Source organism: Achroia grisella, unplaced genomic scaffold (genome assembly GCF_030625045.1).
Source record: "Achroia grisella isolate CSIRO2021 unplaced genomic scaffold, CSIRO_AGI_Agris_v1 utg729, whole genome shotgun sequence".
NCBI lineage: Eukaryota > Metazoa > Arthropoda > Insecta > Lepidoptera > Pyralidae > Achroia > Achroia grisella.
The window spans coordinates 72,355-144,443 of NW_026713004.1; the positions used below are offsets into that span (position 1 = coordinate 72,355).

The 72,089-nt window shown below is 32.3% G+C and overlaps 1 protein-coding gene across 1 annotated transcript; it reads left to right on the forward strand.

The window, feature by feature from the left end:
* The first annotated feature begins 15,386 nt into the window (after window positions 1–15,386).
* LOC131850312 (U-scoloptoxin(01)-Cw1a-like) lies at window positions 15,387–39,287 on the forward strand. Its single transcript, XM_059200511.1, has 4 exons — window positions 15,387–15,473; window positions 24,931–25,137; window positions 38,277–38,419; window positions 39,194–39,287. Exons 1-4 carry the CDS (start codon window positions 15,387–15,389, stop codon window positions 39,285–39,287), a joined length of 531 nt encoding a protein of 176 aa, XP_059056494.1.
* The last annotated feature ends 32,802 nt before the right edge of the window (window positions 39,288–72,089 follow it).

Here is a 72,089-nt window from a genome sequence, read left to right on the forward strand (position 1 = left end):
ATCAACAAAAAACTACCTATACGGCACGTCTGAGCCACAAAGTGCCCAAGGGGATATTTATATATATATATATATATATATATATATATATATATTGTTTCTCAGTAAACAAAAAAATGTTTTATTTAATTTACTCTCTCTAATACTAGCTGTGCCCGCGGATTCGCTCGCATTAAATTTCAATAAGAAATATAGCCTATATGTTATTTTAATACATAAGCTATATTACTGTAAAGTTTCATCAAAATCCGTTGCGTAGTTTTTGCGTAAAAGAGCAACAAACATCCATACTCACAGACTTTCGGGTTTATAATATTATAAAGATTTTGTCTTATCGTTGTGTTGAGAAGAACTAGTAAGGAATTGGTGATATGTATGGTATGTTCTCGAAAAAATTAAATCAATATTTATTTGATTACACTAATAATGAGTGCGTAGCGATTTCTATGTTGATTATCGCATGCCTCTTATTTGTTATACTGTAATCATTTATATAAAAACCATCTATTAAAAAGAGCAACACACAAGTTTCTTGCTTATTCTTCTTGTGATGAATCTGCATTCCGAATAAGCGGTAGAATTAAAAAACTTGATTATTCAAAAGTGCTTATATTATGTTTATTTGAATAAAGATTATTTCTATTTCTATTTCTCAGAGTTTCTCCATTCTTCCTCGTTACGCTATGATAGTGTAATACAATCGCAGGGAGAGCGTGACGAACGTGTAAACTGTACTTATTCATTACGTATTCCCCTATGTAAACACGGCTTGTTCAATATTAGCCCCAAAACATATGGCTTTGTGTAAGACGTGTTTTATTAAAACGGTTCTCGGTCGTTCGGTGCGTATGTGTTGGAACTTGGAAGTTCGGGACCAATATAATGTACTGGAATTATTAATACACATGAAAATAATTTACGGTTTCGATCCACAGAAGGTTTAGTTTTATTGACGATTAGCTGTACACGCGACTTCGCTTCTTAACTTTATTTTTCTAAAATAAAAGTAGCCTAACTTACTCCTTATTACATCAGCTATCTGTCAAAAAAAGCAGTCCAGCCATTTCTAAGTTACTCCTTATATGTAATAAGGCGTAACAGCTACCTGTCAAAAAAAGTTCCGTCAAAAGCGGTCCAGCCATTTCAGATATTAGCCGAAACAAACAGACAGGCAGACAAAAATTGTGATAAATGTTATTTTGGTATAGCCCGAAGAATTGCGACTTTGAAGTGGCAATGGGCAGGGCACATAGCTCGTAGGACAGATGGCCGTTGGGGCAGTAAAGTCCTCGAGTGGCGACCACGGACTGGAAGACGCAGCGTGGGAAGGCCTCCAGCAAGGTGGACCGACGATCTGGTCAAGATCGCTGGAAGGCATTGGATGCGAGCAGCGCAGGACCGATCGTCGTGGAGATCTTTGGGGAGGCCTATGTCCAGCAGTGGACGTCTTCCGGGCTGCGATGATGATGATGATTTATATTCGTAAGCTTGTAGTAAAATATATAAATATTTAAATATTACAAACAGACGCTCCAATTTTATTTATGTGTATAGATGTTTGTTATAGAGTAAACTCTAAATATTACAGCGTGGGCACAACCAATTTGTATGGTAAAGTTTTCGCTATTCCATACATGACAAAGACTGAGACGCCAGATATTGCTGTCCTATTCTATCGCATACTTACTGTACCGATAGATGCACTGTCAATAAATAAATAGTATGTTTTATGAAATCGTCTGCATAGTTTATTGCTCCCCTCCGATCGATCCCCCGTCCAATTCAAACGGGGATCGAAATTACGACGGCCTGAGCCAAGATCGAACTCCTAGTGGTGCCCTCAGACTAAAGTCGTATCCGTCAGGCAGGAATTGGCCTTCAGCCGCTCCATAAGTCCTTCCGCGGGTTTGGAGTGCCATCTGCACTCGCCCCATAACATCCGGTGAAGCTGTAAAGGCCAGCTGCGGACAACAGCATTAGAGTAGTCCGCAAAAAAAAAAAGGTTACATTATTATACAAAAAGTATATGTAATTGTTTCTAATCAAGGGTACTCTACATCCCTCATACAAAGTACTAATCTATAAGTATATTATAATTGTAACCGATCATTGACAACACTCTATGGTTCAATAGGCGATACGTATAAGCTACGGTAACCATTTACCATCAGATGGGCCGTATGATTGATTATCATCATCGCAGTATGAAAAAAATGTACATATATGAAATTAAACATTTTCTAGAATTTTAATAATATATAAGAATAACCCTGGATAATTAACACAGCGACATCTAATGCCACAGTAAGCAAAGCTATGGGTACTAGGTAACCGGTATAAATACATACATTTTTTTTGTAAATACATATGTATCTACATAGAAAACATCTATACCGATACAAACAATCATACTCATGAATAATCATAATCATACAAATGTTTGTGCTGTGCGAGGAATCGAACCCGCGACAATCGGGAGCAACCGGTGTGCAAAACCGCTAGACCACCGAGGTTAAATTAACGGGTAAAGAGGCAACACCGTGATTCCTCACATCATAGTATCGCAACATCCGCTAGTTACCCAATAACTAACATATCTATGAGCAACATTGTCATTCTAGTTGCGTAAAAAAATATTGTATCAAAACGCTTCTCTAATGACGAACTAACGAGGAAGTCGACTTACGGATTGATAAACAAAACGAAAGTAAATCATAACGTGTACACAGTACGAATACTAATATTGTACAGTACTGTATGTTAATGCATTGTTCGTGTTGTAGTAATAAGAAAAAAAGACTTGGTAAAACTATGTAATATTATGTTATCTGTGGTAAAACGGAGAAAATATATTAATAATAGAGAACTGACAATTAGGAACAGGAAGAATGAATTGAAGTATCAAAAAAGAATCTAAAAAGGAACTATAAATTTCAAAATACAAATTTAGATATAAAAACACATTTCTTATTAGCCAGTTACAATAGTTCGATTGATTGGGAATCACTAAATGAGGTGCATTATTGCGTGTGAAGGGTAATTACGTAGATACTACGAATACCACATACTGTATATTACCATAATTATCTAACATAGTATTTCCTCTTTATCACATTAGATATTAGGTTGATTTTTGAATGCATTTATTTAGTATTTAGTAATAATTACAATGATTAACGATTTAAATCCGTTTATGTATAGTTAGTAACATATAATATAATAATCTCAAGACAATTCACACAGCGCCATCTAGACCCAAGTTAAGCTAGCTAAAGCTTGGGTTATGGGTACTAGATAACTGATACATATACATAGTTTTTTTTATGTAAATACATACATATTATACATAGATATACAAACAATCATGCTCATGAATACAAATGTTTGTGCCGCGCGAGGAATCGAACCCGGGACCATCGGTCGTAAAGCGGTGTGCTAGACCACCGAGGTCGTCAAATCATAATAATAGTAAATAGTTTTGTAATTAAAAATATTGATAAGAATAAGGCAGTAACTTTAGTATTAGACGTAAATATTAATGAAACTCAGAAAGACTATTTTATTACGGCCCCTTACAAATGCGATCTTATCTCTAAAAAGAGATTTCTTCCAGCAAACCTAGAAAATGTTATAGGATAATTTGGTCATTAGATCAGACATACACGTGTACGAGAAAAGAAAAAAAAGGATACCAGCTGACCAGTGCAACTTCGCCTGCATTACACTTCAATGACATTTATCATTATATTTCACCCAATTTCCTATGAAACAGATCTTTCTAGATAATTTCACAGCAAGTTTATCAATGTATAGAATTTTGTTGTAATATTTAGTTGTATTGTACGAAGGATTCAGTTATCATGCCACAATCAACTTAGTTACCGACATCCAAACAAAGGGAACTGGACCGAAGGTACGGAACTCATTTAGCTACATCCTGCTGTTGGCGGAGCCCGGTTTCTCGGATATAGTTAGCAACTATTAAACTGGCGGATTGGCCTTCCACTAACTTCGTCTGCGCCGTTTTGCTTTCAAGATATCGTTCGTTACAAATGCGAATTCTGATTGCACGTGTATGTATATATATATAGTTGATATGTATTACAGGTTATACCTACAAATATCAATTTTCACAGCAGTTGATAACAGTATTTTTTTTGCATTGTGTTATCCAAAAACACTACATGTACATATTATTTGTTTTGCCATATAATTTAAAATCTCAATAAAAAATAGGGTTTGGTGATAGAAGGGTGAAAATTTAGTGTTGTATGTATATTTCAATGCCACATTATAACGAATTAAAAAAAAATGACCATAAAATAAAAATAAATGTTATGTTAGAAAATCCTTATTACTTAGGGGTATGAAAAATATATAATATCCTATTCTCAGAATGAGTGCTGAAATGAGGAGGCATACTACAACCAACATAGAAACAGTGGTGGTTTATTTGGAAATTTATTAGAATAAAGATTAATTCTATTTCTTCATGACGGCCCCAATGGTCTAGCGGATTAGCATGGCGCTTTGCTGCACCCGCTTGCGCTAACGGTTTACGCTGGCGGGGCACCAGTAGAGGATGATAAGAGGTCAGGTCAGTTAGCCTATCGTGACAAATTCACAAAGAATTTATCACAATGATTTCCAGGGGGAACCGCGTGGAGGTCAACCTGAAATGCTAGCAATATGATTATCAGTCCACATTACTAACAATTCCCTTTCCCCACTGTACATATATATTATGTATTTACGAAAAAAAATGAATTTAACTATTTACACCAGTTGTCCTGTACCCATAAAAGAAGCTTTGGTTAGCTTGGGGCTACATGACGTTGTGTTAATTGTCCTGAGATATTATTATTCTATTTCTATTTATAATGATTTATTTCGTCCTAGAGTGGCGACCGCGGACTGAATAACGCAACGTGGGAAGGCCTCTGGTAAGGTGGACGGACGAGACTGTCTAGTGAAGATCGCTAGAAGGCGTTGGATGCGAGCAGCGCAGGACCGATTGTCGTGGAGATCTTTGGGGGGGGCCTTTATTCAGAAGTGGACGTCTTCCCGGCTGAAATGACGATGATGATTTCGTCATTGCATATACAATGTATCAATTAACTAAAACCAAGTGTAAATGACTATTTACAACGTAGATAGGCGAGCTGTTAACCCATCATTGTCTCGCTGACCACGCAAGACATTTACATAAACATTATTGCTTCTACTAACACATTTCACATACTATCGTCTCAGTTTAGTAGTTACAGTAGGATCGTTATCCGCTCTATGGGTTTATATAGCGAATACGTTTGAGTTCCTAGTGACGCTTAAGTTCCTAAAGGCTTTAGGTTAACTGGAAGAAATTTCTCTATAGGATAAGTCTTCTTACTATGTGTGTCACTGCATCTGTTAATTAGTTATAAACATAATTATTTATATGTTCGTAAAAGTTAATTAAAAAAAATACCTGATAGATTAAAATTTTCTTTCATCCATAGACAGCTCCTGCATTTGAGTGTAATATAGGCATTCAACGTCGCGAAATTCAGTTAGTATCCAAACATATTATATAACAAAGTTTTTCCAAGTCTGACTGTATGTTTATGATAATCTCAAAAACTACTTCACGGATTTTCATGAGGTTAACATCCATTAACAGAGTGATTTCCGAGGAAGGTTTATTGCAAATAGCAAGTTCATCTGCATCAGACTTACATGATATTTATCATTATATTTTAACCAATTTACATAATATCTTTTAAAATTATAGTCTATGTGTTATTCAGATGTATAAGCTATATTAATGTATAGTTTCATTAAAATCCGTTCAGTAGTTTTTGCGTGAAAGAGTAACAAACATCCATACTTACTAACTTTCGCATTTATAATACTAGTAAGATAAGAATGATAAAATTATTTCGGGTTAGATATATAATTCTTTAAGGTTTTGTTGATTGAAATATATATAATAAATAATCTCAGGATAATTCACACAGCGCCATCTAGACTCAAATTAAGCTACCTAAAGCTTGTGTTATGGGTACTAGACAACTGATACAAATACATAGATATGTTTTTTTTCGTAAATACATATATATTATACATAGAAAACCCGTACTACATTGGGGCTGGTCGTTAGTGAAATATAATAATTAAATAAAACAAAACAGTTAATTATTTAAAATAATAATTGCATGTTATCAGACACAAGATTGCATACAGCCTCAATTAGAGTATGCAATGTTTGTGTCACTGTGCCCCCAAAATTACTACTACGCAATGCTCAGTACATTCTAGAGCAAAACTAATAGTTATTATTCAGTAAGTGTAGCGTATTAATGTTCATTAATCACTTGCTCAACTTGGTATAAGAGAATTAAGCGGATCTCGGTTTTTTTAATGAAAACTACACAAACTGATGGATGTTTTAAGATTTCGTGTGTGTTTCTGTGATATTGGCAATCATTGATCTTCAATTAATGATCAATGAACCGATTATGAAGCGTTATTTTTTATTTGAAAGCTGTGGTTATGGAAATGGTTCTTAACTATGCAGTTTTTATTCTCATTACTATTTTTTACTCGTTTTAAAGGTAATAACTTTTATACATTTTTTTTGTAAATACATATATTCTATACACATAGAAATAATTTGCAAAGAATACGCGCTGAGATTCTTGTCAATTCTTCTTGAAGGCACTCCAAACTGATGGTAGATTTGACATATCTGAAAGATCTGTAATAGACCTATATGAGTAAAAATATTTTGTATTTGAAAACATTAAATTTCAATAGAAAATACCCAACATCAACACACTCTTGAATACAAACATTAGTAGCGAGGTATCGAATTGAACCCGCGACCACCGGATGTAAAGTAGTGTGACAAACCTCTAGACCACCGTTTTTAACGTAAATTCCGCCTCAAGATACAGCAAAATTATATAATATGATAAAAAATACGTTTCAAATAGCTAAAATTAAGATTGAGTAAAGGTTATATACTGTTTTAAACTTGACGCGGTCATTATTTATACGTTTAATTAGTAAAAATCACGGGATCTTACCCGTGATCAGTTTACCCGTGATAATAATGGTTGAAACACTACCGAAATATCGGGAACTCAGCAAATAAATATAAAACGTGGTAAGATCCCGTGATTTTTACTAATTATATGAGTAAAGGTTATTTTTAATTTATTTATAATATGTAGTGTGTAGCTGATTATTTTGCCTTGAAGTGTACGAAGAAACAAGTCTGCACAAGGTTTGCTGTTTAGTGTCGCAATAACCTGTTGGTCTACATCTAGGGTCTTTGACATGTCACCTTTCCTAATCTGTGACATTTAATATGACACATTTATTTTCCCTTCTCTGTCTAACTTTGGAGATTGGTATAACTGCGTCTTGTTTTCTCACTTTTGAAGTATTTTGTAGATGATTTCATTATGTTATATGTATTTAATAACGGTTTTGACGCCTTACTTCCGATAGTCTCGGGTTCGATTCTGCGCACGGCAAACATTTGCATTCATGAGTATTAATTTTTCTATGGGTCGGAGTACTTTCTAAGTAATATACTTACATGTATATATTTTTGTAAAAACTGTCGGTCCCTTCTGGAGACCATCGTGGTTAATTCCTAGTGAATTCCCCATGATGTCCTGAAAGACCTGACTGAAGTCAGCTATATCATAACAATTAAATTTAAAAAATATAAATATTTTTATAACAATGTCAAATGAGAGCCGTACATAAATTTATGTTCTTAGTAATCAAGAATAGTAGTAACTGTAGTATTAATTTTGTACTAGATGGCGTTGTATGGTTATTTATTTATTACTTAATTGCAGTCCAAAACTAACTCTATCGATAACATCTGTGAGTTCAAAATAGATTTTATCCGACGTCATTGGGTTAAAGTGACCCAAACTTCTCTAATCTGACTGGTAAGTGGTAAAATCTCACTTACAAGGCAATCCAGTGGTATGTTTATGCGAAATTGGTGTTACGAAATAGACCCTTTTGAATTGCATCGGTACCGATCTGTGCCTTTCAAATAGATTAGATTGTGTATTACAGCGGCGTCAGATAGAGGTCCAAATATTTGGAGACTCTACAACAAACATTTGTACAAATATTGGTGCACACAAATAATTCCTAAAAAGACATAAACAACTGTTAAACAAGGTTTTATTTGTTTCTTATTTAACATACTATACAGTACATGTCGATCCTGACGATACCATTTATCTTTACTTCAAATTTTATTCTAATTCGTTCATCCGTTTTGTAAAAGTCTATCTGTGTACCACACAGATAGACTTTTACATTATAAAAATCTCAGGACAATTCACACAGCGCCATCTAGACCCAAGTTAAGCTAGCTAAAGCTTGTGTTATGGGTTCTAGATAACTGATACAAATACATAGATATTTTTTTTGTAAATAAATACATATTATACATAGAAAACATCCAGACCGATACAAACAATCATAGTCATGAATACAAATGTTTGTGCCGTGCGAGGAATCGAACCCGCGACCATCGGTAGTAAAGCGGTGTGCTAGACCGCTAGACCACCGAGGTCGTCAAAACCATTATTAGTATGGATTTATTCATGATGATATATTAATTAAAATTATCAATTTATCACGATTGATGAAATAATTGCCCCCGTCAATGTTATAATTTTTAACGGAAACGTGTGAAAATTTCCATATTCCATTTCCATTGTATACATATATGTATATGTCTTCTTAGTTTTTTTTCTTATCAATCGTAAATCATAATAATTAATTAATAAAGATCCTAATAATGGATGTATATTATTTTGTTTAATTCCTCTACAACTAGCATGTGAAACCACAAATATTCAGCGCGCAAACTTAAATATAGTTACTTCTCTAATGATGATCAAATTCTGCCCTTATTGAGTATACATCAATATTGCGTGCATCTCCTATTTTCTCTCTCTACATAAATACTCTATGACAATAGTTATTTTTAAACTTTCATATTTTATATACCCAGTGTAGGACACGAATAATTTTATGGCAAATAAAGGAACCTTTCTCGACGTTTTGACTAGGTTTAGGTTACACTGGCCGTGGTCATGAGCTGACTGGAGTAACAGTGATGTCACTGTAGATAGTTGACAGCAGTTTTTTCATCTACCTGTTACCTATATCATCTATACCATCATCTGCTTCATCCTTATCCCATTTATTTGTGGTAGGCGTAATATGTTTTTCATTTCCATTCATCCCTGTTCGCAGTCATCTCGTTATTTACACCCTTTCTTATCATCTGCTTCTTCTTCATCTTTCATCCATCCTCTTTTTCGGCCTTCCTCTGCCATTATAACCATCTACATTCATATGTAAAACCTATCACCTATCTACATTGACATAAAATTATTCGTGTTCAGCCGGTTAATAATATAAATAATGAACTCTCTGACAACACGTTGTCTATAAGAGATTGCTAATACCGATTACTGCCTTTTTATTGTACTGTACTTATTGTTGTTTATATATTTAGTTATATTGAGTTATCATTATTTTATTATATATGCTATTGATATATTATAGACGATCTCGGTGGTTTAGCGGTCAAGCACACCGCTTTACGACCGATGGTCGCGGGTTCGATTCCTCGCACGGCACAAACATTTGTATTCATGAGTGTGATTGTTTGTATAGATCTGGGTGTTTTCTATGTATAAAATGTATGTATTTACAAAAAAAAAATCTATGTATATGTATCACTTATCTAGTACCCATAACACAAGCTTTAGCTAGCTTAACTTGGGTGTAGATGACACTGTATGAATTGTCCTGAGATTATTATTATTATTATTATATGCTATTCTACTTAATTTTGTGATATGTTTGTACATAATTACATAAGTTGTAAAATTCATAATTCTGTATAATAGAACGTTACCTTGAACTTGAATAGTAAAAGTGAAAGAAAATTGAACAATGCACGTCACTGAGCGTGAAATCGAAAGTGCATGCAATTTTAATTACTTGCAATTGCACAATAAAGATAAATATTACATAAACTGCACTAATGGAGAAATCGCTTTGTGCAAATTAGTTGACGACGGACTTTGAGTTGCCTCTGTCTCAATATAAATTATTATAATAAAGATATAACCCGTAAGAATGAAGATCATATCTTAAGGAAGATGTTACATATGAATGTGGATGGTTATAAGGGCAGAGGAAGACCGAAAAAGAGATGAACTGTGTGAAAGATGATATGGTAAGAAAGGGAATAAATAACGAGATGACTGTGAACAGGGAGGAATGGAAGAAAAAAACATTTTATGCCGACCCCAACTATATGGGATAAGGAAGAAGCAGATGATGAATGACCCAGGAAAACTCACACAGCGCCTTCTAGTACCAAGCTAAGCAAAACTTGTATTATAGGTTAGTACCTATAATACAAGTTTTGCTTAGCTTGGTACTAGATTGTCTAGTGACAAATGATCCAATTTAAACGGAGATAGAAATTACGACGGCTTCTGAAGCTGAGGTTCGATCCCTAGCGATGCGTGCTCTCAGACTAAAGTTGTATCCGTCAGGCAGGAGTTGGCTTAGTCGCTTCATATGTCCTTTCGCGGGATTGAAGTGCCATCTGAACACACATTTTATCTTTCGGTGAAGCTGTAAAGGCCAGCTGCGGTCAACAGCATTATAGTAGTTAAAAAAATGATCTTTTCATTAATATATACATAATGTACATATAATACACCCAGATCAATACAAACAATCATACTAAATACAAATTGTTTGTATCGTGCGAGGAATCGAACCCGCGACCATTAGAATTAAAGCGACGTGTTAAACCGCTAGACTGTGGCGGTATATAATCTAAGGACTAATAATCTTTTATATTATAGTAGGTATTTATAAGCTTATTGTCCTGATGTTTTTACACGTTAATTTCCATTTCAAAATATTATTATTTAGTTGTAAGATTAAAGAAGACAGCATTTTTATTTTCTATCATTGTAATTATGTTATTTTACAGGATCTACGCTATCACAAACACAAAATAATCACAGTCAATTATGATGATTGTGCGGATGTAATTTTATTTATTAACTGTTACTCATATAACTTGAGTAGTTAATACTAGTATATCCGTAGTTTTAGAGGAAGAAATAAAATTATGTTGATTTGTGAAATACATAAATTGGAATTCTAGAATTATCTTATATATAAATTTCTCGTGTAACAATGTTAGTTAACATACTTCTCTGAAACGGCTTGACCGATTTTTATGAAATTTTATGTGCATATTCAGTATGTGAGAATTGGCTACTATCTATTTTTCATACCCCTAAGTGATAAGGGTTGTCCACCCCTAACATTATTTTTTTATTCTTTGGGCAATTTTTTTTATTTCTATTTTTTTATTATGTGTCATTTAAAAATACATACAACCCTAAATTTTCATCCTTCTATCACCAATCCCTATTTTTTTATAGCGTTATTAATTTATATGGCAAAACAACGTTTGCCATATAAATTAATAACATAATAACATTTGACAGCTAGTCATCTATAAATATATATTGTATCTGCATCTTTTTTATATACTCTCCTTTTTTTATTATTATGTGTTGTAAAAAAGTAATTAGGTATCTGTTGATGTAAATAAAGTAAATATCTATCTAATTATATATATAGATATATATAATAAACATGGCGCCATGATGTTTTTATTTGAAGTCGGTTAATATTATATGTATAACTAGAGATCAAGATCATGACTAAGTTTATTTCCTCCGTTTTTAATCTTCTCACATTTTATATGATATTGTTATACCCATAACGTGGTCGGGCATAGATTATTTATTATTTCAAAAAAATATGAATTACTAACTATTGAATTTAAAAAAAAATATTTTCTAAAATAAAAGTATCCTAAGTTATTATTCCTTATTACTCCGCTTTTTAATATAAACAGACTATAACCAGTAAACTATATATATAATTCAGATTACAATATTGTAATCTCATCTGCTTTGAAAGTATAATGTATACACAACTTATGTAAATGTGTAATAATAAATAAATAATAGATTTATTCATTTACCAAATCATGACTAATAAGCTAATATAGAAACGTTGTTCATGTAATATGTATTATGCAATAAAATCAGTTGAATGGAGCCAAAATAATAAGACAATTTCGACCGCCCGAAGCAGTTTCTGAGGAAGACCACTATAATAACGATAAGAGTAATCTTCATAGGATTCCATTATTTTTAGTGAACTAGCCAAGCACAGTACTTAATGAGAATATATTGTATGCAATATTCTGTACACATTTATGGTTACCATAGATGTATTATTTATTAGTGTATTAGATAATATCTTATATATAAAATTCTAGTGTAACAGTTTTCGTTCCCATACTCCTCCGAAACGGCTTGACCGATTCTCATGAAATTTTGTGAGCGTATTGAGTAGGTCTGAGAATCGGCCAACATCTATTTTTCATCCCCCTAAATGTTAGGGGTAGTCCACCCCTAAATTTTTATTTTTTACTTTAAGGCAAAACAACGTTTGCTGGGACAGCTAGTAATGCATATAAATATGTCCTATAAGAATATGAAAGTTATACCTCCTGTAAAGTTTTTTGGATTATATGCATATATATGATGGTACGAGTAAAATACATGCTGCGACTGTAATTTTAATGGTTTAACCGATTTTTATAATTAAAATGCAGCTAGATATACAAATAATAATAATAATCCATCTTTACTTGCCTCAAATAAAAACTAATATAATTGCTGCTTATAATAAAAATTAAAAGTAGTAAACGAGGCAAAACAGTCTATAAAATATGACATAAATATTATTAAAATATTATAGTATATCAAATTTCTGTCATCAGTTTTATTTTGTTAACCTTTAGTAGTAATGTTATTACATCCACTTGTATACAACTCTAGCCAGTAATTAAACCAACTGCGGTGACTTCCCCTCAATTCAATACAGCAGCAGCGCCTAGATGTATCTATAGCATATACGTAATAAGTCAATGTTTGAATCAAGCCATATTTGGCACGGGCTCGTGATGGTACAATATTATTATATAGCGTCTCCATCTACATAATCTATATAGAAATGCGGACGTAATAACTCTCTTTAGTTAATTTGTGATTTTTGTTCCTTGTTTCTGTATTTTTATTAAAGTACGCCTTGAATTAAGTAGGTAACGTCTAATTAATTAAACATGAGCTGAAAATTTCCTCTCCGAATGTATTATTTGAGAAAACGGAAAATACTAATTAAATATATATATTTAAACTAGTTGACCAGCGCAATTTCGTCTGCGTTTCAATTCCTTGCAGCTCCGCTCCTATTGGTCATAGTGTAATGTTATATAGCTTAAAGCTTTCCTCGACAAATGGACTATCCAGGGATTGTTAGTAATGTGGACTATTGATCCCATAGCTAGCAATGTACCATGTCAGGTTGACCTCCACGCAGCTCCCCCTGGAAAGCATCGTGATAAATTCCCAGTGAATTAGTCACAATGGGCTAACTGACCTGTCTTCATGTTCATTTTATCATCCTCCACTGGTGTCCCGCCAGCGTAAATCGTTAGCGCAGGCGGGTGCACCATTCCATTATCATCTTTAAAAAAAATGGACTATCTAACAGAAAAATATTTTTTTAATTCGAATCAGTAGTTCCTGAGATTAGCGCGTTCAAACAAACAAACTCTTCAGCTTTATAATATTAAGTATAGATGTGTATAACAATTATTATTTCTAATTATAAGTGTTATACTGATTACTGAGTTTTGTGTATGGTCGTACGCCTCATTAAATATCTTCACAGCGTAATGCAGACGTAATAAGTTTCTAATATAAAACCGATACCGTTACTCTATAACCAATACCGCTAGTTACAATAAAACTACTTACGCAATATGTGCAGTATGTGATTATTATTGCTGTAGTATTCCAACTTGACGAGTTATTGCAATAATTACTGACGACCTCGATGGTCTAGCGGTTTAGCACACCGCCTTACTTCTGATGGTCGGCGGTTCGATTCCTCGCATTGCACAAATATTTGTATTCATGAGTATGATTGTTTGCATCGGTTTGGGTGTTTTCTATGTATAATATGTATGTATTTACGAAAAAAATATATGTATTTATAGAAGCTTTAGCTGGCTTTATTTGGGACTAGATGGCGCTGTGTGAATTGTCCTGAGATTATTATTATTGTTCTCACATTTTCACAGCTTATTATTATTATTGCATTTTAAAACTGTTATTAATTTATAGTTGTGTTGTTATATGAGTAATAGTTTAGCATTCTCCATCCGGTGGGTCGGCAGCTTGTTTGAAATTATATTATACACATAATATTAAACCACTATAATGCCACATTTACATCAAAAACATTCTGTTTTATGTATTTAAAAAAATTTAGAACGGTTATACTATTTATTTTACATATGTTGGCAAACATGAAACATGTATAAATATTGATATATATATTTACTATAAGTTATACATATGTCAATTTATATATTTTAAATTGTGGACAGAAATAGAGTAAATATAAATAAGCATTTGGCAGTTGGTCTTTATTACAATTGAATTAAAATTGAATATACTATATTTAACAACGTATTATGATTCTAAAAGTTAAATGTTTTAGATTAAAAAAAAATTGTTTCAATTGAGACCAGATTGCATATTCGTAAAAAAAAATTCAAAATCATACCATTCTGAAAAAAAAAATAATTAAAAAAAATTGGTCCTTCTGACGTCTGGATAAAACACAAAAATATTTTAAATTTCGTTGCGACTTGTAAAATGTGAACTTACAAGGATTATTTAAGAGAGCAACACACAAGTTTCCTGCTCGTACTTCTTGTGATGAGACAGCTTTCTGAATGAGTGGTAGATTAAAAAAAAAATGTTATGACTATTCAAAAGTGCTTAAATTAAGTTTATTTGAATAAAGGATTTTCTATTCTATTCTATTCTACTCTGTTACTAGAATTTACTCTTAAAACAAATGAATTTTATATGTTCTAAATTCAAATATGAAAGAGGTTTTATATCTTTAACAATGTATATGATATTCTTGTTCATAAAAGTGTATGCGAAATGTATAATTCTTCTTTTTGGCATTCGTTGAGGAGTCTACATTTTCACTTTATTGAAATACTAAATTTTAGTAGCCTTCGTCGAGTTAACCCTACCACAGTCGACATCAAGAGGGGGACCGTTCCCTCGGCAGTGTGTATTACCATTTTAGTTTCGGACCGCAGGGTCGTACAAGACAAACATACTCGTACATCACTAGTAGCTATATTTTTTTACAAAATGTGCGGGGAAATGGGTAAAGCTGTTCTCAGGGCGCTGACGGGAGCGTTACTTTGTGGATTGGTTTCCGATGCAGCATATTTACAAGTGAGTTTTGGATTAAAAATATAATAGTTAAATTTTATATATTTATTCTGACTTATTTTTTTTATTTATTTTCATATATACGTGGTGAAAGTTGAGTTTCCTAGTATCATGGATTTCAGATTATATTGATAGGATATATTGATAATATATATACTATATATGAATATATTCAATTATTTTTATCATGACACTCAAATAAAAAGTTATTGTAATTTTTTAATTTATTCTGTCACTTGATTAATTTTTTTAAAAGCTTATTGGCACGTATATTGTAGTTATATTATATATAACATAAAAATACATTAATAATTCAGATTATACTTTATATTGGTAAGTCTTCAAACTGTAGAGTTGCACAATATTCCATTAGGTAACTATTTATCTATAAAAAATTAAATCTAAGTAGAGCTTGTTTTACTCATTACATAATTGATAGAAATAATTAAATTCAATATATATATATATATACATATGAAACACTCGGACCAACATACTCATACTCATGAATACAAATGTATCATGCGAGGAATGGAACGCTCGACCATCGGGGGTCAGTCTATATAGTAAATTGCACACCTAGAACAACACACTCGTATTCATGCGAAATACAAATGCTTGTACCACAGATAATATAATATTACATACTTGTACTGTGAGACGAATCGAACCCGCAACCGCGATCCAAGTCTGTGATAAACTGCTAAACTACCGAGGCCGTCAAGTTCTTTTTTCATACTGTATTGAGGTCCGCTATAAAAGACAAATAAATCTTTATTATTATTAATAATACTACTGTATAACTAATACGGTACATTATTATCGTAGTAATAGTTATAAGAAAGTTCCATACTATAAAAGTACGAAACAAAAAATATTATGTAGCCTAATAGTCCGGCGAACTGAGCTGACGGTAGGGATGTCAACCGTATAAGGATTGAGGTAGTACGAGATTTTTGGTCAACTGTATGAAGACATCTTAAACTTCGTACAAATACGTTGTACAATATTTTGAAATTTTATATCAACACTAGCTTTTGTCCGTGGCTTCCCTCGCGTTAATTTATCATCTTAGGGATCTGGAATTTATCAAAATCCTTTCTTAGGGGATGCCTACGTCATAGTAGTTTTATGCATGAAAAGTCTCAGCCCGATCGGTTTAAAATTTACAAACTTTCATACAAACTTTTATCCCCTATTTTATCCCCTTGGGGGTAGAATTAATCAAAATCCTTCCTTAGCGGATGCCTACGTCATAACATCTACCTGCATGCCAAATTTCAGCCCGATCCGTCCACTGGTTTGAGCTATGCGTTGATAGATCACTATGTCAGTCACCTTTGAGTTATATATATTTAGATTTCAATTATTACAATATTGTAAAATCTCTTTCAAATATAAAATTGAAGTTATTACCTTGAAACGAAAGGTAAATTACTACATGTTTTCGTTATACGTTGGACAATGTATTGATGTATAGTTAAAAAAGTATAATCAAACTTAAATAGAATTGCACCCTAAGAGCTTAACATTTCTGCTTTAATTTTTAAAGCGCTGGTACCTCTCCTATCAAAAATAATGTCTAAAAGTTGTTGGCACCTACCAACAATGAAATCGCTATATTCAACAGTGATCACGGGTGCAACCTAGTTGAAACGTCGACATAGGTACCTATTTACCCTAAAATTATTTGTGTTAAGATCCCACTAAAGTTATATGAAAATGTCGTAAATATCGCTAATTTGCTAAATTTTACTCTCAAAGTCTATGAAGTGTCTCAATTTCATTGCATATTAACCGATTCCCGTAGGTTATTTCCGATTTAACCTACTTCAGCAGCCAAGAAGTTTGTTTGTTATTTATTTTCCATCATTCAGATTTTATAAATAGGACATTCATCCTCTCAGTCATAGTTAAAAATCAGCGTTTTGCTTCTTCAGTAATTCTTTAAACAGAGCCATGCTATTTTGTATTACATGCAGATTTACCCATGTTGAATCGTATTGGTTTAAATATTCTGTAACGTATACTACTTATTACTTAAATAGTATTAATACTTTTTCGTAAGAGGCTAAATATTTTGAGGGTGGCAACCCTGTCGGAGCAAACAAATATCGCTCTACCAACAACACAGCGGTCGGAGTCAATAATACAATGTTTGTTAGGGTCACAGTGGCCCATTTGTTTGGTGGGATATGTTTTTGTGATATTTTATGGTTGTACGCTTCGTAATTTCACATGTTTTTGTTGATAAGCTGTCACTGTTACGGTCAGGATGACTGCGGTTTTAAAAAGGGGTTAATCCTCTTAAATATTGCAAATTTTGAAAGTTTGTTTGTTTTTGTGTAATTTACTAAATTACGTTTAAACAGGTCGACGGATTCAAACAAAATTTGGTGCACAAATAATATTGTATTTATTTACACAGAATATATTTAGCCGAATTGATACGAGTAGGTGTGCGAATAGTCACTTTATTAACATTTGATTCAAGCGACTTTCTATGATTGTTTTTAAAAAAAATAGTGTCTCTATAGATTCCTGATAAATAGTAATTGAGGAAGAGAAATACAGTGGAAGACAGGCATCATAAGATAACATAACAAACATAGATGGTTCATGTATACGGTTACATTTTACTATCAGTAATTTAAAATTTCTGTTAAATAAAAAAAAAAAATTTCGTTCCAACCTTCACAAAATAATTTTACTACTAGTAGTCGCTTCATATTTAATTTCTTGCATTTTATGTATGATATGGAGATATATAATATGTAGTCGTAACAACACAATATTAATTTGCCATATTGCATTACGTAAATATGGGGCATACGCTGTAGTAAATTAGATACTCTTTATTTATTTGTATAATACTGGCAGTTAACAACTGGTGATTTTGAAAATGGAACATATTCATGGAATAGACACGAAAATATAATATACTAAAACTAGGCAGTATGTGTTCTAACTTTAGCTTGTTTCACACGAACTAATAAAACAAGAAAAAACTATTTTTTTTATATGAATTTAGGAATGGACGTAATCAGCCTAGAACAAAATAATTTTAATAAGTTGCATTGTATGAAATTGTACATCTATTAAATTAAATCTATAATTTTGATTCTTATAAGGTTAGTGCCAACACTTAAAAAGTATTTATGCCTTAAATGTTATGAACGTTTTATATATGAATTCGATTTTCAAATAATTTGTATTCATTTGTGTTTTCTTTCTCTTTTCAATAAATTGAAATTTATTATCTCCTAGTTATTTTATGAGAATAATATACATATATAATTCTCAGAACTGTGTATTGTTTGATGTACTTATTAATTTTACGACCTAGAGTATAGACCTCACATTAAACGGACTTAACAATCCAGTACCACATTACAATCAGCGGTTGCTTTGCGGTTACCCAAAGCGTTTAGAATTAATAACGCTAAACTGCGAACACACAATGCTTGCTAAATGCAGTCCGTTTAGACGAAAACGTATTTAATCTTTATAATATTTGTGTAGTTAGATTATTTGTTAAAATTTAGAATAATTTTATATAGGACTAGCCACCTGCCTCGGCTTCTGACGGATGTACATGTGTTATACATACAAATCTTCCTCTTTAATCACTCTATCTATTATTAAAAACTGCACTAAAATCCGTTGCGTAGTTTAGGTCTAAGCGAACAGACAGCAGAAAGGACTACATTATACTTTGTAAAGATACTTTAAACTGAAATGTTGTGTTGAATATTATTTTTTCAAAAAGGTTGAGCTATTTATTCAATTCGACTTGTTTCTTTTATTTGTCTATGACAATATAGTAATTATTGTTTGTTTAATAAATTTAAACTGAGAATGGTATCAATATTCTCTTTTCTTTCGGTTTATTTGTCTTTTATTCTTTTTGGGTATACATAAGTATACATAATAAACAGTCTTACCTCTACATAAAATGACAGGTTTTGAATTTAGAATACCTAATGTTTTTTTTTCTAGGACAATTTCAAATATTTGTTCGCTAAATTTGTTGGTGCATAACATTCAATTAGGAAGCGTTATTAAAATTGTACAAACGAGCCAGCTTTCATTTTTGTACAAACAAGTGTTGCGCGATCGTTTAAACAAACAATGAATTTTCGCATCGTGATAACATATATATATGTATGTATAATATAAATATACAATATTATAGACCACTTATATAATAATATATCCAATTTCAAAAGCAGAAGGTACTGAAGTTTACTGTATTTTTGTATTCCAGAATATTAAAAATGAGATTTTTATGAGTAGTAGATTCTTTCATTTGAGAACATTCATCTACGAATTGTATGTATATGTATGTATTAAATATTAAAAAAATAGTGTATATTTTTATAAGATGTACAGTATCCATACAAACTTTGCTTAGTTTTAAACTTTATGACGCCATTTGGTATACTATATATCAAGGTTCTTGTTTATGAATAAATGAAAAACTCTTTATTGTGCCCCTCATAGAAAGAAAATAACAATTACATTAATTAATATGTATACTAAATATAAAAACAACATAATTACAATATAGAGGTAACAATGGGCGGCCTTATCGCTAAATAACGATTTTATTTAAGTTTAAGAGTTCATTTTGGTTCTATATTAATTCAACACAGTTAAAGTATTTTTGCAAGGAATTCTTAAAACATTAGTTTACAAGTATTACGTATTATCAAACAAACAATAAACTTTCCCTCACGATCACAAAGTGGTCTATAATTTTTAGGGTTTCCGATAGCAATTCATAATTCACAAAGGGTAAAGTTTTGATATAATTGGTGTTTAAACTAGAGTTACAGCAATAAAAGGGCCTGCGAGTCGCGACCTTAAAATATCTAGTAGCAATAACTCGGCCCCTCATAAGGGAACACTAACTTTTGCAATTTTCCTTTCTCCGAGTTTCCCTTGAGCCCCTCAAAGGCGAATTACTGTTGGTTAAATTTACTCTCATTTTCGTCGGAGGCCGTGAAAGCCTGTTTTTTAGTTTTATTTCTTTGATCAAGCTCCTCGAAGTGGAAATTGTTTGAAACTTGGTCCTGGCACCAAATTGGTATTCAGTAGTAATTTCACAAATTCTCACCTTGCGGACGGGTGCCCTTTTTTATTTAATACTCCTCGTCTTCGGGCTCCCGGCGTGTTCCGTACCCGCTGCGCTCTGTTCGGAATGTTCGGATGGCGCTATAGAAAATTTGCACCGTTGTGCTAACTCTGAGCAGCGGACGGGGGGGCAAAACATTTTCTGCAGATCGGAAAGAATTTTGATTATTTCCCAACTTGATTCGAAAAGGAGGACGTGGAAGTCGGGTGTAACAGTCGAATATAGCTAATTGTTACAACTTAGACTGTCGTCTGAATTTGACTGTTACAACCAACTGCTAATAAAAGATGTTTCTCAGTTTGATGGTATTTTTTTATCTTTTATTTTATTAATAAGAAGAAGAATATAAAATTGATACAAATAGAATTAAATCTAAAATTATACCAATATCACATTTATTCTCTCTTCGTGTAAAACTATCTTATTAGTTTTAAAGAATTGAATTATAGTTTGTGTGATTGTGATATTAGTTAATTTTAAGAATAATTATTTTATATAATTTCAGGCATTCACAGATCGGTTTTCAGAACTGTTGATTAAACTTTTGTTCGAAGGTACACGTAACTATCAATTTGTCAGCCCAGTAAGGCTACCATTAGTAGCCTAATACTGCCTTTAATAATAATAATAACCCGGGATAATTCACACAGCGTCATCTAACCCGGTCATGCTAAGCTGAGCTTGTGTTATGGGTATTAGACAACAGATACAAATACTTACATATATATACTTTTGGAAATACATACATATTGTACACAGAACACACCCAGACCGATACAAATAGTCACACTCATGAATACAAATGTTTTGAAGAACTAAGGAATTGAACCCGCGACCACCGGAAGTAAAGCGGTGTGCTAAACCGCTAGACCACCGAGGTCACCTTTGCCTATTTATAATCGTCTATTTTGATCGATATTTTGTAGTTTTCTCCAAGCCTTAGATATTTGTGATCTATTGCTGTCTTTGAGAAAAGTGTTGATACATTGTATTCTTACTCCATCACAGCAAGGAAGAATATTTATTATAAGAATATTTACTAGGAAAAATATTTATGAAAGCCGTAAACATAAAAAAGTAGGTATACAAAAAAATGTCGTTTCATTCTTTACATACGGTACCCAGGACAGGCCATCTTTTTTTCATTAGAGTCTAAAACATAAAAGTACACTCCTCTTGTTTGGCAACTAATAAAATCTCCGAGAAACTTCAACAACTTTTTTTATTAAAACACCGAACGGTGCATGTTTTAAAATTCCTACCAACTATCCAAATTATGGCAGGAAAATACTGTTCAAGTTGCTAGTATACAGTCACAGCTGTTATTTAAGTATTCTAAACGTTTATGATTGTGTTTGTGGGTAATTTAGCAGTTTTACTTCCTCTGTAAGACAGTATAATACCTATATTTTACTACTACATTGGCATGTATATTAATTTAAAAAGTAGGTGTTGTTAAATTTATCTATTACAAAAAATACATCTCAAATTATCCTTTTAATAAATAATTATAATTCATCTTTGATCATTCAACTATTGGGTTATTTTTTGTTACTGTTGTTTAAGTTATACTGACAGATGGCAACATATTGTTCTCTATATGTAGCGATTTATTTCTTTTGATTTTTATTATCGATAACAGCGACACCTAACCCCTAAGGATATTTTTTCTGTGCTGTCATCCAAACTACTCTAACTTTTGTCTACCACTATTGGTAGCAGTATGTCGAGAAAATACCCAATATCACTGTACCCGTGATATTGGGTATTCAAATTATATTATAAGCATTCAAATATCACTGTTGGATGATAGGTAGAACTCAAAGTAATAGTGTAATTCAGCTTTATATCAAATACGTTATAGCTTTTGGCAGCGCTCGATATCAACGATACATGTATATTTAATATCGGTATCGTCAGCGATTTAGATTTAGTAAGAGATATTTCTGTGTTTCCTCAATAGAAATAAATAAACGCGGTAAGACCCCGTGATTTTTTCTAATTATATGTATTGAAATATATATATATAGTTTTCATAACTGATACTCGATATACCAAAACTTATTAGTTTACATCCGATAGAGATTATAAGTAAAATTATTTACAACTCATTGTAAGGCAAGTAACAAAATTATATCTAAAGTCTAGTAAATTCGAGATCAAAACTTGCACTTTCCGGACTGCGCAACGCTAGGCGGCCGTGACTGGCGCAGAGCGTTGCCCCCTCTCACAACGCGTGCGCGCACCCAGCTATTTCGTAATACCCACTGGACTTGTTTGACTCGGGGTCGAAAATATAACTTTTATAGGTTTATAAGTACTTTATTGATTTAAAAATTAATTCAGTCCTTATTTATGTTATCACTAGCTACTCGCCCCGGCTTCGTACGGTACATGTATTTTATATATAAACCTTCCTCTTGAATCACTCTATCTATTAAAACAAACTGCTTCAAAATACGTTGCGTAGTATTAAAGATTTAAGCATACGTAAGAACGGACAGACAGCGATAGCGACTTTGTTTTATACTATGTAATGATGATGATAATGTCTTCATAATGGCTTTATTGATTTAAATCAGCCCTAATTTATATTATGAACATGTAAAACAATGAAGGAAGGGCGTGAGAAGTAGCAAGAGCTTCAGCAGACAACGAATATTACAGATAACAATAACAACTAGTGGTCGCCCAGTGGTTGAAATTCGGCCATAATTAATTTAACATTCAGTCAGACTATAGACAAACAATTAAAGACAAACAATATTAATCTATTCTCAATTTGACCACAGACTAACAAATAGAAGAGTATATGCGTGTGTTTGGCTAATACATGGTAGTTATGTAATGTTTGTTTTATTGATTTAAAATATTTTTTTATGCATAACTTAATTTTTTTATATCATTCTGCAGTCAGTCTCTAAAAACTATAAATATGCGACATTTCATACTTATCCGTTTGCGCAATTTTCGTAGAAAGGGATACGAAGTTTTTGCGTATTACATTACATTATAATGATAATACAATTTAAAAAAAAAGATATAATTTACTAGACAACAATATAAACTTATAAAAGGATACTATATACAAATAGTGTAATAGAATTAGTAGAAAGGTTAAAAAGTTTAAATATAGAAAAGAAATAAAAAAAATACTTCCTAGAAATCTTGATTATTATATGGAAAATAGGTTTGTAAATACATTATGAGTATTATGAATTAAAAATTCAAATAAGACAGCCATAACTTTCACGGCATAATCCACTATTTTAATGTAAATTTATTAACAATTATTAAGTAAGTTATGTAAGAGTTATGTAAGTATAACAAAAAGTAGGTCAAGTTCGTGGTTTGTGTAACAACTGGTAACAAGCGGTCACTTTGAGAGCGGCTTAATTTCACAAAGCGTGAAAGTTGAACTTGTATAATACTATGTAACAATACATACATAATATACATATATACATATCTTATGTACAGGTTAGGTGGTAGAAAATATTAAGGTATTAAGCTCGCCAATTGTACATTTATTTTGAACTAGCTGTACCCTGTATAAAATAAAAGAATTCTTCTAAAATAAAAGTAACCTAAGTTACTCCTTATTACATCAGTGACCTGCCAATAAAAGTCCCGTCAAAATCGGTCCAGCCATTTCAGATAATAGCCGGAAAAAAAGACAGACAGAAAAAAATAGTAAAAAATGTTATTTTGGTGTACGTATCGTATTTATATTCCTATGTATCTAGTAAAAACCGGTTATTTCAAAATATGTATAGATAAAGAATAAATAAAATAATTATGTAATTTCTATATTTTATGCCTTAAAGATGATTTTTATTTTAACATTATTATTAGGTGACGAATCTTACACGTACAGAATAATAACACTGGACAATTCACACAGCGCCATCTAGTCCCAATCTCAGCAGAGCTTGTGTCATGGGTACTAGACAATTAATATAAATACATAGAAATATATGTTTTATCAATACATAAGTATTATACCCAGAAAACACCCAGCTCATGTACACAAATGTTTGTATAATTGCGAGGAATCGAACCCGCGACCATCGGAAGTAAGGCAGTGTGCTGAACCGCTATACCATCATGGCCCTCAAATACCTCAATACCAAATGAAATTAATTCAGAATGTAAAATAAACGCAATAGAATATCTAAACGAAAATGCAGGAGTAACGGCATTATGTTTAAAGAAAGTAAAATTCTAATCGCCCAATAAATATTCAACTAACCAATTAACTTGTTCCCTTTTATTGAAAATAAATAATAATTTTCATAGACACTTGTTGATCTTTTGTTTCAGCAATACGAGCCGTACCAAGTACAATACCAGCAAGCCCTATACCGGAAACCATTGAGGGAACACGAGAAGCCACAGGATCTCCGCAACGTGCCAGGAATACCAGGGGTGGACTATCCAATTTACCACGAGGTTCCCGAGACCAGATTCTCATGCGCTCACGTTCCTGTTCATCCAGGAATGTATGCTAATGTGGAAACTGGATGTCAGGTGCGTAATATTTTTTTGTTACGTTTTTATGTTTTTAACATAGGGCATCTTAGAGAGGTAGATTTCATACAATCGTCTGCATACCTATTTCTCTTCTATTTCATTCGCCAAGCAGCATGCTTGCTTTTCATGTAGCCTATAATCATCATCACTTACCGTTAGGTCAGGTCGTTATCATATATATCATTCCAGTTACATAAATATAATAGAAAATCATTTATTCAAATAAACTTACATTGAAGCACTTTTGAATAGTCATCACATTTTTTTTTAATCTACCGCTCATTCGGAAAGCTGTCTCATCACAAGAAGAACAAGCAAGAAACTTGTAAAAATAAATAAATAAATAACCCTGGACAATTAACGCAGGGCCATCTAGTCCCACATTAAGCAGAGTTTATGTTATGGGTACTGGACAACTGATACAAATACTTAGATTTTTTTTGTAAATACATACGTAATATACATAGCAACACCCAGATCGATACAAACAATCATACTCATGAATACAAAATGTTTGTACCGTGCGAGGACTCGAACCCGCGACCATCGGAAGTAAAGCGGTGTACTAAACCGCTAGACCACCGAGGCCGTCATATAATAAGTTGCCCAATAAACTATCATTGTATCCCGTGAGGAAACGTTAGTTTTATTAATAATTTCCTTCAGTTATTCATCATTCAAAACTTTAGAGCAGGGGAGTAGTTGATTTTTAGTAATGTGGACACTTGTGTTGTTGTGGACCCCCTTGTTAACAATGTACCATCTCAGATTTACTTCCAGGTGGTTCTCTTTGGAAACCATCCTCATAAATTCCTGGTGAAATTGTCACGATGAGCTAATTGACCTGTCCTCATGTTGATCTTATCATCCTCCACTGGTTTCTCGTCAGTGCAAACGGATGCACCGTTGTATTATCTTTCATTAAGAACCTTCAGAGCATACAAAAATCAATAGGCCTAATCTTGCAGACGGCTCCACATAAAGTCCTCTTCTTGTGTCTTTATTGCTGACTGCAGCTAGTTATCATGATTTCGCACCCGAGAACTCATAAACTACTCTCCTCGTGGGAATTTCCGGATATGTTTTTTTGGTTGTTGCCTACGTAATAAACCTACATATGTAATACCTACATATTAAATATAAATATCTAGCCATAGGCGTTAGGCGATGATGAATTAGTTAGATAATAAGTATAAATCTATTTATATTATATTTGTTATAATATAATTAGATTTATATATATAAGTCAAATTGTCCCAATTGCGTAAAGGTTAGTTGGTAGAGAATGCCATACGACATTAAGCGCAGTTTTTATACATGTTATATTGTACTAAGATTAAATATTAATAAATACATGACTTCTTATACAAATGACAGGCTTTTTGTATCTCAAGATCACAAAACTTTTCCAGTACTATCATCAACATTAGTTTATTATTGTTACAATATTAATTAACAATTCTAACAACAGTTCATAATAGAAATAAAATAGAAATATTCTTTATTCAAATGAAGTTAATATAAGCACTTTTAAATAGTCATATTTTATTCTACCACTAATTCAGAACGCAGACTCATCTCAAGAAGAACGAGCAAGAAATTTGTTTTTATTCTTTATTTGGTATTTGTTTATTTTAATCATTTACTTCGTTTATCTTAATTGTATCTGAAGGAACATGGGAAAAACCCTGAAATATATAAGCCTACACAGATCTAAATACAGATTGACACCTGAGGTATTACGACGCAGTTACTTACACCTGAAGCCTTGCTACAGGAAACTTACGTGTAACTGTTTTAAATAAATGTTGTTGAGAATTTCATTTTTAAGAATTTTCCGCGAAAACAAACTGCCAAATAGCAAAGTTGATATAAATAAATGAATAGTACAATAGAGTAGCAAAATAAATCAGATATGGTTATCAGAGCAAACCACTTGCAGCACTCGTTTACGAGATATACAAGCAAACGTTTGAAAATTTGAAATAATATATTCGAAATGAACTAAAATTATTTTCAGTTGCCAAATAAATAGTTTTAGGCGAGTGTTATCTGTCGCTTTGTTAAAAGAGAAACCTTGCACTTGGGCAATACGCCAACACTCCGTATAATCTTTAGCTATCATGGGATTTAACAGTAATGTATTCGTAAATGCCAAGTTACTTATGTTACGTACGTGGAGGACAACCTTTTGTTTTTAATGGTAATGCCCAATTACTTTTAGAGTAAATTGTGAAAGGATCTTCGTAGACTTAACTAATGTGTGGGCGTAAATGAGACGCATGTAATTAGTGATTGCGGCAAATATATCTATCGGATATATACTATACTCGTACGTATATATCGTATTTCTTCACTTTACCATTACTGAGACTAACCTAACTTTTAATAAAACTACATACATAATATTCAATTGATGATTCCAATGATATTGATTATATCAATTGGAAAGTATTTGTTTGTTTTTTGTTACCTTATCAGGGCTAAATGGCTGAACGGTTCTTAATGAAATTTTATATGAAGACTAGCTGCACTCGTGACTTCGTCTGCGTGGAATTTAACAAACACGTTATTAGAGAATTTTTCTAAAATAAAAGTAGCTTAATATATCTCCTTATTACATCAGTTACCTACCAACAAAAGTCCGGTCAAAATCGGTCCAGCCATTTTAGAGATTAAGTGGAACAGACAGACAGAAAAATTGTTGTTTTAGTGTATGTACTGTATTTACATATATTCATATGCATGTAGTAAAAAACGGTTGTTTCAATATTACAAACAGACACTTCAATTTTATTTATATGTATATTGTATTAGACATGTATATTGTATCTTAAGGACGGTGATAGGCTATCTTTGAAATAAAATAATAAATTGAAAGGGGTGAAGAAAGGGGCGAAAATTTATTTGGACAACTGCGGTTAAAAAATATTTTTTCTATATTCTTCATACCAAAATAAACCAGCAAACACATGCAATTTTAAAGCAGAGAAAACAATCAATTTAACAAACAAGAAGACTACAAGGAGGATAGGATAAATTAGGTTACGTTTACATTTAAGTTATAATTGGAAATGTCATCTATCGTAAAACTTTTGGTAACTTAAATCAATTGCTAGAGGATTTTATGTACGCCTATAATGATTGTGTCAATTAAAAATAAGGACTGTTTAATGGTATGCAATTATCGCTGTCCATGAAGTTTTGCGACATCAAATATATCTCTAGTACACATGCGCAATGTACCTCGTTCCTTAAATTGGATAACTTCTTGGGACATTGTTGTTATTGTAAAGATTGTTACACTAACGCATGTCGCAATTTGTCAAAGTTTAAGAAGCTATTATGCATCTTTTTCCACTATTAATAACGTTTTATGACAACCGTAATTATATTTAAAGAAAAGAAAACAGTATATTCTTAAGAGACCCGTAACAAGTGTAAAATTACTTTTATGTAACAAGTGCCCATTACGAAGGCATTCACTTGAGTGCATGTTAACATGTGTGAGATTTTGTTTTTTCAAACCTATATTTGTGACTGCAGATATAATAATGACAATTAATACAGCGCCATCTAGTCCCAGCAGAGCTTGTATTAACGATACTAGATAACTGATATAAATACATAGACACACACAAAACAATACATATAATCATACTCTTGAATACAAATGTTTGTATCGTGCATCGAACCCGAGAGCATTTGGATGTAAGTAGAATATGATTCAATGGTGATATTTGATAATGTATAAACAAGTGTAAATGTGGTAATAATAAATGTACTTTAAGTAATTTATGGACCAACAGAAGTAACAAGTATTGTTTTAATAAGCATTGCTTTTAATTTGCCAAGTACATTGAACGAAACTCATGACGAGCAAACAGTACACTGATATTAAAACGGTTTTCTTTTCTTTCACTAGCCCAAGAAAATGTTGGATACCTTCCAACGTTTGTTTGCGTTAATGTGAAAGGATCCTAGGTCAAAATATTGTCTGCTGTTAATTACGCCAACTATCTAAGAAAACAAACAATATTTGCTACATATGAACCGTATCTCTGCCAGACCAGATTGTTTCTGTAGTGTAAACATTATTGCGAAACGATGTCGGGATCGTGACTCGTCGCTCGTGAATTTAATCTGTCCCTCATTCAGAGATGGAATTATTCATTAACCGTACAATGAGTACACAGTTACTATAAACAGTGGTAATAATATAAAGTTACTTTCTAGGGCTTCACTGTGTGTTGGGAAATATCACCATTAATATTTGCAGAAGAATTAGCGTCCTCTTTCATAACTAGTAATGCGATTCTAGAAATTATTTGCAACTTCCTTGTCTCTTTTTTCCGTAACGTAATAGTAACTATCATAGTTATGAAAATAGGTTATATATAATGAGAAGCGGTGATGACTTATATTTTATTTTATTATCAAATTTGCTTTATTTTTAATTGTAATAATGATACTGGTATACAATATAGTTCCACTGAGCCTAAGTCAGTTGAACTGTATTCTCCCATTGTATTTATCTTATTTTTTACAACGTTTTATTTAAACAATTATTTCTTAATCATACAATCGTTTGAACGAATCATATTTTTACATGGAAGATAATCCTATGATCTTTCTAATTTGATACAAAATGTAATTATTTTTAAATGAGTATAATTAATACAAATTTAATTTAATTTTTACATAGACGAGACTTTCTTTAAAACGGAATAAGGAATTTTTACTAAGTCATATTACAGAAATTAGTAAAAAATGTTTATTTGGAAGTAAGTATCGTCATTATTCTAAATTCAATTTAGATAGTAAACTCTAGAAAACTTTTATGATACCAAGGCAAATGATCACCGTGCAACTAAGTAGGTACCATTATCGCCACATTCTGACTCTCTGAGTATATGAGTGAAACATTTTTGCTACTGTGAACTTTATGTTGTATTAGAGAACATGCTCGTTTACTTTACTTCAAGTACACTACGTGCAGAGCGCGAAATTACACATTTTATATACTGTTAAGGCGGTAATGTACTTTGTACAGCTAAATTACTACTTACAAAACGATATACTAAACAATAGTAAACCTGAATATAGCTTCGGAGCGAAGACTCGACAATTTGGTAGGCACATTAATTAATTTTCTTGCAGTAATTTTATTATAATTTATTTCATGGAAATAAGGTTGTGGTTTCAGTGCCGGTTCGGTTCGGCAACGGTTAATGGCGAAACGCACTTTTCTTATTAGCTTGTGTTGAAGAGGTTTTTTGGCCTTTATTATGTACTTACTTTTTTTAGACGACTAGACTGGATCCGATGAAAAATGGCATCTTTGGCGTGTAATTAGACTAAGATACAAAAGATTAGGTATGACTTAGGTAATAAGGTTACTAAGTCATACCTAATCTTAAAGTTTAATGAGTACCTAATGGCTCCATACCCTGTTCAACTAAGCTTAAATCTTAGCAATGACTACGTATGAGAGATAGGCCCCCAGGCGATGCACGGTTAGCTGCCACTTTCTTTCAGTGGGTGTTTGATGTTATGATTACATAAAAAATCTAGAAATAAAAAAATACTCAATAATAAAAATTACAATGCGTGCAAAATACATTTTACAGAATAGAAACAATGAGATCTATTATTTTGATGCGACATTTTTAACAAAAAGAGTATTTTACGACACTTCACTGATATAAAGCAAACTTAGTGATAGGTTACTTATGTCGTTATTTTGAGGATTGACAAAGTTGTTTTCTAAATATTTATTTTTCTAAGACAATTAGTTCGATGATAAAAAAAATATATATATGTATATTGTTAATGGTTGGTTGTAATAAATAATGTATGACTATTTATTTTAACTATATTTGCTTTGATTTCTTAAATTATTTCTATAGCTTAAAAGTCTGCATCTAAAACGTAACTATATTAATTTATATTAGTGATAATATATTATGAAATTTGAATATGGCGTATATATATGTATGTATATAATATATTCTGTATTACATTAAAAAATAAAAAAAATATATTTTGTTTTTTGAGTCACACACATAAAGACAATGAAGCCGTTCTCTATTTCGGCTGTATATTCGTATTTAATTATTCGGTTATTACTGTTGCATACAATATGAACATGCAACGAAAACAGCTATGAATATTTAGTCATTTAAACTGTAAATATTTCCTGTATCCGTCCCACATAATGCACCCTGAGGCGCACTAATTAATTATTTATGTCAGTTTCACTCAACCATTCTTGCCTACGGCCCGCAATCTAGAATTATGTATTTTTAATTTGGTATGAAACATATTCTTCGCTTGTATCTCTCCCGCTCTCTCTCTATCCATCTCTGTTTCGTGTAAATCTTAAATGAACTGACAAGAACTTAATCTCTCAATAATGATTCGTAAATATACAAAATTAATATAAGTTTGGGTTTGCAAATTGTGCGAAATATTTACTACCAGTAATTTGAATGGTTTTATACATTTTTTTTAAATTATCATACAACATGTTGTCGACTGATAGAAGATTGTTTTGGTACAAAATGTACTTATAATTTATAACATAGGGTATTTCCTATGAAATGTTTGATTTAGAAAATATTTTCATTATACTGAAAACATTATGTGGGCGAACATAATATAATATCTAAATGTAATTGTTAACCAAATATTGTTTGGATTGTTATATTTAGGTAGCGGTATCTACAAATAGATAATTTTGGCAATATGATGATACTTATGAATAATGAAATACGTTAAATATAACGTACATATTTGTATGTTTTTATTTGTACTTACTCATCTTACATTAATATATTAAATAAATAAAAACTTGTATTTTTCTACATTACATTATGTATTTACACAAATGGTTCATACATAATAATGATCTTCTGTGTACTAAAATTGAACTGCCACCGCAATAATTTAAGTCTGTTTGTCTTATGGTTGATTGGGAGAAAATATCTTTATTTGTGTATTTGTGAATTGTAGTTTTTTATAATGTAGATAAATAATATTATAATAAATAGAAGAAGAGTTAAATATGTAACTACATGTATGTATTTATTGGACGTTTCTAACCGGCACTTAAATATTGAAGAGTTAGCGGATGAGAAAATCTGTCGGAGTATTTATTAGATTATTTTACTAGTAGGCAGGCGGGAAGTAGCTATTTATGTGTATTACGTATGTATTTAGGATTGTAACTTGGTAACAATTTTTTATTACCCACCTATGTATCTGTAGAATATATATCAAATTATGATATGATACTTAATATCAGAGAGTAAGAAATTTAGGCATTTATTTTTAGCGAAGGATAGGTTTGATATATTTCGTATATGAAAGTCTCGTATATGAGTAAGAAAAGGTACATATTATAATTTAGTGAATGACAGGCTTGATGTATATATAAATACTAGCTGTCCCGGCAAACGTTGTTTTGCCTTAAAATAAAAAAAAATTAGGGGTGGACTACCCCTAACGTTTAGGGGGATGGGGAAAAATAGATGTTGGCCGATTCTCAGACCTACTCAATAACCTCACAAAATTTCATGAGAATCGGTCAAGCCGTTTCGGAGGAGTATGGGAACGAAAACTGTGACAGAAGATTTTATATACAAGACAAGGTGACAAGGTGACAAGGTTTCACCCACGTGAACTTTATAGCCTATATATTATTCTGATGTATGAGCTATATTACTGAAAAACTTCATCAAAAACGGTTCAGTAGTTTTTGCATGAAAGAAAACTGAAATCTTATTAATGAACGCGACAGTTTGTGAGTGTGGATGAATACACTGTATAAAACTTTAAAATTTAGAATAAGGGCCGCAAGTTGATAATTTCTGACCCAAACCGTCATGCTTTGTTTCAAAAAGGGCCCGGGATGAAACGCCGGGAGGCAGCCGATGTAAAAGCCGGTAATGTTCCTTTATTTAAAGGTTTCTTGTAATTACGTTTGTCTTTGCTACGTCAACGACAAATTGTGTTTAGCGACGTTGTAGATTATTTATTTGTTCAAATCTTAAACTGATGGTTGACCTAATTTAATGTAATTATATATTGTAGGGGTTGATCCCTACATTTGGTTGGTTGTGATAAAAAGATAATATACGGGGATTATATAAAAGATATCTCCCGCTGATTTTTATTACTTTTTACTTATTGAATAAGCAATTTATGTGAACATATATTTTTGTACGGTTTTCTACATATATATGTACGGAAAATAGTACATATATATGTACATAAAACCGTACAGAAACTAATATAAAACCGTATACAAAAATAATAGTGTATAAATATCTTTGTTCAATTCACACAACACAGCAAGTCCCATGAAGTCCCCAGCTAAACAGATCTTGTGTTTAAGTACTATACAACTAATAGATATACGTACATACATAATGTACATAGACACATAAACAGGCAGACCAATACAAACAATCATACTCATGAATACAAATGTACCGTGCGAGGAATCGAACCCGCAACCATTGGAATTTACTTTGGTTCGATTCCTCGCGGTTGCTTTTTTGGCCCAAACTCTTCAACAAAAAAAAAAAAATAAGGCGATTATATCCATAAACCTCACCAGGCTTTTATATATATATATTGTTATGATTAGTTCATAATATATTATTATAAACGTATTGTATTATGGTATTTTCTAATATAGTTGAGTGCAATGAACTGGAATATCTTGAATTCTGCTTGTGGGGACTGGTCTGTTCAGGTTGCGAACACTGATTAGATTTTTTGATTTTTTTTATAGCATATGGTGGTCACTCTATTCTCCCAAATTTGAATTTGAATGAAATAGTATTATTGTAAATATGTACAACATTAAAAAAAAATAGCTGGCTTTCACAACCTATTATTTGTCAATTTTCTGTAATAGACCTACATGAATAAAGATATTTTGAATTTTGAATTTTTAATACTGTAAATGTAATATATATATATATATATATTGTTATGTAATAACAATAAACATTATTATGTAATGTATTATTATATAATGTTTATTGTTATTACATGATTGATATTATTCAGTATTGTATTTGTTTTCTGTTACATGAACTGGAATATCTTTTTTTAAATATATATATATATTATTCATGACGGTCCAGACTGTAATGAATTTTTATTATCTAAATATATGTCAATTTTCTAATATAAAAAGAAAATTCGATATTCATAAAGACTAAACCGAATATTAGATATATATGATTGTCTATAAACTGCATATCTAAACAATCAATAGTTATTTTTATAATATATTAATATTATGGACATATTACCATATAATATTATTTGGTTCACAATATTTGTCAATATATAAATTGTTATATAATAACAATAGATATTATTCAACAGAGTTGTTTTTTTTCTGAACTGGAATATCTTGATTCCGATATTCGTTCTCCGTTTCCAATGACGGTCCATCGGACTGTAATGAATAGGGCATTCTCAACCTATTATTTGTCAATTTTCAAATATAAGTGACGCTAATACTGTAAATGTAATTATGTATTTTTATATATGCTTGTTGCCTTATACAGAAAATTAGACATATCTTTTATACCAATAAGCATAAAAAGGCAACTTTTTTAAATATGTATATATTATTCAACAGATTTGTTTTTATTATCTTTTTTAGATATCTATAAAAAAGAAAATTCTATATTCATTCTCCGTTCATTACAATGATTGTCTATTGGACTGCATATCAACAATCAATAGAACCACTTAAGGGCATTCACTACCGTAGCATTGCTACGTATACATATTTTTTTGAAAACAATTAACTATTTTCATTATTATGTATATTTTGTTTTTAGTCAGATTCGAACTTACTACTTTGAGGGTCTAAGTAAGAGTAGTAAACCATTAGCACGGCGCACTCAGAATACAAAAGATATATGAGAATACTTTTATTAACAATCTGTAGCTGACCAATGGATTAAGCCAATTGAATTGGACGAAACCAATCAAAATAAACCAACATATCTACAGAAACAAGAACCCAAATGATTGAAATCGAACTACCACACAAGACGCGATGGACTTCGAAACTCAGTCAATAATTATGTTCCACGCAGTAGAATTATTACGACCGACCAATTTTCCCTAAATTGAATAAGTTTGGGAATATTGTCGCTTTGGACAGCCTGTAGGGCGACAGAAATATACCTAGCACTAAATGTAAAATTATCAGTTCAATCAAGTTATGTTTTCTTGGAATAAATCTGACGTCCTGAAAATATCGTCAAATATTTTTATATTTCAATAGAAATAGACTGTGTTTTTTTTATTATATTTATCTGAAAATAGTCGGCAAATATGATTCTCCTTTTAATTTAATCTCACAGAATATTTGTTATCAATATGTAGAGGAATACTTTACTTAAAGAATTGTTGAAGTTATCTGATGATATACTTACAAATAAAAATATCTTAAGTTTAGTTGAAGTATTTAACTTTGTCTAAAAAAATATACGTATAATTTCTAGAAAGGTCGTCTATGTGGGTAAATTTGTACAGTTATTTTTATATATGTTTAATGTTTAAATTTGAAGTAAATAAGACTATAAGGGTGTAGGTCATCACTTCTACGCTATAAATTAGTGCCCTATGACGATCTTCATGTTTTATAAGTTTATAAAACATTCAACTAACTTCAGTCAATAGAGCTATTTTGTACTTGCACAGAAATGGAGAAATCCAAGCATTTATTTAATTTTTAACGAAAAAACTTACCATGAGAAGGTACAGAAACATAATATCTTTTTGTACCTTTTATTTTTATAGTTTTGGATGATACCTAATTTATTCCTACTAATAGAATATAGATGCCTAGCTAAGCATTACATGTTAATAAACTCTCTAATATTAAACTAAGTGAATAGTATTTCTTCTTCTAGCTTCTAAAGGTAGAATGCCATTTAAAATTTCTATGTGAAACGTGGAATGTTCATTAATTTTCTTTTAAAAACAAATAAGAAATGAACGGGTCCGTAATTAACGGTCCGAAGCAATACTGTTTAATTAACTTTCAAACGACCTTATCGCCTGGCAAGTCGTTCTAGTGCTTTCTAGCATTTCTTAGTTGTAAAAAATTTTTAATTATTCATGACTTTTTAAAACTTATTCCATTATGTACGTAATATCATTTTTTCTTCATCAACGGAAGTCATTTTTTTCTTAGTTCTTTCGTGTATGTTATGAGAATGTGTTTGTATTCTATATTTCAGTCAATCCTACTAGTAATGTTTATTATATATAAATTTTATAACTAATTTGAATTTAAGAGATAGAGTTTATTCATAAGTACTTATAAAAGAAATTCAAATTATGATATTAGATAATTCAGTTCACATAATATAATGCCATTTAGGTACAACTTATTTTTAAAACTTATTATTATATTGAAACTAATATTAGTACGTATACATTTCATTATATTTATTTACTTAATATATATAAATGTAATATAAATAATGTTTTAGTACAATATTGACTTAATACTGATATTTATAAAAAAAGATGCTAATAGATATAGATATATTTCGCGGAGATCGAATACGCGATTAACAAACGGTGAAGCAGTATATTTAACAACTACACCGTAAAAGTCATGTCACATTTTTTAAAAGTGAATTTTCATTTCCGCCGTTAGCCGCATTCATAACAGGGTCAAAATTTGACAAACACTCTTTGTAAGCAAACTTTCAACACGTTTTCAAAAGTCCCACATTTGCAGTGAACAAGTACATTGTTAGCGGGAATTCTGGTGGCGTGCCAAGTCCCGGTTGCACCTTTGCGAGACGTCGTGTTATTAAATCGATAATATATTTGAGTAGTGGGAAAATGAAAAATGGCCACTGGAAGAATTACTATAAACTGTCTACGGATTGTTGTCTTTGCATAACTAAGTTATAGTTTTTAATGGTGCATTCATTTGCTAATGGTATACGCTGAGCAGTAGAGAGGGAATTGGATGGGAATTAAGTCAGGTTAGTTAGCTCATTTATCATCTGCTTCTTCCTTATCCATTCACTTGGCCTCGGCGTAATGTTTTTCTCTTCCATTCATCCCCGTTTACAGTCACCTCGTTTTTAACTCCCTTTCATGCCATAATGTCTTTCACACAGTCTATCCATCTCTTTTTCGGCCTGCGTCTGCTCCTATAACCATCCACATTATATGTAATACATTTCTCAAAGTATTCCCTTCATTACTACGATAGCCGATAGATAGATTATGGGCATTAAATCAGAGTTTACTCCTTGTACAAAAATCATACTCAGGTACATACAGCCTTTTTATTCCAGTTAGGCTGAATTAGGCTCAGGCGATTTTACACTACTGCAGTACGTAATTGAGTATTGATTAAAGTATTATGTGACACCTGTGATGTACATTTTGTTTGGTCATTATTGTTTATTGTCTTTGTTATATGTTTTATTTGTATTTATTTTGTATTGTAGTGAGGATGCAAATGAAATAATTATCGATCTATCTATTTACCAAGGTGGTTTCAGTGGGACTACCATGGATGTTAACTTACTTACATGGACTGTTGACCCTATAATTAACAATGTAACGTACATTGTTAAGTATAGGGTCAATAGTCCCCATAATTATATCTGCTCTTGCCACCTGTGTATTATTAAGTGATCAGCTTAATAATCACTGGTTTAAATTAAAGACAACATTTCACTGATATCATAAACATAGCAAAATAATTCAGAAATAATAATCTTTACTAAAATAAACATTTCTAAATAATCATATTTTTTTATTCTACCACTGCTTCGGAACGCAGACTCGTCATAAGAAAAATAGCAAAAAAATAGCAAGAAACTTACGTCTTTTAAATAAACGTTGATCAGCATTACACTTTTAAGATTTTGTGTAAATACAAACTGCCAAATAGTAAATTGATATTAGTAAATTAATAGTTATTGGAATAAAATAATTGTAGAATTACTAGGTTTGAAAAATTCTTGTTTAATTAAAGCAATTCATTGGTCACTTCTTAGTACTGTTAGAGTCTTACCAACAAAGTACCACATTTAATAAATGATGACTAAACTAATTTACAGGCTTACCACGTATGCCACGATGGGCGGGAAGGTCATCAGGGCGCTTCGTTCCTGTGCACCAATGGAACACTGTTCGATCAGACCAAGTTCGCCTGCGACTGGTGGTACAACGTGGATTGTTCACAGGCTATTCAGCATTACAGGTGAGTTATTTAAGATTTTATAATAATAACTCAGGATATCAGCGCCATACAGCACCGTCTTGTTCCAAGCTAAGCAGAGCAATTGATATATACATTTCTTTTGTAAATACATACATAATATACATAACACCCAGACCAATAGAATAGAATAGAATAGAATAGAAAATCATTTATTCAAATAAACTTACATTGAAGCACTTTTGAATAGTCATAATATTTTTTTTTAATCTACCGCTCATTCTGAATGCTGTCTCATCACAAGAACAAGCAAGAAACTTGTGTGTTGCTCTTTTAAATAATTTATTCTTACTTACAATTTAAGTTTAAGTGTGTGAATACAAACCACCGATTAGCACTAATTCAATGAAATAATAAAATAGTAAAAAAATTCAATATACAACAACTGGTTAAACAATTAATAAGAGAAAATAAGTCATAGTGATTAAATATAATCATATTCATATATAAAATGTTTTTACTGTGCGAGGAATTTAACCCGTGAACTTTGGAGTAAAGCAGTGTGCTGAACAGTTAGACTACCTGGGCAATATTTTGAAAATTCTATTAGTGTTGGATAGCCCTTTTATGGGAAAGCTATGTAACATTATGTAACATATTGTAGAAAAAACTTATCGCAGACGAAGTTGCGTGGGTCGGCTAGTTATGTATATACTAAATTGAAACTGTATTCTATTGACATATTTTTATTTGGTTTTTATAATATATATATGTTGACATATTACATTGACATCTGGTTATTTTACTTTGTTTCAGATTAAACGCTGATCCATTGAAAAACCCATACGTACCAAAACCCAAGCCCGAAGAAAAGGAATATGCCCAAGGAATTTATTATAGAAAAGTTTAAAGTTTATAAAAAAATCCATATCAAATTTCTAAAACCATTATTTCTAAACATTTCAAAGAGCTAGCTAAATATGTTTTAGAAAATGCTTTAAAAAATATTAATACCGTTTGAAAAGTACCTATAAAATCATGGTGGCAGACGCAAACTTGTTTGTTTAACTTGAAAATCCTTTTTTTTCTAATTGAAGAAACTTTCTATTCTAAATTTCATTATATTTTCTATGCCTATCCGATATAACGTCTTTGCCTAATTATTGTGATTATTTCTTTTTTATTAAATTAAAAAAAATATATATCGTTCCACGTAATAAGAATCCTTGAAAGTTCATTTACACAGCTGTGTAGCATTACTTTAATAATAACGAAATATTAGAGACTGTTTTTCATTAGATTCGTGTTTAATTAAAAAATATATATTTTCATGTTAGGTACAAGAATTGAATTTAATTTTCCATTATTTCTTATAAACTTTATTTCAATCTATTATCAAGTACATAAGTACTATAAAGTTATGTTTTTTAATATATACTTACTTTTACCTTTTTGTTCTTTTTATTGATGAGACAGACAGTCTCATCCACAGAACAAAAAGGTAGACATGGAATATCTTACTTTACTGCGTATGTAATATATACTATTTTCCTGTCACTAATACTTTTATAACAATTAAAGAACGTCATAACTAAACAATTTAAACAAACAAGTAACAAACCTGTTTTAAGCTACGAAGAACCATTTTTATTTGCATGTCTATATAGCAAATTAATTACAATTGTTTAAATGTATGTGTCAAAAATATGATACGAGTGTGTGTGGTTTTCTAAGTGATTTATTATGATTATCCTTTTATGTAATTCTTTGTTTTGCATTCTTATCTATTTCAGTTGCTACGTAGTATGCTTTGTAAGTTCTATTTCCAGTGGTAACGCAACAGCGGGCGTCCCATAACGACGGTATCTCTGTTAAGGTGTTCATATATATATAGGCGACGTCACCACTTACCATCAGGTGGACTGTCGACTTATTTGCCATTATTTTTGTATAAAAAAACTCTTTTATTAATCTTAATACTGTTTTCTTGTAAGTATCATCGCCTATCTTATGATATAGAGGTTTAGTGTTACTGTATACTTAATGTGATATATTCATTGATAATACAAGTTACTCGTACGTTATTTTTAAATTTCTTTCCCATACTTTGTATATGTATAATGTATATTGGTAAATTTCTGTCACTAATGATTTTATTTCGAATGTTTGAGTAAACTAAAGTCACAATTATTTAATGACTTAAGACATTTGTAAAACAATAATAAGTTGAATCTAAAAATGAATTAATAAAATGAACCTCTATTTCTATATCATTCTTTAATTTTAATTTCAACTAAAGTTAAAAACTAAATATTTACTTATATATATATATAAATGTAAAGATCAAAAGTGAGTTGAAAAATTGTATAATAGCTGATTTTAGTATTCTTTTAACAATTATCTGCTACGAAGCAGAGATTTACATGAAGAATTATTATTTAATCGCCACCACATTTACTTATAATGTAAATAACAGTGAAATAATGAATATAAATACTTATATTTATTAGAATTTATAACACTCTTCGTAATTTAAGAACAATTATCATTTTTATTAGTAACTCCCACTTTGATAATAATAAAAACACGGCCTACATTTATCTATTAAGTTCGTAAATTATTTAAAAATATACGGTTTATTTGTGCCTTTAAATATATTGTCTGTTAAGCAAAAATCCAATTTACCTAGGCAATATTTATAGACATTAAATATAATTTTATAAAAATGTGTTTTGTTTCAATTAAATGTTCTTTTCTTGTTTGCGTAATTATCTAAAAATACTATTATATTTTTATACGGTTTTATTAAAGAATATCAATTAATTCAAAAATAATTGAGGTCTTTTCAGGTGTAACATTCTAAGAAATAATATATACTTATTTCTTTTATTAAGTAATATATATATATATACAGATACAACTACTCAAAGGCATATTCTAGATTCTCCTTCAATGATTGACTCCCTTCACGAGAGAGCGGTTCTTCAGCTTACAGCTGAAGGAATTATGATGAAATTTGCTTAGATTATCTTTGTAAATATGGTTAACGTTAAAAAGCTTACTAAAATTTATTCAAAAGCGTAAATTAATTAATTTTATGAATACTATATATCTGAGATTATTAAGTAGTGTTTCAATAAAATAACAGATGGCGTTGTAAACATGTTTTATGTTATCGTTGGGTGAATGCTGTCTAGCAACGTTTGTAAAACTGACGAAAAAATTTATTCACATATATACGAAATCGTAGACACAATATTTATTTATAATTGTCTTTACATGGTATAAAATAAAGTCGCTTCCGCTGTCTGTGAAATTAAATCGTTTACTCTAAACTACGTAACGGATTATAATGCAGTTTTAGCAATAGATAGAGTGATACAAGAGGAAGGTTTATATAATACTTGTACAGAAAGCCGGGCCCGAAGCCGGAGTGGGTAGCTCGTTAAATTCCATATTGTTTTATTCACAAATGTAACAAACTCATTACACCATAGCATGTCAATAGTAATTACAATTATATGCAACAGATATATATATATCACAATTACAATATTAACTATTTTATTTTAAAAAACTCTATTAATATTATGTCATAATTTTACATTGGAATTCAGATATTATATATATATATATATATATCTCACCGTTGATTCTCAATACATTTATGAAAATATCATCTATGCCATAAGGAATATAGACAATTTCAAAAGAGTGATTGCACTAATAAAAGCTTACGTAACAATAACAAACTGATACCTAAATGTCGTTTGGCTAAAGTTAGTAATTCGTGTTATGACAATTGCGTAAGGTTTTACAATAAAATACCAGAGTCTGTTATAAATCTGCCAGAAAAAAGATTTAAATGTCAAATAAAACAGTTCCTTTGCAAAAAAGCTTACTATAAAATTGAAGAATTCGTTAACGACAATAATGTTTTTATAGAAAAACTTTAAATCCATAGCACTGACAATATTATCTGATTACATTAATAATGAGTGCGTAGCGACTTCTATGTTGATTATCGCATGCCTCTTACTTGTTATACTTTAATTATTTATATAAAAAAAAAACATCTATTAAAAAGAGCAACACACAAGTTTCTTGCTCATTCTTCTTGTGATGAATCTGCATTCCGAATGAGTGGTAGAATCAAAATATGACTATTCAAATGTGCTTGTTATGAGTTTATTTGAATAAAGATTATTTCTATTTCATTATAAAAGGATGTTGCCGAAATATTATTTTACTTTGTTCAAATTCAAAATATCTTTATTCACGTAGATCTATTACAGACTCTTATGATAGATCAAATCTACTATCAATTCGGAATGCTTTAGAGATGAGAAGAACTGACAAGAAACTCAGCTCATATCCTTTCCAAATATGGTTGTACATGTTTAGAATCAAACAGATTCATTTTTAAATTCAAATTCGGGAGAATAGAGTGACTACCAGATTATGCTATAGCAATTTTGTCAAAAGCTTTTAAATTCTATTAATTATTCTGTTGCTCGATATATTACTTTTTAAGTACACTACTACTGAACAGATTTTGATACAACTTTACAGTAATATAGCTTATTCATCAGAATAATACATCCTTACTAACTTTACAGATGTGAAAGTAGGAATGTTTGTTACGCTTTCGCAAAAACTACCGAACCAATCATCATGAAATTTTGTATACATATTCTTGGAGGTATTAAAAGGAACGTAAGATACTTTTTATTAAAAAAAATATATATAGCGAGCGAAGCCGCGGGTAAAAGGTAGTATAAATAGGCTATAAATTAAAAAGATATTATGTAAATTGGGCGAAATATACTAATAAATGTCGAATACGTATAATGCTAAAAGTTATTCAGTTGCACATTCGTTAAAAGCCACTATAGTAATAAAATGAGGATAAATAATACTGCTTCCGACCATCGGTCGATTGCCGACACATGCGATAACGACTGATTTATACGGAGCCGGGCAGTGTATGGTACTTGTGTAATAACTTGAAACCCACATTTGTTCCCGCTCACGTAAATCAATAGGTAAGTTCATGAAACTTCATTCACTGTTACAGTGTTAAAATTTAAAAAGAATTTGTGACTGGCATGGGTACTCAATAATTATTATTAAAAAAGTGTATAATAGTAAAATGTGTATAATTCACAAAGAAGTAGTTAATAGTGATATACAAAAAAGAGATATCAAAATAATAAATAAATAGAAAAGGGATGTACGGGAGATGAAAAATTGTATGGCAATATCGTCATTTTCAAAGCTTGAAACTTATTTTTTAGGCTGTTGATTGAGTTGTATGGAATTATTTATGAACATTCGTCATTTTTTAAGCTAGAACTATGAAACTTTTTTACATGGATTTAGTGATTACTTTTGGTCTAGCTCACTATTTTATGAGGACGAATTCGCGGGTACAGTTGGTAATACAATATTTATAAAAATAATAGTGGACAAGCTGCCAGCAACATATACCTTTTTAGTATTATAAAATATATACATTTAATTTATACAAGTGGTCGGATACACCATAATTAATTTAAATATATATGAAACATATAATGGAACATTTATTTTATGGTTATGTTTGATATTCAGTAAGACTACAGATAAATAATATAGACAAGATATATTTTTTTAATATTTTTACAATCTAAAATATAAGCATATTGTCATTATATTTATTCTTATGCTTATTTTTTGTTTTTTCTAAGAAAATAATTGTTTTTCTTTTAGAAAAGTGCAATTACGCATCATAGCTTAAGTAAAGCCATCCTTTCTTTTATCTCAACAAATACATACGTCAGAAACAAGACGTTTTCCTTTAAATGTCAAGTATATAATTATAACATAAAATACAGTTAAGAAAACCTTTGTTTTACCTGCGAAGTTAATTACAAGAGAAATCCAATTTGTTACATCTTGGAGCAACATTATTAAACTGAAATTCAGGAAATGACGATTTTAGAGTTCTGCATTGGATGAGATATTGTTATTTTATATACTTTTGTACTCTAATAAATCCTAATACATGAAAAATTTGTGTCACGTTGTTTGTCTGCGATGTAATCCTAAACTGTTGAACCGATTTTGATAAAATTTTATATTTTATATATTCGGTAGGATTGAAAATAGGTTGCTATCTATATTTTATACCCCTATAAGATAAGGGTAGCCCACCCAAAAATTAAAATATAATTTTTTTTATATAATTTTGACATAGATTATTTAGGGTTGTTTATATTGAAAAATATGAACAGCGGAATAATTGCACCGATTGATTTAAGAAACTCACTGCTTTAAAGGTGCATGTAGAAAGTGTTACTACTGAGTTATCTTGATATTTTGGTTATATATTGACATTGTAAACCCTGAATATTTCACACATCATCATAGCTACAAGCTAAGCAGAGCTTACATATACTATGGGTACTAAACAACTAATACATACACACATATTTTTTCTATATAATATACATAGAAACTATCCAGACCAATACAAACATGTAATATATTATACGGTTTGAGATGATGAGTAATAATATTAATAAAAAATGAGGTACAGGAACGTAAAAGCTTAAAATATAAGTACGGAACCATATTAAACAAAGCCCTGCTAAAGCTCGGTCTTTTAAAATGATTTTAAGGAAAAATGTCCTATTTTGTTTTCATTAATAAGAAACGTATTTAATGTAATAAAAATAATATTAATATGCCTTCACGACTTTTATTCTAAAAGGTGTACTCGGAGACAAATTCAATTGTTGAGTTTTTTTTATGGATGATAATGGTGCATCCGCCTGCGCTAACGGTTTACACTGGCGGGACACCAGTAGAGAAGCATGAGGTCAGGTTAGTTAGTCCATCGTGACAATAATTTGTCACGATGGACTAACTAACTAACAGGAATTTTCACAATTATATCCTGAGGAAATCACGGAAAAGTCAAACTGATATGAGATATTGTTAGAAATAGGGTCATCAGTCTTACTAACAATCCGTTTTCCCGCAACTATTGACGTTGTTAACGAAACACGGTTCCTCCTGGAAACCATCGTGATAAGTTCCTACTGAATTTTCTAGTATGGAACTGAACTGACCACATGCTTATCCTATCATCCTCCACTGGAGCCTCGTTAACGTATAACGTATACTGCAGGTTGGTACGCCATTCCGTTATCATTCATTAAAAAAATCCTCGTAAACCAAGGTCAAAGAGGGGTTGAGGTTTACATAGAAAACGCCCACCAACACAAACCATCATATTCATGAATATAAACGTTGGCATCATGCAATGGAACTCGCGACTATCTGAAGTATATAGTGTTTTTAACCACAAGACAATGTAGATCGTCAATATACATTGGTGATATGGAAACCGACCATTTTATTAATATTAATGTAGTAATTAAATAGCTTGTAGGACAGATGGCCGTTGGGGCAGTAAAGTCCTCGAGTGGCGGCCACGGACCGGAAGACGCAGCGTGGGAAGGCCTCCAACAAGGTCGACCGACGATCTGGTCAAGATCGCTGGAAGGCATTGGATGCGAGCAGCGCAGGACCGCTCGTCGTGGAGATCTTTGGGGGAGGCCTATGTCCAGCAGTGGACGTCTTCCGGGCTGCGATGATGATGATGATGATGAATTAAATATTTACAATATTATCTGTCGGAAAGTTCCACCGCGACTTCGTGAACGAGACAGTAATTATCTAAATGTTCAATAAACTTTTAAATTAAATGGCCGCTGATTAATATTGGAAAAAACTGTACACCCCTTCTCAATCGTGGCCAACCAGCTCGTCGGGGAAGTATTTTAATTAATTGAATTAAATTTTTGCCACGCGTCGATGAGCTGAGTTTTATTTCATTAATGAATATTACAAATTTCCTAATTGAATACATAATAAGTATACTTACAACCGTAATCCTAGATGGGGTAGACACAGGTATATTCAGTATATGTAAAAAGATATATATTTTTTCTATGTACATTAAACACAATATTTTCATTATTGGATACATCTCCTTCCTTTTTTTAATTGGTGATAATGAAATGGCGCATTCTTCTACGCTAGCGGTATACGTTGATAGGGCACCAGTGGTGGATGATAAGATGAGAACGAAGTTAAGTCAGTTAGTCTGATAATAACTGAAGCATTCTATAACGCGGTCCGCGGTACACATGTTCCCATTTCTGAGGACTTACACGTTTCTGCTTTAATAATAATAATATATATTTATTTAGCAAATGCTTCTAACATTTAAATATGCAGGGCATTATTATAATATTAATAAAATTGGCAGACATGTACACAACGTACATTTACATTCACACAGCTACACCAACATGATAAAACAATTAAAAATCAATTTGCTACTGTAAAATACTCGCTAAAAATTTCGCTCGGCATACTGTTGCAGCGGAAGCTACAGTGCTGATTTTCAGCGGAGGCTTTTGGAAAAAGGAAGTGAATTTCATTGCAATACTTGAATTTTAAAACCAAAGATAGTTTATTAAGCAAGCTGCTTGGTGGTAGATGTAGGCGAGATCAAGGATGACAAGTAAACGTCTTTCTACACATTCTTCGATTTAGATTCGATTTAGATTTACTTAAATACTTACTTATGTCGTTCTTCTCAACCTTGATAGATTTACTTAAATGATTTATTAGATAAGTCGTTCTTCTTCTAATCTCCTGCTGTATTCTCCCATCGTTCTAATTTATTATCTCAATCCTTCACTATTTCTGCCATCTGATACTTATCAATATTCGGATTGCACTTCTTGTTGAACTCGGAAGATGTCAAACCAAATTTTCTTTGAAAAGATCCTAGCGCGAACATTATTCAAATATTGTCTAACAGTATTCAGCCAAACCACTATCTGACGATATTTCCTGAGACCACATCAATATTTATTGTAATACAAGTTTATATTTAACTAGCTTTTGCCCGCGGCTTCGCTCGCTTTAATTTATCCCCTTAGGGGTGGAATTTATTAGAGTTCTTAGAGGATGCCTACGTCATAGTAACTTTATGCATGAAAAGTCTAAATCCGATCGGTTTAAAATTTACAAACTTTCATCCCCTATTTTATATCCTTGGGGGTAGAATTAATAAAATTCCTTTCTTAGCGGATGCCTACGTCATAACATCTACCTGCATGTCAAATTTCAGCCCGATCCGTCCAGTGGTTTGGGCTGTGCGTTGATAGATCACTATGTCAGTCACCTTTGAGTTATATATATATTTAGATTAGTATATAATCTATGAGCTTATATATTTTGCTTATTTATAATATGCAATAATATATTTTATATGAGTATGTTAGTACTTTATTAGGTTATTAACTCTGATATCATTGGATGCGAGCAGCGCGAGACCGATCGTCGTGAAGGTCTTTGGGGGAGGCCTTTGTTCAGCAGTGGACGTCTTCCGGGCTGAGATGATCATGATGATGATTATATCTGATCATCGCGACGGTTCACTGGTAGCCAATGCCATCAGATATTAAGCTCGCTGTGCAAAAGAATAAATTATTTGTTCGTACATTAAAGTCATGATATATTTTATATATAGTCATACCACACTCGTAATTTAATTCGAGTACCTGGTATCAATACTTAATGCAGCACTGGAACAAATTAGACATAAATGAAATAGGGTTTACACCTAGTCCGGCCTGAACGACACAACAGGGTGTTGTAAAACGACCATTACGCGGCCCCTCAAATCCGGTACTGGAATCATAATGCGCGTGTAAATTAAATATGAAACCCTGAATTAGGCGCTGTGATGAGATCAACGATTTTAAGCATATCTTTTTTATTACCGTCACCATACAGCCCAAGGGATTTTCTGATATTTTGCTTATAATAAGGTTTATATAAGGTTAAGTATACCTTGAAGTGTATAAATAATAATAAACGTTTCCTAGAGAAATTAATAATTATTAAAGTAATATAAATAAACATTTCTATACAAATTATTGAATATCTAATCTCAAAGTAAGCTGTCCTTGTCCTATGGGTACTAGACAACTGATATGCATGATTTTTTGTAAATACATATGTATATATATACGTACAAAAACACCCAGATCAATACAAATATTCTGGGGGAAAGGAATTGTTAGTAATTTGGACTAATAACACCATTGCTAGCAATGCTAACCGTGTCAGGTTGACCTCACATGATTCTCTCTGGAAACGATCGTGATAAATTCATGGTTAAAATCTAAGATTATTATTTGTTTAGTAGTTACACGTCAGAAAAAATATCTACAAGAACCAATTAAAACAATATAAATAATAATAAAAGCAAGTTTTATTTTCTACTGTCCTGCCTACCAATGATGGGCTAACTGACCTGACCTCATGCTCATCTTATCATCCTCCACTGGTATACGATATACGTAAACCGTTAGTGTAGGCGAGTGCATCATTCCATTATCAACCATAAGAATAAAAACCTACGAATAAAATCGTCAAAAAACAAAATGGTGCGCTAAATTGTCAAATTGAGGTCGTTATTGCATTCCATAGTTTAATAATCTATAATATATAAAGCTGCATTACGGTGACTCACTCACTGATTGACATAGTTGTTCTCCCAGAAGGAGTGCCGGGGGGTCGTGACGATGTATGGGGGAAATGTTCCTTTGGCTAGGGTGACCACGAGAAAATTCCGAAATTTGGGAAAATCCAAGATGGCGGACAAAGATGGCGGCTAACTTTTACAGTTTCGCTCGGATCGATTCCGTTCAAAGAGTGATTTGGCACGTCTCGGCGGGACCCAGAATGTGGCGTAAAAACAAAAAATTAAAATCCAAGATGGCCGCGAAAAAATTGCCAACAAACTGGTTGAAAATTTTCTAGGGTTTCAAAAACCGAAATTCCCAGGGTAGTTGCGGGGGTACTGGCGACACCGGTTGTGGAGCATAGGAAACTCGAAGGACTCGACTTCTAGGGAAAATTATGAAATTTCGAAAATCCAAGATGGCCGCCGAGTTGGGGGCGTGTGAAATTGGTCCTAAAAATCCGGATTATTTTCAAAGTCATTTTTTAGGTACAGGGCAACCCCGCAGCGAGTCGGCTTCTATGGGGCGATGATGGGTCTCGGTATAAAGTATTGCCAGCGCTAAAAATAATTCCCGAATTTGGGGTAATTTGGGAGAAATGGTCCAAAAAGTGGGAAAAAATTTTTTCGACATTTTTGACAAAAGAAGCATCAAGGCCTATCGAGAAACATCCCCTAAAGGGTTTTAGGTGGGTTTTGTTGGAATTTGCTGGCAACACCCATACATGGTATGACCAAAATAGAAATTGGGGTGTCTCTCCAAAAACTGAAATTCCTAGGGTACTTGCGGGGATGCTACCGATCCCTATTGTAGGGCATTGGGAGGCTGAAAGACTCGGCCACTAGGGAAAATTATGAAATTTCAGAAATCCAAGATGGCGGCCAAGCTATGGGAGATTTAGTTTTTGGAAAAAATTTGGGATATTTTCAATCGCGTTTTTGCTGCACATGGCAACCCCGTAGCTATACGCCACCTACTGACATGGGTAAGTGCCAGTAAGAAGATTTGCCAGGGCTAAAATTTTTCCCCGATTTTGGGTTAAATTTGGAGAAAAGTCCCATAAAGTGGGAAAATTTTTTTTCGACATTTTAAATGAAAAAGTCTTGTTGGTCTACCAAAAATCGTCCCCTGAAGGGGTTTAGGTGGATTTTGTCAGAATTTGCTGGCAACACCCATACATCATGGGACAAATTTTGAAATTGAGGTCTAGCTTTAAAAACTGAAATTGATAGGGTACCTACGAGTGTGCTAGCTCAACGCACTGTGCGGCATCGGATAGCCGAAGGACCCGGCCCCTAGGGAAAATTATGAAATTTTAGAAATCCAAGATGGCGGCAGAGATAGGGGAGTTTTGCTTTTCGGAGAAAATTTGGGATATTTTTAAATGTAGTTTCAGGACACTTGGCAACCCCGCAGCGAGTCGACTTCTATGGAGAGATGATGTGTCTCCACACAAAGTATTACCTGGTATAAAAATTTTCCCCGATTTTAGGGTAATTTTTGAGATAGGTCCTAAAAAGTGGGAAATTTTTTTTTCGACTTTTCAAACAAGAGAATGATGAAAATCTGTCAAAAGTCATCCCCTTAAGGATTTTTGGTGGTTTTTGTCAAAATTATCTGGCAACACCTCAGATCAGTTTTCTTAGGGAATAGTACTGGAAGAAGTCACCGAGGCTCTACATAATGTATGGACGAAATGTTTCTGTTACTAGGGTGAATACGTCAAAAGTATATATAAAAATCCAAAATGGCGGCAGAGATAAGGGAGTTTTGCTTTTCGGAGAAAATTTGGGATATTTTTAAATGTAGTTTTAGGACACTTGGCAACCCCACAGCCAGTCGACTTCTATGGAGATATGATGTGTCTCAACACAAAGTATTACCTGGTATAAAAATTTTCCCCTATTTTAGGGTAATTTTTGAGATGTGTCCTAAAAAGTGGGAAAATATTTTTTGGACATTTCAAACAAAAGAACGATGAAAATCTGTCAAAAACAATCCCTCTATTGATTTTAGGTGGTTTTTGTCAGAATTATCTGGCAACATCGTACATCAGTTTTCTTAGAAGGAGTCACCGAGGCTCTATACAATGTATGAACGAAATGTTTCTGTCACTAGGGTGAATATGTCAAAAGTATTAAAAAGTAAAAATCTAAGATGGCGGCCGAGTTGGGGTACTTAATTTATGTTGACATTTTTAGGGACTTTTAAAAATTCAATTTTGAGGTACCACTAAACCTTGTAGCGAGTTGACTCCTATAGAGCAATGGATACTCTCGGTGGGAAATATTACCTGGTCTAAAAAATTTTCCCGATTTTGGGGTAATTTCGAAGAAAAGTAAAAAAACGTGGAATTTTTTTTCGTCAATTTGAACAAAACATTTATGAGCATTGGTTCAAAATTATCCCTCAAAGGGTCCTAGGTGGTTTTTGTCAAAATCTCCTGGCAACACCATACATCGATTTTCATAGTAAACCGTACTAAGGAACTCCTAGGTGTATGTAACCTGGGCTCTGTACAGTATATGGATGAAATGTTTCTATCACCAGTGTATATGTCAAAAGTATTTAAAAAGGAAAAATCCAAGATGGCGGCCGAATTAGGATACTTTATCTATGATGACAATTTTAAGAACTTTTTAAAATTCAGTTTTTGGCACCTATCATCCCTGCAACGAATTGACTTGTATTGAGGAATGGAAACTCGGTGCGAAGTATTAACTAATTTTCATAGTAAACAGTACTAAGGAACTACTAGAAGGAGTCACCTTAGCTCTGTACAATGTATGGACAAAATGTTTCTGTCACCAAAGTGGATAAGTTAAAAATATTCATAATAAAAATCCAAGATGGTGGCCGAGTTTAACTATTTTATCTCTGATGATAAATTTAGGAATATATTTTGGGGTACCTGGCTTCCCTGCAGCGAGTCGACCTTTATTGAGCCATGGTAGATTTCGGTTCGAAATATTATCTAGGCTACAAATTTTCCCCGATTTTTGGGTAATTTTGCATATCCAAAATGTGGGATTTTTTTTTTCGACATTCTAACATAAGAGTGACGGGGGGGATCTATAATAAATCTCACCTTAATAGTTTTATGCGATTTTTTGTAAAATTAGTTGGCAACACCATGCATCGATTTTCGTAAAGAGTAATATTTACTAAGGACCCACTAGAAGGATCGTGTCTCTGTACAATATATGGATGAAAAAGGAAAACTGGTATGAAAATTTACCCCGATTCTGGGGTAATTTAGAAGACAAGTCAAACAAAATAATGATGGATATCTGTCAAAAATCATCCCCTTATGGGTTTTTCGTGGTTTTTGTCAGAATTAGTTGGCAACACCTTAGATCAGTTTTCTTAGGGAATAGTACAAGAAGAAGTCACCGAGGCTCTACATAATGTATGGACGAAATGTTTCTGTTACTAGGGTGAATACGTCAAAAGTATTAAGAAGTAAAAATCCAAGATGACGGCCGAGTTAGGGTACTTTTTTAAATTCAGTTTTCAGGTACCCATTGTCACTGCAGCGAGTTGACTTTTATGGAGCAGTGGAAACTCGGTACGAAGCACTACCTGGTCTAAAAATTTTCCCCGATTTTAGGGTAATATCGGAGAGAAGTAAAAAACCGTGGGATTTTTTGTTTCATCATTTTAGACCAAACAATGATGCCGATCTGTCAAAAATAATCCCCAAGGGGTCTTAGGTGGCTTTTGTCAAAATGAGCTGGCAACACCATACATCGATTTCCATTGTAAACAGTACTTAGGAACAACTAGAAGGAGTTACCTTGGCTCTGTACAATGTATGGACGAAATGTATGTTTCTCACCAAGGTGTATATGTTAAAACTATTTAAAAAGGAATCATTCAAGATGGCTGCCGAGTTAGGGTACTTTATTCCCGATGACAAGTTTAGGGACGTTTTAAAACTCATTTTTGGAGTACTATTTTATTCCTTACAGCATGTTGACTTCTATGGAGCAAAGATAAGAAGAATTATATAGGCCACAAATTTTCCCCGATTTTCGGGTAATTTAGCAAACCCAAAATGTGGGAATTTTTTTTCGACATTTTTTTAAAAATAAAAGTGATGGGTATCTATTATAAATCTCATCTTAATAGTTTTATGCAATTTTTTGTAAAATTAGGGGGCAACACCAGGCATAGATTTTCGTAGAAAGTAATATTTACTAAGGACCCACTAAAAGGACCGTGTCTCTGTACAATATGTGGACGAAATATATCTGTCGTAATGTAATATATATGTCAGAAGTATCAAAATGGAAAAATCCAAGATGGCCGCCGAGATTAAATTGAACAAAATTTGGAAGATTTTTTTATTTTGGTACATAGTAACCATGCAGCGAGTCCGCTTTTATGGGATGGCATTGAATCTCAGTATTGCCAGCGCTAAAAACTTTCCCCGATTTTAATATTTATGATATTTTAATTAAAAGAGTGATGAGTGGTTATTATTTATCATAGGTCCTTTACCTACGATAAATAATAACCCTAAGGCTTTTATCAAAATTATTTGGAAAACATTATTATGAAAACCGATGTAAGTTGTTACATCGGTTATACTAAACTATTAGAAGGAGTTGACAATGTATGGACGAAATGTTTTTGCCACCCGGGTAGCTAAGCCAAAATAAAAAAAAAAATAAAAAGTCGTAATGGTATATAGAATGGTATAGTAAACAAATAGGTAGCTTAGTTTAGGTTTTGTATTATGATTTCTACATTAAAAACTGTGAACCCAAATTAATATAGTATACAGAAAGGTAGGTAATGTGAGGTTTTGTATTGTGCCCGTTGCAATAAAAATTAAAGCCACAGGTCGAAATGGTATATAGAAAGGTAGGTTAGGTTAGGTTTTGTATTGCGACTTACAGTAGAAATTATGCCCTCAGAATAATATAGTAAACAAAAAGGTAGGTTAGGTTAGGTTTCGTATTATGATCTCTACATTAAAAACTTTGACCCCAGACTAATATAGTATACAGAAAGGTAGGTTAGGTTAGGTTTTGTATTGTGAACATTACAACACAAAGTTTTGCCACACTGTTACAATTGGAAGTCACCTGAATGATTTCGTATCAAAACAGACAACTCTACTTGCCAACCAAGTCTATTCGAAAAGAAAACCGTCTTCACAAAAAAAATCAACGACAACGCCTCGCGGGCCTCTTGAGGCCCGCGCACACACGCACCCTCTAGTCTATAATATATAAAGCTGCATTACGGTGACTCACTCACTGATTGACATAGTTGTTCTCCCAGAAGGAGCGTCCGGGGGTCGAGACGATGTATGGGGGAAATGTTCCTTTGGCTAGGGTGACCACGAGAAAATTCCGAAATTTGGGAAAATCCAAGATGGCGGACAAAGATGGCGGCTAACTTTTACAGTTTCGCTCGGATCGATTCCGTTCAAAGAGTGATTTGGCACGTCTCGGCGGGACCCAGAATATGGCGTAAAAACAAAAAATTAAAATCCAAGATGGCGGCGAAAAAATTGCCAAAAACTGGTTGAAAATTTTCTACGGTTTCAAAAACCGAAATTAGGGTAGTTATGGCGACACCGGTTGTAGGGCATAGGAAACTCGAAGGACCCGACCTCTAGGGAAAATTATGAAATTTCGAAAATCCAAGATGGCCGACGAGTTGGGGGCGTGTGAATTTGGTCCTAAAAATCCGGATTATTTTCAAAATCATTTTTTAGGTACAGGGCAACCCCGCAGCGAGTCGGCTTCTATGGGGCGATGATGGGTCTCGGTAAGAAGTATTGCCAGCGCTAAAAAGAATTCCCGAATTTGGGGTAATTTGGGAGAAATGGTCCAAAAAGTGGGAAAATTTTTTTTCGACATATTTGACAAAAGAGGCATCAAGGCCTATCGAGAAACATCCCCTAAAGGGTTTTAGGTGGGTTTTGTTGGAATTTGCTGGCAACACCCATACATGGTTTGACCAAAATAGAAATTGGGGTGTCTCTCCAAAAACTGAAATTCCTAGGGTACTTGCGGGGATACTACCGATCCCTATTGTAGGCCATTGGGAGGCTGAAAGACCCGGCCTCTAGGGAAAATTATGAAATTTCAGAAATCCAAGATGGCGGCCAAGCTATGAGAGATTTAGTTTTTGGAAAAATTTTGGGATATTTTCAATCGCGTTTTTGCTGCACATGGCAACCCCGTAGCTAAACGCCACCTACTGACATGGGTAAGTCTCAGTAAGAAGATTTGCCAGGGCTAAAAATTTTCCCCGATTTTGGGTTAAATTTGGAGAAAAGTCCCATAAAGTGGGAAAAATTTTTTTCGACATTTTAAATGAAAAAGTCTTGTTGGTCTACCAAAAATCGTCCCCTGAAGGGTTTTAGGGGAATTTTGTCAGAATTTGCTGGCAACACCCATACATCATGGGACAAATTTTGAAATTGAGGTCTAGCTTCAAAAACTGAAATTGATAGGGTACCTACGAGTGTGCTAGCTCAACGCACTGTGCGGAGTCGGATAGCCGAAGGACCCGGCATCTAGGGAAAATTATGAAATTTTAGAAATCCAAGATGGCGGCACAGATAGGGGAGTTTTGCTTTTCGGAGAAAATTTGGGACATTTTTAAATGTTGTTTTAGGACACATGGCAACCCCGCAGCGAGTCGACTTCTATGGAGAGATGATGTCTCTTGACACAAAGTATTACCTGGTATGAAAATTTTCCCTGATTTTGGGGTATTATTTGAGACAGGTCCTAAAAAGTGGGAAAATTTTTTTTTCGACATTTCAAACAAAAGAATGATGAAAATCTGTCAAAAGTCATCCCCTTAAGGGTTTTTGGTGGTTTTTGTCAGAATTATCTGGCAACACCTCAGATCAGTTTTCTTAGGGAATAGTACAAGAAGAAGTCACCGAAGCTCTACATAATGTATGGACGAAATGTTTCTGCTACTAGGGTGAATACGTCAAAAGTATTAAGAAGTAAAAATCCAAAATGGCGGCAGAGATAGGGGAGTTTTGCTTTTCGGAGAAAATTTGGGATATTTTTAAATGTAGTTTTAGGACACTTGCCAACCCCACAGCCAGTCGACTTCTATGGAGAGACGATGTGTCTCAATACAAAGTATTACCTGCTATAAAAAAATTCCCCAATTTTAGGGTAATTTTTGAGATAAGTCCTAAAAAGTGGGACAATAATTTTTGGATATTTCAAACAAAAGAATGATGAAAATCTGTCCAAAACAATCCCCCTATTGATTTTAGGTGGTTTTTGTCAGAATTATCTGGCAACACCTTACATCAGTTTTCTTAGAGAATAGTACTAGGAGTCACCGAGGCTCTATACAATGTATGAACGAAATGTTTCTGTCACTAGGGTGAATATGTCAAAAGTATTAAAAAGTAAAACTCTAAGATGGCGGCCGAGTTGGGGTACTTAATTTATGTTGACATTTTTAGGGACTTTTAAAAATTCAATTTTGAGGTACCACTAAACCTTGTAGCGAGTTGACTTCTATAGAGCAATGGAAACTCTCGGTGGGAAATATTACCTGGTCTAAAAAATTTTCCCGATTTTGGTGTAATTTCGAAGAAAAGTAAAAAAACGTGGAATTTTTTTTCGTCAATTTGAACAAAACATTGATGAGCATTGGTTCAAAATTATCCCTCAAAGAGTCCTAGGTGGTTTTTGTCAAAATCTCCTGGCAACACCATACATCGATTTTCATAGTAAACCGTACTAAGGAACTCCTAGGTGTATGTAACCTGGGCTCTGTACAGTATATGGATGAAATGTTTCTATCACCAGTGTATATGTCAAAAGTATTTAAAAAGGAAAAATCCAAGATGGCGGCCGAATTAGGATACTTTATCTATGATGACAATTTTAAGAACTTTTTAAAATTCAGTTTTTGGCACAGGGATGATATCCCTGCAACGAATTGACTTGTATTGAGGAATGGAAACTCTCGGTGCGAAGTATTAACTAATTTTCATAGTAAACAGTACTAAGGAACTACTAGAAGGAGTCACCTTAGCTCTGTAAAATGTATTGACAAAATGTTTCTGTCACTAAAGTGGATAAGTTAAAAATATTCAAAAATGAAAAATCCAAGATGGTGGCCGAGTTTAACTATTTTATCTCTGATGATAAATTTAGGAATATATTTTGGGGTACCTGGCTTCCCTGCAGCGAGTCGACCCTTATTGAGCCATGGTAGATTTCGGTTCGAAATATTATCTAGGCTACAAATTTTCCCCGATTTTTGGGTAATTTTGCAAACCCAAAATGTGGGAATTTTTTTTTCGACAGTCTAACATAAGAGTGACGGGGGGGATCTATAATAAATCTCACCTTAATAGTTTTATGCGATTTTTTGTAAAATTAGTTGGCAACACCATGCATCGATTTTCGTAAAGAGTAATATTTACTAAGGACCCACTAGAAGGATCGTGTCTCTGTACAATATATGGATGAAAAAGGAAAAATGGTATGAAAATTTACCCCGATTCTGGGGTAATTTAGAAGACAAGTCCAAAAAGTGGGAATTTTGTTTTTCTATATATCAAACAAAATAATGGTGGATATCTGTCAAAAATCATCCCCTTATGGGTTTTTCGTGGTTTTTGACAGAATTAGTTGGCAACACCTGAGATCAGTTTTCTGAGGGAATAGTACAAGAAGAAGTCACCGAGGCTCTACATAATGTATGGACGAAATGTTTCTGTTACTAGGGTGAATACGTCAAAAGTATTAAGAAGTAAAAATCCAAGATGACGGCCGAGTTAGGGTACTTTTTTAAATTCAGTTTTCAGGTACCCATTGTCACTGCAGCGAGTTGACTTTTATGGAGCAGTGGAAACTCGGTACGAAGCACTACCTGGTCTAAAAATTTTCCCCGATTTTAGGGTAATATCGGAGAGAAGTAAAAAACCGTGGGATTTTTTGTTTCATCATTTTAGACCAAACAATGATGCCGATCTGTCAAAAATAATCCCCTTCATAAAGGCGGACGTTTCGGTATTGAAACCTTTCCCCTCGTTAAAAAAAAAAAGGTGGCTTTTGTCAAAATGAGCTGGCAACACCATACATCGATTTCCATTGTAAACAGTACTTAGGAACAACTAGAAGGAGTTACCTTGGCTCTGTACAATGTATGGACGAAATGTTTCTCACCAAGGTGTATATGTTAAAACTATTTAAAAAGGAATCATTCAAGATGGCGGCCGAGTTAGGGTACTTTATTCCCGATGACAAGTTTAGGGACGTTTTAAAACTCATTTTTGGGGTACTATTTTATTCCTTACAGCATGTTGACTATGGAGCAAAGATAAGAAGAATTATATAGGCTACAAATTTTCCCCGATTTTCGGGTAATTTAGCAAACCCAAAATGTGGGAAATTTTTTTCGACATTTTTTTTTAAAATAAAAGTGATGGGTATCTATTATAAATCTCATCTTAATAGTTTTATGCAATTTTTTGTAAAATTAGGGGGCAACACCAGGCATAGATTTTCGTAGAAAGTAATATTTACTAAGGACCCACTAAAAGGACCGTGTCTCTGTACAATATGTGGACGAAATATATCTGTCGTAATGTAATATATATGTCAGAAGTATCAAAATGGAAAAATCCAAGATGGCCGCCGAGGTTGAATTGAACAAAATTTGGAAGATTTTTTTATTTCGGTACATAGTAACCATGCAGCGAGTCCGCTTTTATGGGATGGCATTGAATCTCAGTATTGCCAGCGCTAAAAACTTTCCCTGATTTTAATATTTATGATATTTTAATTAAAAGAGTGATGAGTGGTTATTATTTATCATAGGTCCTTTACCTACGATAAATAATAACCCTAAGACTTTTATCAAAATTATTTGGAAAACATTATTATGAAAACCGATATAAGTTGTTGCATCGGTTATACTAAACTATTAGAAGGAGTTGACAATGTATGGACGAAATGTTTTTGCCACCCTGGTAGCTAAGCCAAAATAAAAAAAAAATAAAAATTCAATACTGCGGCCGAAGACGTAAATTTTTCGCCTATACCTTAGTATAGGTGACCACAAATATCAAATTAGTTTTGGATTGTGACATAAAAACTCACACAAATATTGAACATTTTCGATGTCGAAATTATTTTCAGGAATGCTGTTCTGAATAATTTGTGTCTTTGGATTTTGTAATTTGAAGATTGCAAAATGTGTAAAATTTTCAGATTGTAAATAATGAGAATAAGTTTTGTCCATACATTTCTTTCATTGTATGATATCCACGGTTTATTACCAGCTAAGGAGATTATTTTGGAATTCATTTCTACTTTGGTAACTATTCTAAATAATAATCGTTCGTGTAAAAAATACAGTTATGTTTAATATGTCCTTTACACTAGAAATTTTGGTCACAGATCTATTCTATAAGGTATAAAAGTTGGTTAGGTAAGGTTCAGTTATATGACCTCTACATTAGAAATAGCGACCCCATACTAATTAGTATATAGACAGTAGGGTTCGATATGATTTTGTATTTCGTATTCGGTTAGGTAGTAATATAATGGCCAATTATAATAGAAATTATAGCCACAGATCAATACGGTATGCAGAAGTGAATTAGGTTAGATTTCGTATGATATTCGTATTCTGTTCTCTACATTATAAACTATGATCACAGACTAATATATTGTAAAGAAATGTAGGTTAGGTTTTGTACTGGGACTATTACAATACAAAGTGGCGCCATAAGTCAATACGGTATACAAACAGTGAGTTAGGTTTCGTTTTTTCACTCTTACAATAGGAATTGACATTTGTGGTATAGTTTCGTATCAAAACATGTTTCTGCCAACCAAGATCGAAAAGAAAACCTTCACCATAAAAAAATCAGCTAAAAGGACCCACACGCAACCCAAATTATGGTCAAAGATATATAAGGTATACAGAGAGGTAGGTTAGGTTAGATTTTGTATTGCTACTCAGTAGTAATTATTGCTTCAGACTATTAGTATACTGAATAGTAAGATGAGGTTAGGTCTATAGACAGGAGAATATGGAAATTGGCCACAAATCAATAAGGTACACAAAAACGTGGGTTAGGTTAGGTTTCGTATTATGATCTCTACATCAGAACTGTGAACCGAAATTGATATAGTATACAGAAAGTAGTAGTAGTGATATAGTATTGCGATTCTTTACAGTAGAAATTATGGCCTCAGAATAATATAGTAAACAAAAAGGTAGGTTTCGTATTATGAGCTCTACATTAAAAACTTTGACCCCAGACTAATATAGTATACAGAAAGGTAGGTTAGGTTAGGTTTTGTATTGTGACCATTACAATACAAAGTTTCGCCACAGGTATATATGGTACACGTGAAACAGAAATTCACTGTTACAATAGGAAGTCACCTAATCGTATCAAAACAGACAACTCTAACAACGAAAAGAAAACCGTCTTCACAAAAAAAATCAGCGACAACGCCTCGCGGGCCTCTTGAGGCCCGCGCACACACGCACCCTCTAGTCCTAAATAATATCCAATTGGTTTTTTACAATATTTATAACAACCAACAAATGATATAAATAAATAACAACTTAACTTTAACTTAATTTGATTTATTGTAATACAATTCAGAAAAGACTCGTGTTTATGTATTGAAATTAATTCATGATCTGATTTTGCGGTAACTACTTACGATGAATATCAAACAGGGAAAATTTGACTTTTCCTACGTTTGGAGAAGAATCGAATCATTTTAATATAAACTACATATATACAATTTATAACAAAAGGACAATTAATCTAATCATTTAGAATATTGGCTATTAAAAAAATATAAATAATAAAAAAATTATGTAAACTAACAAATAATATCTGCGATAATAAAAGAAATGAATAGTAATTGCTAATTTGTAAAGTGTTCTTAAATATTTAAAATAATATTACTTCTATGTATTCAAACAGGTTAAAATTTTACTTTCGCTACATTTGGAGAAGAATCTAATTATTTAGAATATTGACTACTAAATAAATATAAATAATAGAAAATTATGTAAGTGAAACAATATCTACTATAATAATAACAGTAGTTATCGCCAATGTTATATAATATTATATTATTGCTATGTATGTTTAATATTTTTTAAGCACTACCTCTATGAGTATAGAACAACTGTTAAAAATGACTTGTTCTCATATAGTAAAATCTTACAACATAATCCCGTCCAGTAAAGATATATTCTATATCTTAACATAGTATAAAATGAAGTTGCTTCTGCTCTCTGTTCGCTTCGATTTTTTAAACCATGCAAAGGATTTTAATTAAGTTTTTAGCAATAAATATAGTGATTGAAGAGGAAGGTTACTGTACGTGTAGTACAGTACACATTTTTGTGCTGTCCGGGGACCAAACCTGTGTCAAGCGAAAGGTGTCAGTATTTTAATCACTACGACACTAAGTTTGTAAAACCAAACATATTAATATACAAATATATAAAAAAATCAATTCACTTGCAGTACGAAAAACATACTTTATCGCGGAACCCATAAAAATGGGGGATGAAGCAAACAGCTCTATACCGTCTTACTAAATGAATAGTCTTGAGGGACCCATAAATAAGGCCCGAGGCACACCGACGGCAGATAAGCGAGGATCTATTGGGCTTATAAACCACTTGGTCCGCGAGGTGTGTAGTTTCCCTTATGGAGGATTTATGTTGCACCTGTGGGAACAACTGCTGGTGTTGGCATCTTATGGAGAAAACTTGAGTAAAATTTGACTGAATGAGTACGTTTTGTATTACAGAGAATCGCAACATAAAGCAAAAACTTTATAACACTATGAAAATTGCGCACACGGAGGAATACGAAATTTTGCACATTTACAGTTTATATAAAGAAGGATTGTGGATGAACTAACTGCTGAGATTTTCTCACAACACGCATGGAGTATGTCAAGAAGGGTATATTATGGTTTCTTAAGGGTCGGCAACACGCACGTGACACACTTGATATCTCAGGCGTCCATAGGCTACGGCTACATATGGCTCATCTGATGGTAAATCGTTACCGTAATCGCTTGTTTGCTACCATCGTATTTTCATATTTCCTTTATTAACCAATATAAAAAACTTCTTTACATACGTAGATAATAAAATCACTAAATGTAAATTATAAAAGTATAGTCTTTGACAATAGAATCTTAATAATGTTCAAATTTATAATTTATACTAGAGCGTTGTCGTTGATTCTTTTTTTTTATGTCGAAGGTTTGGTCAGGACTGCTTAATAGTACACGCATTAGGAAGATCTCTTGATTTCTGCTCAAAGGTTCCATCTTCACCCATCTTCCTCTGTACAACTGACGTTGCAATTGCAACTACTCAATAGTATTATCGGGTTCCTGACTAATTGTATAAAATAAAGTCGCTGTCGCTGTCTGTCCGTCCCTATGTATGCTTAAATCCTTAAAACTACGCAACGCATTTTGAAGTGGTTTTTTTAATAGATAGAGTGATTGTAAAGGAAGGTTTATATATATATATATAGCTAGTAATATTTATAATTAAGCCTATATGTGTGTACTAAGATACAAATAAAAATTCTTATATATCTATTTACCTAGATAAAGCATATCCATGTACCATTAAAGAATTGGTTACACACGAGTTAGTATAAATATAACGATGTATGTATAGAAGACACTACATACAGTCCGTGCAATATGTATATTAATAGAGTCGCTTAATCCTAAGGCGTTGTTTTGTAGTATAGGTAACAAGAGTGGAGCGAATTTTAATACTTTTCTTGACAGTACACACTTGATTTAGTATCTTCTTGCATTGGGCATAAAAGTAGTTACCTTCTGTTGTTTGAGAAATTTCAGAATATACTGTCAATGTTTTATGTCCTAATGTAAATATCTTTGGGGCCTCATGGCCGCTTTATCCTGAACTGTAGACTAGCGAGTGGAGCTGCTTTCCCTTCTTTCGGAGCCTCCCGAGACCCACGTCCTTCTCTTTCCAGACTCCTAAGAAGACTATGTTTTTTAAATTCCTTTGTATTTTTTTATAATTCTAATTTTATTATCTAATCTTAATCTAACGTGACAGTAGTAACTTAATAAAATGCATTTTTAACTATTTCTATCTAGTTCATATAGCATAAGCTTTATATAGACCGAGCCTATATCATGTTTGCCGAGAATTAAATATGTTATTAGGTATTTATTAGAATAGAATAGAAAATCCTTTATATAAATAAACTTAATTTAAGTACTTTTCAGTAGTCATAGTTATTGTTTTAATCTACCGCTGATTCGAAAAGTTGTCTCCTCATAAGAAGAACGAGCAAGAAACTTGCGTCTTGCTCTTTATTTGGTATTTGTTCATGTTAATAATTTACTTCGTTTATCTTAATTGTATCTGAAGGAACATGGGAAAAACCTTCAAATATATAAGCCTACACGGATCTAAATACAGATTGACACCTGTGGTATTACGACGCAGTTACTTACGCCTGAACCCTTGCTACAGGTAATCTCCGGATTCCCATGGGAATCCGCTTGGCAAGCTACCGTCTTCCTGATCTTGTTGGACGTAAATATTTTCACATTGCCTTACGATATATCGGTTAGGATTAATAATGGCTTGTTGTATAAGTGTAGCTTGACGTCGATGGTGTTAATGTTAATTTATTTCCATTTACTATAACTACAGATAATATAAAATTACATTATAAATGTATTAAATATTGCGTTTATATATGTATATTTTTATGTACATATATTTAATTGTATATTAAAATATAGTATCAAATTACTTTTTAAACCCAGTCCGGTGTATATGCGGACGCTTAATTTTGATTCATTTACATAAATATGTATACGTATTTCAGTGTTTTTGTTAATTTATTTCCACTCATGTCCCGTTTAGACATACACTCGAAAGTATTTCTGCAAAGTATTGCATTAGCGATAAGAACGCCTTTTGTACTCGCTTGTATCGTCAATCTCTTTGGTTTTTTTTTGTCTTCTTCTAATATTGCTGCAATAAACTATTTTAATAGAATAAATAAAAAATAAATAAAATATTTTATACTTTATTTATTTTTTTATTATCTTCATTTTGAGATCTTTGAGATTTTATTACATCTTCATTTTGAGAATATGTTGTTTTAATTAAGGTAAAATGTTGTTATAGTATAATGAAAGGAGATTTGTCTGTTTTGGATTATTATTCTTATAGGTGATCTAGCGGGTTAGCATACTGCTTTACATTCCAATGGTTGCCGTGTCGATATAATATAAAGATTTGTATTGATGATTTTAAGAGTGTATGTAATTTTTCTCTGAGAATTTTTGTAGATATTATGTACGTTGAACTATATCTATCAGTTGTCTTATCTCTATAGTACAAGATCAAATTAGTTTGAGGTTAGATACCTCTGTGTAAATTGTCCAGGGTAACAAATTTATTTATTACAAGACGGTAATTGCAAGGAAAAACCAATATAGGAGTCTTTTTTTTTAATAATAAACAGTACGTGATAAATGACAAAAACTCGTAACGCGCATCTAACAACTTAGCTATTTCAGGCGGTTCAGGTGTTCAGGTAATCGTTTACCATCAGATGGGCACTATGCTTGTTTGCCACCTACATAGTTATAAAAAAACTCAAATCTTGTCTCTTTATTATTATATAACTTAGAATTTACATTGGCAGCACATTTTTCTTAATAGTCTAGCTTGTATCCCACTGCCAGGCAACTGGCCTCCCTCTTACGCCTCCAAACCCATCTTGAGCTTGATCAGGCCATGACTTGTGGTAACTTACCAGTAGAGTGGTAGAAATTGCTAATTTTAGTCTACCACGATATCGGTGCCCATCGTTTAATCTCCAATATGTGACAGAACATAACTAGATAGTTAAATTTTGCAAGAGGTTTCCTAATTCTTGAAGTGGACTAATATTCTTTGATTTCCAAGTATTTTATCATACTTGTTCTTTTTTGACTTAAACTATTTTCCGAACCAATCGCTCGAATCAATTACTCAATGCGTGTGACACATTGAGTAATTGAATCAGCCGAGAATAAAAATATTTGTGATTGATTGATACTACCAACATTATTTGTAGCAGACGCGGGGTCGTTTGTCGTTGTATAGTTTATGTTTCTATTATTCTAGTGTTTCACTGTCCGAATTTTTACTTCTTGATGAAATTTCTACGCATTAATTATTAAAATTGATTGTCCTTTATTGAATTGGGGTGCTTGATTAAATTGTGTTTTGTAAGGATATAATCTCTTTATATTAGTAAGTTATGGCATAGCTAATGGAAAAATGTTACATAATTTTTCATTTGAGCGTCTTCTAATACTAGCGAGCGTATACCGATAGCGCAACCGCTGTATTTAAAGGAGATCCAATATATAACCACATAAATAAAAAAAAATGGTATAACTTAAAAATAGAACGTAAAATTTGACATATCTACTAGTATCTAAGATCCTAAGTTTATTAAAAAAAAAAGAAAATAGTAGTTAACGTTGGCGCCAAAGTTAAGAATGATAAAAATAATGTATTTGTTAATACTTAAATATAATGAAACTTTGTACAAGAAATAGAAGTGTCAACTGATAATAAATGCTTAATAAGAGCAGACAGAGAATATAAGTGGATACATAAACCAAACCATAAGCTTATCCTTTAAAGAGCATCAGTATAGGAGTGTAGCTAATTATACCAGTATGCGGTTAAAGGATCTATGGCAATTATCTATGCACATTCAGAGCAGATTTGTGCGATGAAATGAAATGGATGTATGAATGTTTGTTTTGGCCTCGTTTAATGTTAACTAATTTATAATATAATTTGACTTGTCTTTGGGTATGCTTTTTATATTTGAACTATCTATTTGCCCCGGCTTCGCCCGTTGCACATGTATTATTATATATATAAACCTTCCTTTAGAATCACTCTATCTATTAAAAAATCCACTTCAAAATCCGTTGCGCAGTTTTAAAGATTTAAGCATACATAGGGACGGACAGACTGTGACAGCGACTTTGTTTTATACTATGTTATGATATGGAATGGCAAACAAGTTGATACAGTGATAACGGATTTTGGTCACTGACACCTAAGTAAATAAACAGAATCACAAACGTCCCAAAACATATTATGACATTTGCACTAATATGACATTGTAATATTAATACATTTTACGGCTACTAATTAAATTAATTACTTGAGTTATTAACTAATTATATCATTTACATAACTTAATTATACAACTACAAACTACAATTAAAAAATAGGTCCCTTTAGGCAAAGTTCCGAAGATACTGGCAGCGTATACTCTTTGAATAGCTAGGCTGATTCTTTGTCCAAGGTAGCTGCCAGCTCTTCGGTCTTCTGTGATGTCGACTAACCTTTTCGTTTTTTCTTTGAAAAGTCTTATAGCGCTAGGACCCCACGGACCAAGGGTCTCGACACCGAATGGGACAAAATCATATTCGGAGCCTATACCCTTGTATTTATATGCTTTGGCTTTGCAATTCTTGGGTATGATGACAATGTACTACTATATAAGTTCACAGCCACAATATACTTACTGCCAACCACCATTTGGAATTAGAACACAACTGAAAAAGATGGAACAGTGAGAGTTAGGATAGACAGCTAGAGACAGGCAAAATTTACTAAAATGTCAGATCATCAATTTTTTTACATATTATAAATATGGACAGGACAAAATGGGAGTCGTGTCGTATCAAGAATTAAAGAGCATGATGGAAGATCGCGGAAAGTGGCAAGAGCTCCGCCGATAAGAGCGTAGCTCTTAAATTATGAATGAATTACTAAATATGCTTTTCTACGACAAGCATATTTAGTAATATGTAATCAGAATGAGCTAAACTGAAATACCTCTATTTAAATTTTAGTGTTCCTAATAGAACCACAAATAAATAATAAAAAAAAGATATGATGAGTGATTTACAGTTTCAAAGTTAAGTCGGAGCACATTTGTCGTTTAAAACTGCACCAGTGGACAGCAGAAATGAGACATACGAGAGCTACTAGTCGATTTGTGAACAAAATACAATTCAACTGTACACTCATAAATTTCGTCTGAAACGCAATGAGATTTCTATGTGAATTTTCCATCGTGTGACATCCATGATAGATATACGAGTATTATACGCTTCGTGGCTGCTCTGAAGTAATTCTATTTTTAGCCGACTGACGACGAAAGGGTTGCAACGTTTTGAGTTTTACGTATATATATACGTATAGTACTAGCTGTACCTGCGACTTCGTCCGCGTCGAATTTAACAAAAAAGATAATTAGAAAATTTTTCTAAAATAAAAGTAGTCTAAGTTACTCCTTATTACATCAGCTACTTGTCAGTAAAAATCGCGTCAAAATCGGTCCAGCCATTTCAGAGATTAGTCGGAATAAACAGATAGACTGACAGACAGACAAAATTTGCAAAAAATATTATTTTGGTGTATGTGCCGTATTTATATTCATATGTACGTAGTAAAAAACAGTTATTTCAATTTTACAAACAGATACTCCAATTTTATTTATATGTATAGAATATAGATATGCATATATTTTTGGATCTCTAACTAGAAATAATAATATAATCTCTCAGAACAATTCACACACCGCCATCTAGTTCTAAGCTAAGCAGAGTATGTATTATGGGTACTAGAAAACTGTTACCAGTACATAGATTTTTCTTTATAAATACCTCCTAACAATCACACTCATGATTACAAATGTACAGATTCGACCATCGGATCGAAATGATAGGTAGTATTCAAAAATTATTATAATTACGGAAACAAATATTTGTTTCATGTTAAGTGCAGATTAAAAAATATTTATTTGAGTATTTTTAATTCTGAAAGGATTTTATTGCACTATAATATTTAGATTGTAATGCTAGTATTACCACGTTTGAAATAACACTGAATAAATAACATTGTACAGAGTGTTAACACATCTGTTTGTCAAGCAGGCATCTAGTTAATTAACCTCGAGACATGACGCGGGAAGATAAGCATATGTTTACCCATGTTTAAGGTATCCTGCAGTTGTATATTAACTTAAATTAAACTACAGGAATTTGATTTATATGTATATATTAATTAAGTTAATATATACATGTAAATCTAAATAAATAAAGGAATTTGATTTACATGTATATATTAACTTAATTAATATATACATGTAAATCAAATTCCTTCAAATTATTCAAATTATTTCAAAGATTTTGTAAATCAATAAAAAGAAGTATATAAATTTATTTTATATACATGGCATATGTTGCTTGCGGCATGTCCGAAAAGACTAATGTGTAGAATTTAATGGACAATCTTTTGAAGGTTTTTTCACACAATAAAAAATATTTCTTCTAATATGTAGACTCTTGCCACGAAATAGGGATGTTGGAGAGTATTGGTTGGAAAAAGTATTCCTGTTGGTTACAATCTTCACCTTTGAGGAATTTATCAATAAAAAAGAAGTATGTTACCAATGGCGCTCGTTGATACGTAGACCATAAGAGTTTTTAATGGGTAAGAATCGCACACACACCCTTGCCTCCCCTCAGATCGGTGGACGATCTTTTGAAGATTTTTTCATACAATAAAAAATATTTCTACTAGTAGGTAGACACTTGGCACGAAATAGGGATGCCTGGAGAGTATTGGTTGGAAAAACTATTCCTGTTGGTTACAATATTCACCTTTTTATTTATTTATTCATTTATTTCAGGCAACTAGGCCCATATTATAAATACCTTATAGACTAACATACATATAATATAATATTTAAAAACTAATACAATAATATTTTCTGTGTGATCACGGCACTGAAGACGGCAATCTGCCACGGTAGCGCCGATACACCACACCTTTCGGCCAGTAGTCCTCTTTCACCTTTGAGGAATTGATTAATAAAAAACTTTGTTTAGTCTACTTTAGGGGTATATAAACTATAACAATACGACTCTTAAAAGGAGTGGCGGCCGCAGTAAGTACCAAATAAATAATACAAACGAAGTAGCGAACATTATTATTCCATAAAAATGCGATCAAAAGAATACAGTTGCATAAATAAAACGTTAAAGTTTAACGGAGTAATGGGTACGGCGAGTGAAACGTTAATTCCGTCTTGAATTCTCTTCACTTCCACCGATGTTTTGTATTGTTTTATTTCAACTCACTCGAGATTCAACATAGAATGGAAGATTTCAATTCAAAGTTAAATTAGATATCTCAACACTTACAAGTGGGTTTTGAATAATACAGCTTAAGGTATTTAAGGTGAAGCTAGAGATTTGTTTTACGTGTACACAGATATAGAAGTGGATCAAGAGTAGGATGATATAGTAACAAGGGATGGGTACAAATAGATTGTTAGTTGTGGGAACTATTGGTTCCATTGCTAGCAGTGCAGGCATTTCCTCCTGAAAATCATTGCTGTTAAATACTGGTAAATTCGTCACGATGGGCTAATTAACCTACCTTCTTGCATCTAAGGTGTCTGTTTGAATGATTAATGTCTATGTATATATTTATTATATACTGTGAGTTCTATAATAGCTCTTTTTAATGTTTAATGTAATTTTATGATTTATTTGTAAAACTAATCTAACGATTAGTAGTTTTTCCACTTCACTGCATTGAGCAGTAAAGTGTCAAGTCATCAAAATCAAGCTTCACCCAAGTCCGATATCGCATAATTTTGCTATGATTTCCTCATCGGGCGTTTGTACAAATTGCCCACTCCCAAACATGTAACAACTTTCTTTATCAGAACGAATCTATTATGTACAAACAACGAACTATCTAAAACTAAATGATTACTCGGAAATACGGAATGAGGAGAAACGAGTACTTAATTCTTCAAAGACAAGAACTACGAAAGAAATCAAGCCGTCTGAAAACTTGGTTCAACCAACACTAACAAGAAAACTATTAGCAATTATCAGATGTCGGCGTTTCAATCAATTTACAACTTGAAAACAAGGCGCTTCGGCAAATACACGAACTTCCTTGACAAATAAACTCACCTCATATCTTATTTCTTATACTATAGAGTTTGAAATCCTATGTTGCAGTGGTACAAAGTTGATTCAAGTTAGAACGATCATGGTTGAAGGCGTGACAGCTTTGCAATTTTCATTTATGTGCTGTTTCGTGATGCTTTTTTGGATTTGTGTGAAAGGTGGCGTTCTTTTAAAGTGATTGTAGTGTCTTTTTTATTTTGTGTATGTGGTTTATCTTTGTGTATATATCCGTTATATAGACAAATACGCGTATGTACTTGATTTATGTTTAACGACTTACGGCTAGTAATATATTTTATTTACTACAAAGCTATATTATCAATAATTTACTGAACTATTTATAAAATAGCAAAAATGTTTCTAGAAATTAAAGAGGTGATATCTACATTATACTGAGATGTCAATTTTCAATTATTACGTATCCAATACTTCTTGTTATAAATTGTATAAAATTAACAAGTAAAATAATCCTGACGATAAAAGAAAATAAAGTATTTGTAAGTCCGTAAGACATCCATGGAATTAAACAGGTTAATTATGAATTATTCAATTTCAAATTTCTTTTCCTAATAATCTTACTTTTAATTACAATTATTCTTTTCCTCTTAGTTGGTATCTAATAAATAAATTTTATTTGTATTCATAATTTCTAATTCATTTAACTGATGCGAGCGAACATTTAAGAACTCTTCAATTCTAACCTTATCTTGTTGAGTTATTAGAGATGTAGAACAAAAATGGATTTTATTGGTTTTCGAGTTAATTTAATCGGAATCCATGTGTTCATGAGACAGGTTCACCACCGCGTCTCTCTTATACTAATACATCTCACGTGTAAAGCAAATTTCATGCATAAAATTATTGAAACCGCCTGTATGAATATAGCTACTTGTCAAAGCAGAGTGTGGTGTAAGTCATAAGAAATGTGTATATTCAAGTTATTTATAATCTATTCAGAAAAATCGAAATATTTTCTAGTTGCCTTTTTTTACTAATCAGAAATAAGTGCATTTAATCATTGATTCGGTTGGTCTTAATTATTTTAGTCTATGGTAAATTATTTCTTTGTCTTCATTCTCGCGTCTTCCTGTTACGCGGGGTTGGTTTTCCTCATCTTAAAGGGCCATGCATTTCGCTGGTAAGAATTGTCATTTAATAGGCCTAATTCCTTTCCGCCCCTATGGACATTATTCAGCTAGGTTGTTAGTGATCTGCCTAGTCCTTTTTTCAATGTAGCCATGGACAGGTACTTCTCTCTCTACGTAGTGTTCAGGTTTAGTCTATGATAACTTACTTGAACGCATAAATTTCACGCTGTCGCCTATAAATTGCACTGTTTACCACATTCAAAATCGCTCGCATTCGGCTTGTTGGTATTGAAATGAACCTGAAATTAATATGTATGCTGTGACGCGAAACAATCGAGTGCCGATGTTTGTTCAAAGTTTCAATAACACGCGTGCCACGCCGGTACAGGTGGCTCCATATTACAACATACGTGCATTAAATGGATTGTATATTCTGCTTTTGTATCGTAACGGTGCCTTGAGAATAGGTAATAAATTATATAAAATAAGAATACATTATCCGTTATTTATATTAAAAAAATCTGACTAATTGTTAATTCTAAACGCGGAAGTTTGTGATTGTGGATGGATGGCTGCAATAACTACTGAATGGACTATAATAATTGTTTTATGAACTTTAATGTTAGAATATTCGTTTCCATCACTACAGAGTCAATATACTAAAAAAGTGTATTTTTTTAATTTAGTATTTCTTTTTAAAACCGATTAAATTTTGTTTCATGTAACCGCTAAATTTTCTTCAATATTTCCTATCGTTTCATATGAATAGAAATATTGTGAATTATGTTGAAGATTTTATTTTTAAACAAGATATTTTATATGGCTTCTAAAGGCAGTAAAATATAATTACAATCTATTTCTAGTTTATATATAGATATGTATATATATATACTCATCACTTTATTCCTTACTAGAACTTTTTCGTACGTTAACCAATCCA

What these genes read in the sequence shown, in the direction of transcription:
- LOC131850312 (XM_059200511.1), top strand. Translation starts at nt 15,387, where the DNA reads ATGTGCGGGGAAATGGGTAAAGCTGTTCTCAGGGCGCTGACGGGAGCG. An exon ending in CCGATGCAGCATATTTACAA is followed by an intron (nt 15,474 to 24,930) that starts GTGAGTTTTGGA and finishes CTTTTGTTTCAG; the next exon opens with CAATACGAGCCGTACCAAGT. An exon ending in CAGGCTATTCAGCATTACAG is followed by an intron (nt 38,420 to 39,193) that starts GTGAGTTATTTA and finishes ACTTTGTTTCAG; the next exon opens with ATTAAACGCTGATCCATTGA.